The sequence below is a fragment of the Ambystoma mexicanum genome, chromosome 2q (genome assembly GCF_040938575.1).
Source record: "Ambystoma mexicanum isolate Mex_15411 chromosome 2q, UKY_AmexF1_1, whole genome shotgun sequence".
In the NCBI taxonomy this organism is placed as follows: domain Eukaryota; kingdom Metazoa; phylum Chordata; class Amphibia; order Caudata; family Ambystomatidae; genus Ambystoma; species Ambystoma mexicanum.
Window position 1 is genome coordinate 926416475 of NC_090924.1, and position 72089 is coordinate 926488563.

The 72089-nt window shown below is 46.8% G+C and overlaps 1 protein-coding gene and 1 long non-coding RNA gene across 2 annotated transcripts; one reads left to right on the forward strand and one right to left on the reverse strand.

The window, feature by feature from the left end:
* Positions 1-18312: 18312 nt before the first annotated feature.
* On the reverse strand, positions 18313-48025 carry LOC138569854 (uncharacterized). Its single transcript, XR_011303346.1, has 2 exons — positions 47782-48025; positions 18313-20432 (listed from the first exon to the last, which is right to left on the reverse strand). It is a non-coding gene; the product is annotated as an uncharacterized lncRNA (long non-coding RNA).
* A 71-nt stretch (positions 48026-48096) lies between these two features.
* Positions 48097-59478, forward strand: EVX1 (even-skipped homeobox 1). Its single transcript, XM_069648236.1, has 3 exons — positions 48097-48653; positions 53252-53490; positions 57395-59478. The coding sequence occupies exons 1-3, from the start codon at positions 48260-48262 to the stop codon at positions 57920-57922; spliced, it is 1161 nt and encodes a 386-aa protein (XP_069504337.1). The 5' UTR covers positions 48097-48259; the 3' UTR covers positions 57923-59478.
* Positions 59479-72089: the final 12611 nt, after the last annotated feature.

A 72089-nucleotide genomic window follows, 5' to 3' on the forward strand; every position in this document is an offset into this window, starting at 1 on the left:
TTATTAATAAGGAACATGACACATGCAATTCTGAAGAAAACAAATTGCTGGGTATGTGCCCATTTACCACAGCATGCTAGGAAAGGAATAGGGTGGTATGTACAGCCATTACCATTACGTTCTGCATGTAGTGCATCTTTAGGTGCAATGTTCTATGGGAAATGGAATGAGAGTAGTACGGGTCAATTAGACAGAACCAACATGAATGAGTTTGAGGAAATAATAATGAAACCTGTGGGTTGTGCCATATTCCATAAAGCACAAGTAATGGCCCCAGAGACCACGAGGAAAAGTATGCGAAAGATAACACGACAAAATAGACAAGATAGATTGTCCCCACCAGAAAAAACATCTGTAATGACGTTTCGTGTAAGAACAGAAGAGGACAAAGATGCAATCCCCCCATCTTACACAGTGAATTAAAGCCCAAGAACTGTCCCTTTTTCTCTAAAAAAGAAAGGCTGTTTTTCAGTCGGAACATATACTGGGTGCATGAATACAGTGGTATTGAAATGGGAAATAGAACCAGTATATGTGGGAGATCCAGTTTATTTTATATGTGGAGAGAAAGCATATCCTTGGTTGCCCAGAAACTGCAGAGGTACATGTTACCTAGGTCTACTGTTCCCAGGAGTATTCCTCTTAGAAACAGCAGACATGGCCAGACTATCCAGAACTAGAGTCAAAATGACTGACAAGGGTGTTTTGATAGCAACTGATGTAGCAAAATCATTCATTCCATTCTTAGGGCAGATAGTGAACTCCTATAATATAAGGCAGCTGTCCAGAATACTAAAAAATACCATAAACACGACGACAGATATACTATTTAACATGACGTTGGAAGAAAGAGGAATCAGGTTAATGACGCTGCAAAATAGAATGGCTCTCGATGTAATCCTGGTTGATCGTGGGGGAATTTGCAAAATAGTGAGATCAGCGTGTTGTGTATATGTCGATGACTATTCCCCTACAATCTTTGAAGCGATAAAGAAAATGCATGTCCTAAGCTCCGAACTCCCTACTGAAGAAGGAAGCTGGGGAATAGGGTCTTGGATTTGGGGAATACTGCGTTCTTGGGGATGGAAGCTGATTTCGATATTAGTAGTGGTGTTTGGAATATTCCTAACGTGCTGTTGTTGCATACATTGCCTAGCAATAGTTTGCGCTGAGGTAACTGAAGGATGTACGGAGGGATGTATGCATATGATGACAAAGAAAAAACAACCTCATGGTCGAGCTGACCAAGACACAAATGAGATGAGAACAGTAAAAGAGTTGATGGCTATAGATATTGATGAAGATGATGATGTTTACGATAGCATGCAAAATTCAGACATAAGTACTTCAGACTCATCATCACTAGAGGAGGTTTTAATAAATAGATGAGACTATTGGCATACGGCCAAAGGAGGGTTTGACAGTCTAGAAAAATGGATACCTTTACTTTGTGACCGCAAATGTATTTTGATGGCTGTGGGCCAACCGTCTCATGCCCGATATGACAGATTATAGGTTTTCGAGTTTTCCAATGAACGGCCATTTTGATGTAACAAGAATCGCCGTTTTGTTTTGTATCCATTGCTCATTGCTTTCTGTTCTTATTGCTTCGCAGTACATTTTCTGCTTACACTGCTTGACTGTAAAACATTGTTGTCTGCACGTAAAAGGACAAGGCCGCAGGGCCGCGAGGATAACGAGAGTTTGTTGAAACACAACGTAGGCAGCGCCAGGAAGAATGCCCGGCTCCCTTCCGAATGTAGCCTTGAAGCAGAGCTGCAGGGCATTTAATCATTTCGCAGCTGCCAGCCAGTCTTGTTATATGGTAGAACATGTTAGAATAAAGCAGCTAAAGGCTTGAATTATGCTCTTCTTACGGCCCCCCTTTGCTGAGCCCCGTTAGAGCGTGTCGGCTCCCAGGACACGAATAGCACCTCATAGTTAGCGAGGTCTGGAATGCAACTCTCCCCCCCTCGTATGTAGCTCGCTTCCAAGAACAGAAGCGCTGTGTTCTGTTCAACAACTGAAAGATGCCTCCGCACTCAAAAATTGCAAATTGTTACTAGAATAGATGTTTGAAGGTGTCATAGTTGTCGAAAATGTCCATCATCACACCAAGTTCAAAGAAACCCAATGAAGGGGGGTGTTAAACATGTCATAGCTGATTGTTTGATATGCATTTTGTATATATGTAACTGATGTACGTAATTCACTCTCTTGCGTCCCTCGAGGTCTAGAGATACACTTCGCGGGGCGTGAGACCGAGTTGGCCAACTGAGACTTTTGCTTTGCAATAAACCCTAGCTTTGCGAATACAACCTTGTGTCTGGCGTATCTCTCGTGTGTGGTGACTCGCCTTGTTTCCATAGAGGTCAAAGGGAGACATGGGGCATGAGTGGGGGGTGGGGGGAACAGGGGAGACACAGGGCATGAGCAGGGGGTGGGGGGTAACACAAGGGAGACACGGGGCATGAGCGGGGGGTGGGGCGCACAGGGAAGATACTGGGCATGAGTGGGGGTGGGGGGTACAGGAGGGAGACATGGGGCATGAGCAGGGGGTGGGGGTACAGGAGGGAGACACAGAGCTTCAGTGGGGGTGGGGGAACATGAGGGAGACAATGGGCATGAGTGGGGGGTGGGGGGAACAGGGCAGACACGGGGCATGAGCGGGGGAGAACAGGGAAAACATGGGGCATGGGTGGGGGGGAACGGGAGGGAGACACCGGGCATGGGCAGGGGGTGGTGGGGTACAGGAGGGAGACACGGACCATGAGCGGAGCGTGGGGGCACAGTAGGGAGACACGGGGCATGAAAGGGGGGTGGGGGGAACAGGGGAGACGCAGGGCATGAGTGGGGGGTGGGGTAACACAAGGGAGACACGGGGCATGAGTGGGGGGTGGGGGGATCAGGGCAGATACTGGGCATGAGCTGGGGGTGGGGGGTACAGGAGGGAGACACGGGGCATGAGGGGGGGTTGGGGGGTACAGGAGGGAGACACGGGGCATCAGTGGGAGTGGGGGGAACACGAAAAGACACAGGGCATGAGCGGGGTGTGGGGGGAACAGTGGAGACACAGGCATCAGCGGAGGGTGGGGAGGAAACAAGGGAGACACGGGGCATGAGCGGGGGGTGGGGGGAACAGGAGGGAGACACGGGGCATGAGCGGGGGGGGTGGGGGAGAAGAGGGGAGACACGGGGCATGAGCGGGGAGTGGGGGGGAATGGGAGGGAGACACGAGGCATGAGCGGGAATTGGGGGAGAACAGGGGAAACACGGGGCATGAGCAGGGGGTGGGGGGAATGGGAGGAACACACGGAGCTTACTGTGAAACGCTACATGAACCGATGAACAAAGATGGCGGGTGTCTCTCACAATAGACGCACTGCACGCTTCACGGCAGCCAATCGGAGCACACGTCAGATGTCTGCGGACATCACGCAAGTGCTTACCCAATCCCCGTCCTGTCCGCGGAGCGAACAGGGAAGTGTGTCCACGAAGCAGACACAGATATCACTAATTTTTTGTGCTTACATTTTTGTCCTTTTAAAAAAAAACCACTGGACGGATTTACACCAAATAAAACACAAAGACACTTTCGGGACCAAGCTCCCGCCGCAAATTTGGTGTAAATCCGTCCAGCGGTTTGGGCTGTAGGCGTGAGCAAAGTTTTTTACCATTATGTCTATGGGACCCCCCCTATAACTTTGCCCCCCATGGACCAAACCTCACCAAACTTTGCAAAATAATTCTGAGTGAGCCATATATTTTTTTTTTTGCAAAGTTTGGTGAGGATTCGTCCAGGGGGAGCGAAGTTATAAGCCGCCCAAAAAGTGCTCTTCCTATGGAAACAGCAACTTAACAATAACTACATGGCCACTACCGTGGCCATGTAATATATATTTTGCCATCGGAGGGTGGAGGTGCATCCAACCACAGTGGTAGGTCTAACACTGTTTTTTCTCGTTTCCTGTATTTTCTATCAAAGTAAGCTTCACTCAAACTGGGCTGACGTTTAAAAGGATTGTTCTCTAAGCATTAAGGCTTATTGAGAATTCAGCAAGGGAAGTGAGAATCATTTCTCTGGTGAGGCAGTTCGCCATCGTCAGTCATTCTACCCGATAATATGTCTACACAAAAGGACAGAGAAAACGCACGTAAAGAGCAAGCAGTGTTTTTATTCTGTGAGAAGCAAATCTGAACTGCTGCAAGCATGCCAAACAATAAACCACCAGATACCCAGTGTAATGAAGAAGTGAGACTCCTCAGAGAATTGGAAAAGCTCCAGAGAAGGGAGATCAGCAAATGGTGGGAAGAGTATTCATTGCAGAATTACATTAACGTGGGACGGATCCCGAGAGGATTATGAATATTAACTACACCGAGTTTTGAAGAGCATGTTGGAAGAATGGGTGAATCTAGCAACAGGTGCTCAGTGACATTCCTTAACATTCTTATAAAATATGCAAAGGTTGATCGCCAAAATGCATTGATTAAAATACAAGAGATTGAGGAGCAACTCAAAAAGACCAACCAAAGTGAAGAAGGTAAAGCCATTCGAGCAAATATGGAAAAGGGACTGAAAACATTTGAGGAAGAAATAAAGCTGCGGAAACAACGTAAATTTCTCCGAGATAAGGAGGATTATGAGAAGGGAAGGGTCCTCACATTTGCAAAAAGGTTTGACACCCTGAGGAAAACATTCCCAACAACAACATCTAATGTGGAGAACGCAGCATCCAGTATACCATCATCCTCTGATGTAGACTCAACGGAAAGAGAAAATGTTCAGCCCCAAAGAAAATTGCAGTTTTTAGAAGAAATTAGACTCTTAGGGATGGATGGCAGAAGCAGAAACAACAAAAAACAAGAGGACGAGGACGGGGAAAATCGACCAAGTCTCGAGGCACAAGAAAACAAGGAGGAGTAACCACCTCAGACACCGCAGCAGCGGACAAATCGGACAGATTGACACGTTTTGGAACAAAAAATTGATGGGAACACAAAGCCAACTACCAGACATGTCTATTGTCAATTTAACATCACGTATTTTCTCAATAGAAGAACTAGAGGTGCTTAAACTTGGCCTGAATTTCTGCCCCTCCTCTCCATATAACTACGCCGAGACAAGAATAGACTTTGACAATTATATGTGTAAGATCCACTTGAAAGAATTCTTTGCAGTCAATTCTCCCAAAGCTAAAGATGACGAATCACGATTGGGATACACCCCATTGGTCATCGAAGACATGAATGTATTACGAGATCTCATACATCTTGAAACCAAATGGCAAGAAAATGAAGACATAAGTGATCCCCAGAGGGAACTTATGAATATCTGCTCTGACTGGCCTTGCAAGAGTAATCTCAAACTCAAATCACGTTTTAACCCCATGTTCAACCCGGGTGGCAACATAGAGGCCTTCCAAGATCTGGTTATAAATGATCTCAAAAAGTTTAGGAAAACTAAAATCAACATTTCTAACAATTTAACACGACGAGAGCAGGAGATCCTATCCAACATGCGAACATTGGAAGATTACATCATTAAACCCTCTGACAAAGGTACTAACATTGTCATAATGAACAGGTCTGACTACATCACTGAAGCCAACAGACAGTTAAGGGATCATAAATGTTATAAATTGGTGGATATGGTCCCAACAGTAGAAATGAACGATAAACTTTTTGAGTTACTAATGAAATGGAAGGAGAAAGGCTTATTGGAGGAAGACATGTGTAAATATCTGCATCCCAACTTTCCTACGATTGTCATGACCGCAGCCTCCAAGGAGTCAGGTTTAGCCCAACTGCCTCGGAAGCCGGGTCACAACTTCATTTCCAGGCTCCCATCGGCTCCCATAGGGGCCTTATGGACCTTGTCCTGGCGCCAGTGGCGCCAGGCTCATAAGGGGACCCAGTCCCGGCACAGGACGTGCCGGGCTCATGATGCAAGGAAGGGTGCTTGGGTGGACCTACCTGCTGCAGACCATGCTGCTCACTCACCTGCAGGATGAAATCCTCATCCATCCATGGCTGGAACTACTTTACCTTCTGGGTGTGGCCAGCACCACTCCCTGGGACTGGATACTGGAACTATTCTGGAAGCTGGGACTTCTTTCCTGGGCGAGGCTGCTGTGGAAGGAGACATCTAAGCACTCCAGTAGGCTATTTAAACCACGCCCGATCAGAGCAACGTGCTTCGCGTTATTCTGCAATAGCAGCAGGACGCTCACCGTGTCAGCTCCAGAGAATCTGCAACTTCTGCATCTAGGGAAGAGAAATCCGTAATTTTACCTTCTGAAATACCATCTTTGTCTTCAGCAGCATCTGAGAAGGGAAAAGAACACCAGGTTAGCACGAGATAAAACCAGCGCAGCACTTACCCAATCCATCGGTGCATCTCAAGCCACGGGCTGCAGCTCTCCATTTTTTGGCACCCTGTGGAAGCAAGGACATTGGTTAGTAACCTTCGTGAACCTTTTCCTACCTGCGCTGCATTCTTCTCGCCTCCGCCGACGCTGCTACTCGCATCTGCAAAACAAAAGGACATCATTAAGAAATACAAAACTCCATCCATACGCACGTGTTTTGGGCAGCTCTCATCTTTCTCACTCCTCGGCGCATTCCTCGACATCTATTTTTCTACCCAGCTGCTTCTGCAACCTGAAAAAGGAAAAGAGACATTAAGAAGTGCTTTAAACTTCGAATTGACATTTCTTACTTACTTGCCTGCAATACCTTCGCATTTCCATCGCTCTCCATTCAAGCAACCGCCGTTCGTGCTGCTAACGACGGCCTAGCTCCAAATCTTCATCCTCTGCAACCAAGAGGCTGGACAATCAACCAGTGAAGTAACTGGCTTCGGCGCCCCTGCACAGACGCAGGATGGAGAGCTCCGCTTTCACCTATATAAGGTGAGCACATTTAGCCTACGAACTACGTGGGGATTACCAGGAAGGGGAGTCAGCTTGCCTGTCAGGCTTATATATCCTATTAACCCCTTGCTCTCACAATTGCAGACACCTCACCCTTCAGATCAAGATCTCAGTGAGGAGAGGGCCTTTCCAGGGTGGCATTCGAGGCCTGCGCGTGACCCTAGAAGACTCCGAGAACCCCCAGCCCAGACCTGCGCCTCCGAGGGATTCAGGTGAGCGTTACAGAACGCGACGCCTACCGCAATATTCCCACCCAGGCGCAATGGAAACCTCGGACACAGATCAACTGGCTCAAATGCTTGGGGAACTAAGGGCAGAAGTACACGCATCTCGCCAAGAAACAAACGCTTTACGAAGGGAGTTGATCATGGCCAAGGAACGGACTGATGATCTGGCCAGACAGTTGCTACAGGCTCAAGCGGGACAGACGCCACTGCCTCTCTATGGAGGGGGCGGCACGCCTACAACTTCAAGTAATCCGGTGCAAATTAATCTGCCAGGGAATGTGCCTTTGGCCCCGCCCTAACGTTTTTCCGGAGATCCAAAGCGATATGCAGTATTCATCAATCAATGCCGCTTGCACTTTCTGTGTAGACCCGCCGCATTCCCAACGGACCAAGCCAAGGTAGCGTTTGTACTCTCCTATCTTAGCGGTAGTGCTGCAGATTGGTCCATTCCTCTCGTGACACAGGATGACCCGCTCCTCTATCACTTTCAAGACTTTCAGACCAGTATGGAAAAGTTGTTCGCAAGACATTCACAGGGGCAGGCCTTGGACAATGAACTCCTGTCACTCAGACAAGGTAATCAGGATCTCCTGGCTTACATAGCGTCCTTTAATAGACTGGTGGTTGAGACCAGGTGGCCTGAAGATAAGAGAATCACGCTCTTCTACAGAGGCCTACGTGGGGAACTTAAAGACGTTTTAGCACAGGTGGTTAATCCGCCGCAAGACTGTTCAGATTATATCGACCTAGTGGTCCAATTAGATCATCGGCTACAGAACAGGAAGTCCGATCGATCCAGATTTGAAACCCGGGTACTTTCAAGACCTCAGAGCTCCGCTAAAGGGAATGACTCTGTGGAACCAATGCAAATAGGAGTAGTAAAAGGACCATTAACTCAGAAAGAACGGGAAAGAAGAAGGCAATTACAGCTGTGCCTATACTGTGGGAATTCTGGACATTTCCTTCGTGATTGCTCAGTGAAACCGGTCAAGAAGACCGTAGGAGCTTCTGATAAAAATGCTGAGAAACTGGAATCGGGAAACGACCTCGCCCGACAAGCGTAGAGGTCCGCTTGCCGAGCGTTAAAACCAGTTCCTTGACCTCGCATTTGGTTATGCCTATGGTCCTCATAAGTCCCAATAGACCAGATCGCATGCATGCTATCAAAGTATACATTGATAGCGGAGCAATCGGTAATTATGTGGACCACGACTTGGCTACCAGGATGGATCTTCCCCTATGTCCCAAGATGGTAAAGGACGTAATCACTACAGTGGATGGTACTGAAATAGCTTCCGGACCAGTTTCTCATACCACCATGGAGGTAACGTTGCTATGTCAAGGCGGACATCGGGAGAAGATCGTGTTTGATGTAATCAAGGCCCCGCAGTTTCAGGTGATTCTGGGAATGCCTTGGTTGGAAAAGCACAATCCTCAGATAAACTGGCGAGCCAAGGTAATTCGGTTTCCAGAATGCGCTTCAACCTGTTATCCTCAGTCCGAAATCAAGCTAGCAGCCATCACTTCCGAGGACCCCCGATTACCTCTGGAATACCAAGAGTTCAGCGATGTCTTTCAGAAAGATCAAGCCAACACCCTGCCACCGCATCGGTCATACGACTGCCAGATAGACCTGATACCTGGGTCCACCCCTCCGTGCAGCAGAATATATGCCCTCACTGAACCAGAAAACCTCCATCTCAGGCAATACTTGGACCAGTACTTGGCTAACGGATTCATCCGCCCCTCGAAATCCCCGGCTTCCTCAGCTTTGTTCTTCGTCCCGAAAAAGGAAGGTGACCTAAGAACGTGTATCGATTATCGCGCCCTGAACCAGATTACAGTAAAAAACCGATACCCTTTGCCATTGATTCCTGAATTATTGGACCAGGTAAAAGGCGCCTGCATATACACAAAGTTAGACCTCAGAGGAGCTTACCATTTGGTACGCATTAAGGAGGGCGACGAGTGGAAGACGGCCTTTCGCACTAAATATGGATTATTTGAGTATCAAGTAATGCCCTTCGGACTATGTAACGCACCGGCCGCTTTCCAGTATTTCATGAATGATGTCCTCAGAGAACTTATTGATGTGTGCGTAGTCGTTTATATTGACGACATCCTGGTATACTCAGCCTCAGAAACTGATCATCGTAGACACGTCACAGCGGTTTTACAGAGACTTCGCCAACACCGCTTGTTTGCTAAACTGGAGAAGTGCACCTTTCACGCAAAGGAAGTGGAATTTTTAGGGTTCATCTTATCACCCAACGGAGTTCACATGGACTCAAGAAAAGTGGATGCTATCACCAAATGGCCTTCCCCAACTTCCGTTAAAGGTGTGCAGAGCATGCTGGGCTTCGCTAATTTTTACCGAAGGTTCATTCCTGAATTCTCTCGGGTAGTCCAACCTATCACGGCTCTTCTGAAAAAGAATAAAACATTCGAGTGGACTCCAGAAGCCGAACAAGCCTTCCAAGAATTAAAAGCCAAATTTATCTCTGCTCCAGTCTTAAGGCATCCCCGTCCAGAACTTCCCTACATCGTTGAGACAGACGCTTCCAGTCTTGCAATGGGGGCGGTGCTGTCACAAAGAGACCCCGAAACGCACCAGTTACACCCTGTAGCCTTTTGGTCTCGCAAATTTTCGGCTCCTGAAATCAACTACACAATTACGGACAAAGAACTCTTGGCAATTAAGTCCGCCTTTAAGGCCTGGCGGCATTATCTTTTGGGAGCCCGGCACACAGTAACTGTAATCACGGATCACCGTAATCTCCAGTACCTGAAGTCAGCTAAAGCTCAATCTTCGAGGCAACTACGCTGGGTTTTATTCTTCGCAGAATTCGATTTTGTAATCACATTTCGACCAGGCGTTAGGAACGGAAAAGCAGACGCCCTTTCCCGGATAGGGGTAGACGAACTTACAGCTAATCCGGAGCCGGTGCCAATAATTCCTGAACAAAAGATACTAGGAGTAATCAACACATTATCCCTCGAAGAGATTAAAGCAAGGGTCAATAAGCTCATAACTCCCGAAGATTCATCGAATTGGCAATTGAAAGGAAAGGACTTTACAATAGATCAGAACCTATTGTATTTCCAAGGAAGACTATTCTTACCCTGCGCGGACTTACAAAAACAGGTCATCACCTGCTACCATGATTCTCTAATGGAAGGACATCCTGGAGTTGCCAAAACCTCAGAGAAAATTAAAAGGCATTTTTGGTGGCCATCTTGGAGGAAAGACGTTAAGGAGTTTGTGGCTTCTTGTGGTATCTGCGCACAAAACAAGAGTCAGAAGGAAAAACCAGCAGGATTATTACGTCCAATAGACATTCCACCAGGCCCTTGGCACACGCTCTCGATGGATTTTATCACGGATTTACCCCCTTGCTCCGGATACAACACAATTCTAGTGATCGTAGACCTTTTTTCAAAAATGGCTCATTTTATCCCACTGAAGGGTTTACCTACAGCTTCCATTCTAGCCCGAGAATTTCTTGAAAACATTGTCCGGTTACACGGTTTCCCTTCAGTACTAATCTCTGACCGAGGGAGCCAATTTATTTCCCATTTTTGGCGGAGTTGTTGTCGTTTAGCACAAATTGATGTACGACTTTCCACCAGCCATCATCCTCAAACCGATGGGCAGACTGAGAGAACTAACCAAACTCTAGAACAATATCTGCGCTGCATGTTGCATCAATCCGAGGGTACTTGGAAGGATGTCCTTTGGATTGCTGAATACGCTTACAATAATTCAATCCATTCTGGGACGGGAAAAACCCCTTTTTTCCTGCTGTATGGAAGTCATCCTCGAACCTCAAATCTGGACCCACCTCAAGTTCTCGGAACACCTGCTGTTGACCATCTGCATTCGACAATAACTCAAGCATTTAAAGAAGCCACAGCTCATCTTCAACGAGCTAAAGAGTCATACAAAAAAGGAGCAGACCAACATCGAAAAGAGGCTCCTCAATATCAAAAAGGAGATCAAGTCTGGCTGTCCACTAAACATTTATCTTTAAAAGGGCCACGCACCTTCAACCCAAGATATTTAGGGCCCTACTCAATCACGGCCGTGATTAACCCAGTGGCTGTCAAACTAGAATTACCTACTCGAATGAAGATACATCCTGTCTTCCATGTTTCTCTCCTGAAACCTGTGCAACCCGGAACCCGTTTGACTAAACCTCCTGAGCCAATCCAAGTTGACGGAGAATCCGAATTTGAAATTCGAGACATCTTGGACTCCAAAATTTCCAAATCAAAACTATACTACCTGATTGATTGGAAGGGATATGGACCCCAGGAGAGATCTTGGGAACCCTCAGAATATGTACATGCACCTCGTCTAGTCCGAAAATTTCATCGGGCTTTTCCCAACAAGCCAAAACCTCCGGAAAAGACAAGCTTGGGAGGGGCCTTGAGGGGGGATGCTGTCATGACCGCAGCCTCCAAGGAGTCAGGTTTAGCCCAACTGCCTCGGAAGCCGGGTCACAACTTCATTTCCAGGCTCCCATCGGCTCCCATAGGGGCCTTATGGACCTTGTCCTGGCGCCAGTGGCGCCAGGCTCATAAGGGGACCCAGTCCCGGCACAGGACGTGCCGGGCTCATGATGCAAGGAAGGGTGCTTGGGTGGACCTACCTGCTGCAGACCATGCTGCTCACTCACCTGCAGGATGAAATCCTCATCCATCCATGGCTGGAACTACTTTACCTTCTGGGTGTGGCCAGCACCACTCCCTGGGACTGGATACTGGAACTATTCTGGAAGCTGGGACTTCTTTCCTGGGCGAGGCTGCTGTGGAAGGAGACACCTAAGCACTCCAGTAGGCTATTTAAACCACGCCCGATCAGAGCAACGTGCTTCGCGTTATTCTGCAATAGCAGCAGGACGCTCACCGTGTCAGCTCCAGAGAATCTGCAACTTCTGCATCTAGGGAAGAGAAATCCGTAATCTTACCTTCTGAAATACCATCTTTGTCTTCAGCAGCATCTGAGAAGGGAAAAGAACACCAGGTTAGCACGAGATAAAACCAGCGCAGCACTTACCCAATCCATCGGTGCATCTCAAGCCACGGGCTGCAGCTCTCCATTTTTTGGCACCCTGTGGAAGCAAGGACATTGGTTAGTAACCTTCGTGAACCTTTTCCTACCTGCGCTGCATTCTTCTCGCCTCCGCCGACGCTGCTACTCGCATCTGCAAAACAAAAGGACATCATTAAGAAATACAAAACTCCATCCATACGCACGTGTTTTGGGCAGCTCTCATCTTTCTCACTCCTCGGCGCATTCCTCAACATCTATTTTTCTACCCAGCTGCTTCTGCAACCTGAAAAAGGAAAAGAGACATTAAGAAGTGCTTTAAACTTCGAATTGACATTTCTTACTTACTTGCCTGCAATACCTTCGCATTTCCATCGCTCTCCATTCAAGCAACCGCCGTTCGTGCTGCTAACGACGGCCTAGCTCCAAATCTTCATCCTCTGCAACCAAGAGGCTGGACAATCAACCAGTGAAGTAACTGGCTTCGGCGCCCCTGCACAGACGCAGGATGGAGAGCTCCGCTTTCACCTATATAAGGTGAGCACATTTAGCCTACGAACTACGTGGGGATTACCAGGAAGGGGAGTCAGCTTGCCTGTCAGGCTTATATATCCTATTAACCCCTTGCTCTCACAATTGCAGACACCTCACCCTTCAGATCAAGATCTCAGTGAGGAGAGGGCCTTTCCAGGGTGGCATTCGAGGCCTGCGCGTGACCCAAGAAGACTCCGAGAACCCCCAGCCCAGACCTGCGCCTCCGAGGGATTCAGGTGAGCGTTACAATGATGCCCACTATTTACTTCTTGCCAAAAGTCCACAAGAATAAAACAAGACCACCAGGGAGACCTATCGTAACTTTATGTGGGGCACTACTTGAAAATGTGTCAAAATTAGTAGATGAAACATTGATAAAATTTGTCACCAGCCTGCCGTCATATTTTCAAGACACAAAGGATTTCCTGAATAAAATTGACGGCATACCTTGGGAAAAGACATACCTACTAGCCACATTAGACGTTGTCTTTTTATATACTTCAATTAAACATAAAGATGGACTGCAGTCTTGTGAGTACTTCCTGAAAACCAGATCGTTGAATTACCTCGAGCATGGTAAGATGATTTTAGAGATGATCAACCTTTGCCTAACAAATAACATTTTCTTATTTGACAACAAGTTCTATACCCAGCTGCAAGGAACAGCCATGGGGACAAAGTTTGCTCCCCTATATACAAATTTAACAATGGGCTGGTGGGAGAAATTCGCAGTGTGGGTCCCCTCAAACAGCCACCAAACAGACAAAGTAGTCCTGTGACTGCGCTACATAGACGATCTAGTTGTAATTTGGGATGGCGCCACTGTCGAATGGTTGGATTTTGTCAAGTCACTAAACATAAATGAATATAATCTACAGTTTACCGAGTGCCACAGTAAGACCACTATTGTCTATTTAGACATACTTGTAACTGTGGCTCAGGATAGTTTAGTGACAGAATTGTATCGAAAACCTACAAGCTCTAACACACCACTGCACGCCAAAAGCAACCACCCTACATCATTAAGTGGAGCATCCCCTACGGTGAATTTATCTGCATTAGACGGAACTGTTCTCAAGTGGAAACCTTTGATAAGGAATGTAGATCTATGGCCTTGAGGTTTCAACAAAAAGGCTATTCGAAAAAAGTGTTGGAGAGAGCTTATTTTAAAGCCCAACAAAAGGATTGATCGATTCTGTTGATGCCTAAGGTTCAAATTGAAAATGAAATAGAAGAAACGGACACACGACTCATCTTGACATTCAGCAAAGCCTCAAAGTACATTCGCCACATAATACATAAACATTGGCATGTACTTAAGCAAGATGAGCATTTGGGGCGAACCTTGGGGGCAAACATCAACATCACCTACAGACGTTCCACCTCCTTGAAAGATAGCCTAGTGTCCAGTTACATGAGTCCCAGAACTACATTAGCGGTCCCGAACTGGCTAGGTGCCAATCCAGAAGGTTTCCACAAATGCACAAAGTGTAAGACTTGCAAGTTTACAAAAAATATTTAAAATTACCAACATCCAGTACTAAAAAATAATGTGATCATTAAATCAAGGATCACGGAGTATGTTGTGTATGTCCTTACCTGCCCGTGCAATCAGTGGTATGTCGGGAGCACGATCGGAAAGCTAAAACTGAGAATTTTACAACACATAAGAGCGATCAAAAACATTGATCCGACATACCCTATGGCTCTACATTTTCAAGAGAAACATAGCGGGAAACTGGAAGGTTTTAGGTACTTTGGAATACATGCCATCCAAAAATCAGCAAGGGGTGGTAATCGGGAACTCCTTCTGAGACTGAAACCAAGAAACCACAGGGCCATTATCTAGATAAAAAACTATATACATTTCTAGGCACCTGATTTCTTACAGCAACTTTAAAGTAATTTCATGAATGAACTGCTTGAGAAGATCCCAGATTCCAGCTCGGCCCGCTAAGTTCTTGTCTCTTCAAAGAACATGTGTTTTTAAGATTTTTTACATGATGAACTTTATAACCAGCCTCGTGTCAATGTGAATGCAAATACCTTTTGTTGATTATTAGTTTGTTTTCAGCACAGTCAGAAAATAGGTTTCTCACTAGTATAAAGGTTTGAAGGTCTTTCAAACCAATATTTTTTCCATAATTGGAGGATTGAACATTCTTTAGACCTTCTCTTTCCTTTATTCTTTCCTTTTAATATTTTTTCACTTCTTCTTTTTGTCAGGGCGAGCAACTTATCTTATGTTGAAGTATTCATTAACACAAGAACATAACTATTTGCATGCACATTTTTTCCTTTCCTCTTTTTTGTTTTTTCTCCATTTTTGGTTGAAATAACTTTTGGGTTGGTAACACTATTCATGATTTACCCTTGCAATTGAGGTTTTACTACATGTGGCCAATTTATTTTATGGCTGTCTAGAACTTTCATTTTATGTGGTTATCAATGATACTCGTGTATTTTTAAAGTACAAAAAAAGCTTTTTATGCACTAAGCACTTTATTCTATTCTCATATTGAGAATTATAGTGAAAGGCTGCTGAATGCACGTAGCACTTTATGAATTAGGAGTTGTACTCCGTGGCTGCTGATTGCACATAGCACTTTAACAACAATTTGTTGTGTATGGCATATTTTGCACAATTAGTCTAAACAGACATTTGTACCAAAACAAGTAATTTAAATACACATGCGTTTTATAATGAACAGTTTATGTGCACTATGCACTAAATCTTAAATACTGCATTGTTCATATTAATAGACACCTTATAATAAGTGATTTCTACTTCATAATATGTCTTTGCCTGCATTTTATAATGCTCGATTCTAAAGCATGCTTTGTTTTACCATTACGTGTGGCTTAGCTTTTGAACCCAACCCAAGATGGTAGATCTGTGCAATAGACCAAAACCATAGAGTTTTAATTTGGATAAATAGTCCTTCCTTTGTGTTTCTCGCCCTTACTGTGAGCAAGCGGTTTGTTACCGTGAAACGCTTCGCTTTCGTGCTGTTTTCTTTTCTGTCCTGGACATTTAATTTATTAAAGAATATTTTTTGGCTTAAATGAATGGTTCGCTGCCTCAGTGTTTTGCCGCGATTCCTGCATGCAAGACTGCTTCCTGGAGTGCCTTCCGTTTTCCCTGCACTTTTGAATAGGGTCCACTACATATATATATATCATGAGAACATGGAGGAAGAAAACCGCACTCCAAGCGAGGTCGACAAGTCCCAGAAAAATAACAGCAAACTCGAATCCAAAACAGAGCGAGTGGCATAAAAATATAAAAAAAGCAAGAACACACAGCAAAGCATAACAGGACGCCAGAGCAGTGTCTTGAACGATGCGTTTTGCGCTCCTCCGCCTCTCTCTATATACCAGCCTGGTTCTTGTCTGACCTATTGCTAAAAAGGGGGGGGGGGTTATGTGGTTCTATGTGAATCACTTACAGGACTAGATTGAAATAAAAGGAATATTGGTGAGGCACCTTTCATTGGAGAGGGAAACAATCCCCTGCATTGATTGTTGCCGCATAAATATCTCCAACAGATGCCATTTAATGAAGGTGTCAGGCAGGTGTACACTCCAGGGTTCTGAACCAGTAAGGGCAGCAGGGGTGGGTGGAGTGGGATCAGGAGACAGTTGAGTCAGGTTTTGAGTTTCCTGCTATCACTCACGGACCATTGCCCAAACACAAACTAGATATGTGTAAAGGAATTGATGCATATAATGTCTGCTGAATTGAAATTGAACTTTCTGTGTGATGTGAATTTTACCTGTGGGATTTCTTATTTTTCCTGTTACATTTTGTTATTAAATGCGGCCCAGTTGAACTAAAAGACAGGTTAACTTGTGTCCTATGGGTGGGCTCTGACCCTACGCAGCCTGCAATTATCACTAGCATCAGTACCAACAAAAAACATGGGGCTGTTTTCTTTTGGATTTATATAGCCTTGATGTGCACAGCAATGACAGCTGCTAGGGCAACTTTAGGAATATTCAGATTTTAGGGGAGTGAGTGTACATGCTTAATCATTCCAGGTTCGCATACTCTCCATTTAAGAACATGCTCTGCTAACAAGCAGGGGCTATTCGGCACAGGCTTGTCTGGCTTCCTGAAACCAGCAACGAGAGAGTGTAGTTGAGCAAGCACCGAGCTAATTTTCCTGGTAGATTTAATGGTGCTCCTCGAACAAAAACAGGAGTTCCTGATATACTTGGTGTCGTCTGCGGGCTTGCTCTCTTCATTCATACCTGCCCAGCGTTTGAGGGCTGCACCTGCCTTTGGCCAGTCCGGCTCGCTTATTGGCTCGGCCAATGTAACAAGTCGTCTGTGGTTCCTGCCTGGAGCAGTCCTGCTTTACACGAGCCCCACCACTGCACAAAATAAGCTGAAAAGCACAGGCATCTTCCCTGACAGTCATTTAGGTATGCCTCGGTGGGTTCATGCATCTAGTGCAAACAAGTGTGTGCGACCTTCAGGTTAAAATATATTTCGCTACCATGACTTTGCGCTTATTTTATTTATTGGACTTTGTATGCGCCTATAAACGGGTGTTTCCACGTGCTGAATTCCTTCCACTGTACCAGGAAGGGAGGAAGGGCTGAGTCGGCCATGCCAGGATTCGAAATTGAAGTACAGGCTGACCATATGCCAGAGTACACCCACATGTTCAAGTGCCTACCTCCAAGATTTCGGTGCATGATTGGGTCACATTGAGTAAACAAAAAGTAAAGAACTGCATGGTTACGTGAAGGATGGACACACCAAATGTATGCATGAACGGGTGACTGCGGAAATGGGTGCACAAATGAATGAACGCATGACTTCTCGAGAGGTGAGCAGGTGAACACATGGTTGGTGGACTGAATTACTAAAGGAATGCATGGGTGCTGCATGTATAGATCCTAAATGCATGGGTGCTGCATGTATGGGTGTGAGGAATTCGACCATCCGCACGGTGGGTGAGCGCTCACCTGTATTAAAAAAAAATGTTATATGAAATTTAATGAGGGTAGGTCAACCTCTGGAAAATGTGTGCGGCCAATTTGCACACATTTTCCTACGCACTCCACGCGACAGACACATAGACCAGTGTACTCTGGGTGGACACAGTCTACAGGTGCATCCTTTCCTGTCACATTTAGTTGTAATGTGACACCCAGGAGTACATCAAGGCATCTCAAAAGGGGCAGGGCAAAACCTTCCCCATGCCATGGCCAGCCTAATTAAATAACAATGGCTCCATGGATCCGCCCTATTCTTTGGTGGCTTTACAGAATGGTGGCAGCAATTAAACATAATTAGCATACTAATAAAGTATACTTCAGACAGGCCCACGTGGGCCTAGCTGCAGAGGCTAACAAAAGACAAACACAAAAAACAACCTTTGATATGCACTGTCTCAACTTGAAGCCAGCTCCCGCCCCTCAGTATCAAGGGTAGTGAAGTGTCATGCCTGGTACATGTGTTTACAGTAGGCAACCACCCCCCACAAGAGGACCCCATTTAGAGGGTAGGAATACGTGATTTGATGGAGACAGAGTCAGTTCTTGCCACAACTTCAAGAGAGACCTGCCTTTAATCAGGAACCACAGAGAGCTCAATTTACCACAGAGACCCTTTGATCCACAACAGACAGAAAGATGGAACCTAGTAGTATGTTTTTACCCCTTTACCTTTCCTGTTGCAAAGTACTCTGGTTATGACCTCACTCATAACAGAAGATTGTTGGTGGGGACCCAGAATAGGATCATTGAGGTAGGCTTAGCCTACACCAATCACTGGGGCCCATTTGGCTTTAAAAGAGGCTTGAGCCTCTCTTTCGGCAGATCTGAAGACTTTGCAATGAGTAACAAGAAGAACTAATTTGGACCCTGGCGTGAGGTACAGTCTGCCTGACAGCTTCTGCCACTGAAGGAAGGCCAGAATTTCCAAAGAGGGAAGCAGGATCCCTCCCCTAAACATCTAACAAAGGAACACAGGGACATTCTAAATCCAGAGGACCTTACAGCTGCTCCAGAATTGGTACCCAGCCAGCACACAACGTGCCCTGCTAGGCTCTGCAAGCAAGATTCCTAGGTGGGAAGTGCCAGAGAGTCTCTGAACCAAACCAAGGACTCATAGCACACTCTATCTGCATTTTGTTATCACTTCTATTGGCGCAGTCCATACTGCCTCTGCTTTGCATCCCATTATTCCATCAATCCATCCCCCTTCCATTTGCAATTATGGTCCGTTGGCACAATAAGGAATCAAATTAAACTGGGCACCTTTTAAACCTTAATTTTTGATGATCCATTACTTCATCATCTCCTCTTTTTGGACCTGATAGTATGTACTTGATCACCTTTCTTCTAATTCTAATAGTGTGCTCTGGACTCGGGTACTTCTCGAGGTATAAATACTTGAGCGGCTGTCATGGCATAGGGGATAAGTGAGTAAACAAAGCAACTTTCCCTTGATCTCTCTGTCTCCCCAACTTCTGCAGTGACCTATACCATGAGTTTCGTTCAATATTTAAGGAATTGTCAAAATACCTTTTCATGTAATATTCATCATCTGCAATACTTCTCCTAGCCCTTACTGTACCCACAAATGGGCGGAATACAATGTCCTGCTCTACGGGAAATCTACTTGTTTTTTAACTTCTTCTCTAACATTATGCCATAGGGAAACTTACCACAGGGACACATTAATCTTATCATAATCAGTCAAATGCAGTGTGAGATCAAATAAGAAATATATACAAAAAAAGAGAAAGAAAAGCAGAAGGACCCCAATAGCCAGAATGTCAGTCATTTGTAGATGTGTCCTGCGGCATATTCATTGGGGTATTATGAAGAGATCAGGAACATAAGTATATAAAAACATTTGTACAGTTTACTTAGTTCCGGGCAATAGTAGGTTATTCTTTTTCAATGGTGAGTGAGGCGGGCTGTATATACCTTTTTCAAAACTTTTGCAACCAATGATAATGACAATAATAAAAGATTTGATAGATTTTTTGTGGGATTACCTTTCAAACCACTTCCACTATTACGTGGTTCATTGATAAAGAATGTAACAATATAAAAATAGTGCTGATAAAAAACATAAAAATGTGGAAGATTAAAAAATAGTCCCAATAAAAATGTAAAGATGGAAAAGTAGAAAAAATAGTCCGTTATAGATGCATGCTCTTGTGAAAAATTGTCCTTAATACTCTTCTGGTGATATATTCAAAAAGTCCTCCGCATCAACTCCTTTCTTACTGTTCCAGTGATAGTTCAGCATCAATGTTCCTCAAGTGGTGCAGCTACCTAATTTATATTTCTTGCATTCTCGAGTTTCTTTTTCTCATCAATTTCTTGTTCAGCACGCACTTGAGCTCTGGTCCTGGATCTGTTTTTATTCTTTTCTCCCTCAGGATCCTGCTAGTTGGGCAGGGAGGCGGCACCCTTGTATGGTTTTACTTTGGTAAGGTGGACCTACGCCTTCTTTACCTGCGACTTTACTGATGTAGGGGTACAATAAGTCACAATATGGGGACCCATGAACCTTGGGTGGTGCCACTTTTGCAAATGGTTGCGGAACAGCCCGAGCTCCCCAGGGAGTAGTTGGAGAGGTGGAATAACTGTGGCAGTGTCCAATTCTGTCTCGTCTTCTGTGCCTTTTGCGATACCTCTCTACCTTTCCTTTACCTGTCGAGAAATGAAAGAGAGATTTAGTCATAAACATCAAATAGGCATGTAACTCATTTCCTAACACAGTCGCAGTGTTTTGGGCATCTGTCTGCGCCCAGGAGATCAGACGATTCGTGGGGCACAATAAACAGTCTCTTTTCCTCCACAATTTCTGCTCTTCTGGTAAAGCTCTCCATTGTATCTCTATTAACTGTAGTATTTGCAGTACATTGTAAGTTTCAGTCACTGCCATCATTTTTGCATGTGATTTGCATGGACTTTGGTACCTCTACTATGTTTGGCAAATATGCCGCTCGTTTGGCCTCGGTATCTGCTGCTGCGTTTCCACAGGAAATTAAATCTGAGCCTCTGGTATGTGCTAAGCATTTTATCACGGCGACCTCGGATGGCTTGGATAATGCAGAAATAAATTTTTCTTAGAGAGCGGCATGCTGCACAGGTGTACTGTAAGCACGCTGGATACACCTCCTTGTCCAGTCCAGAACGCACTATGGACGTCACATAGGTGGAATAAAAGTACATTGTAACTCCCTCATCTTCATGTCTCTCTAGTGCCATAATCATTGCCACTAATTCTGCTGCTTGTGCTGAAAGATTTGCAGGAAGTCTTATGCTTTCAACAGTCTCAAACTCTTCATTTTCTTTTTCTCTTACTACTGCAACTCCCATCATTCTTGTTCCTGAACTTGTGTCTATTATTGCACTGCCATCAACAAACACTTTTACTCCTTTTTCTAAGGTCACCTCCTTGGCGCGAGGTATCTCATCATAATAATCTATGTATATTGTGCAGTCATGGACATAATCATCATCCTGCACTGGATCTGCTATATATTTTGCTGGATATACCACATGGCACCTAACAATCTTAATAGATGATTTGTTAGAATTACCTCATATCCTGAGGCCCTCTGGGTAGTCAATGTGCTTTTAGGCATCAAGTGAGCAGCCCATCGTCAGAGTGGACAATTTATCAACTGTGCATGCTGCTGCTGCCAAAGCTTGTCCACATTGGTAATGCCGTTTTATTACTGGGTCTATCAACCTGCTGTAATATGCCAAAGGTTTATGTCCTAATTGGACAGTCTTTTGGATGGAGACAGCCGTCATCACTACTCCAATGCAATGGGACAAAATAAAGAACCCTACTTTGTAATCTGGGATTCCTAACACATGTGCTGTACTTATGGCCTTTTTTAGTTCATCAAATACGCTGCTCGTTTCTCTTGTCCGTTATATGGGATCTTTGTTTTTCTGTGCTTCCTTTAACCCTTCTAACAGTGGTGGGATGTATGAGCTGTAGTCAAATACCCATACTGTGCAATAATTGCATAATCCCAAGAACTGTTGCAACTCCTTCACTGTGTTTGGATGAGTTGCATTATTGATTTCCTCTGCTCTTTTGGGTGTCATCCTCCTCCCTTCTCTGGAGATTATTTGGCCCAAATAAATAAGTTCTTCCTGACAATATTGCAATTTCTGTTTGTCAACTTTGTATCCTTTCTCATCTAGCAATGTCAGTAGCTGCACTCTGTCATTTCTGCACTGTTCCTGACAGTCGCTGCATACAAGCAAGTCATCTATATACTGTATGATGGCACTGGGAGTTTGTATGTTTCCCAAATCCATCTGCAGCACCCTGTTAAAGACACTGGGGGATTCACAGTACCCCTGTGTGAGACAACAATGTTCCAGTCTTACTCCTCTATAGGTGAATGCAGTTAAATGCCACAAATCTTCATGAAGGTGTATACTGAAAAATGCATTTTTCAGATAAATCACTGTGATATGTATGGCTGTGGGGGTGTATTACACAATACCGTGGCAGGATTAGGTACCACTGGAAAGTCAGACTCAACAATGTTATTCAAGGGGAGTACATCTTGCATGAATCTCCAGGACCCTCCCTGAGATTTTTTCACTGGGTATACAGCAGTGTTGCAAGGAGACTCTGGTGGCATTATCATTCCCTGCTTCATGAGCACATTTATTGTTACATAAATACCCTCATCTGCTTATTTGGACATTGGATACTGTTTCACTTGAGGTAAAATTGCCCCTTTCTTTAATTTTATTTTATTTTTACTGCTCCAACCCCTTTTAACAACCCCACATCATATGGACTGGTTGCCCATAATGTGCCAGGTGCCCTTGTCAAATCTTCTTCCATAAATGATGGTACTTTTTTAGCTAGCATTATTTGTTTTGGCACTTCTGTATAATCTATTCTCAATTTACATGGTACATGTATCTCAAACAATACCTCATCATCAGAGTCACTGTAGTCAAACAACTCATCTGTCAACTGGGTCTGACTGGGTGATGCGTCAAGTGCTATTACTGGGTGCCAACTCACCCTTTCCTCATCAGTGCTGTGTAAAATCACTCTATCCTCCCTCATTACAGCCATCTCTAGTTCAATTTTAACCCATTCCCCTTCAGTTACATCTGTAGGTACCTGTGTTCTGAATAGAAATTCTGTGGGGTAGTCTCAATAACTGTACCTCAATGCGGTGAAGCCATGCTAACATCACATGTACTGCATAGAAAAATACTTCAGGATCGACTGGTATTGCCCTCTGTTCTTTCTACCCATGAAAAGATTGCATGTATTTATTTTCTGTCTGGAAATATATGCCTGGTGTGGAGCATATTATGCTGTCATCTGTGAATGATATTGACATACTGAGTTTGGCCATCAGATACTCTTCCCAATATGTTAACAGGTGTCTTCCTGGAATACAGGAATGGAATAGCTACCGTCTGCTCTCCTAATGTCACAGGCAAACTGTCAGTGAAAGGAATCATATTTGTAGCCCGAGAAAAGCATTGTGTGTCCATGAATATTCCTGACATCGGAAATCTGCCCTCTCTGACACAGGACTTTGTTGCCCAGCGTCAACTAAGAAAGAGAGTCTGGTGGACTATAGATACCTGCACCCACGGTTCCTGTTCAGGGTCAGCAGTTACTGATAGGATAGGGCACATCAAGCTATTCTGTGGGCTGTCCTATTGGGGATACATATTCAGTCCTATCCCTGTAAAGTGCCCCCCAACTGTTGTCACTCCTCCTATTTGGTGTGTCTGTGGCAAAATGTGTGTATCTCACTGTGTCACTGCTTGTTGTGATTGCGCTGCATTCTGTGGTTGCTGTTTCAATGTCTTCTGTGGTTGTTGTGGCACTGTCTGTGGCTGTATCTGTGCCCCCCTTGTGGTTGCTAACCCTGCTGTGTTTGTGTCTGACCTGGTGAACATTAGTCATATTAACCATAGTCTTGCTGTGGTGCACAATATGGTCCTGGATATGATATCCCCCCTCTTGGCCCATACTGCATTGCACCTTGCTGCATTGCTCCTCTACTTCTACACACTCGTGAAATGTGTCCAATTTTCCCACACGTCCAACATACTGCTCCGGTGCCCTCAGGTCCTCCCAAGAGGGGCTGTCCCCCACCAAACACTCCTTGTGGCACTTCAAACCCAAATACTCTCCCTCTGTAAACAAATCCTCTTCCTCCACTGGGGTCAAATCTACTCTCCCCTCTTCCTGCAAAATAACCACCCATGCCCTGCTGTGGCATGACCACACCCTGTCCATTATTCCTGTCTCCTGTATTTATCAATACCGCTTCTTCTACCATCATTTTGGATAAATTCTTCTGCACCAATTTTGCCTCAAATTTTGTCATTTCTGTATTTTCTTTTGATCCTTCTCCTGCTTTAACCTACAGTGATGGACAATAGTCATTTGTATCTCTTACCAGGATCTCATTTCAATTCCCATAATCTTTTTTAACTGTCTCTGTACTTCTGCAGGTAGGCCCTGACATAAAATATGATAAAACATTGGTATATATTTGTCCCAATGGTCTTTAGTTTCCAAACACCAATGTTCTTTAATGTCCTGACTATAGGCAGCAGGGTCCTCAATAGGCCCCATCTTCCCAGTCATTATGGCGCTCATATCAGATTGGTCTGGAAATAGCACCCTCAATGCCTTCCATACATTAGCTCTACAATTATTAAATGGTGACCTGTCATATTTAGTGGTATTATGTTTTGTCACTACAAAATAGCCTGCTCACTTCCACACGTCCTCTGCCTGGTCACCCAATATTGATACAACTAGGCTTTTCATGTCACCTATAGCTGATGCTATCCCAGCTGTCTCTCGCTGTGAGTGATGGCAGCTCATCCATCAAGTTATTTTTGTCTGTCTGATTACATGGAATATAGTGGGGCTACCCTAATCCCCTGTGGAGCAGTGGAAATTGTGTTATCCCTTTCTTGCGCAAAGGTGATGCTGCACACGTTCTCCTTTTCAATGTCTCAGCTACATAGTGTCACTGGCGTTCTGGCAGGTTTCTTAAGAAATATGGCCATCTATGGTCTTCATTTACGGGGAGTACTAATGTGAGGGGTGGATATAGGCTTAATTTTGCCCCCAGCAAATCTGCTATCTCTCCTATGCCTGGTCCTGTGGTATCCATTTGTGGGGCTTGCGCCACCTCCTCTCCCCCCTCTTCATCATCAATGTCTACCCAAGCTGTCTCTCTGTTACTTTCTCCACTATCGTCATCCTCAAGTATGAGATCAATACTCACCCCCTTAACAGGTTCCCTTACATATGTTCCACTCATTATCTCTGGTAACACATCTCTGCTCCCGGTCTCTGGGGTTATTGTCCCACTCCTTTCTCCCCGCATCTCTGGCATCATACTTCTGCTCACCTTTTGGCTCATCTCCTTCCTAATTTTTTCAAGTTCTTCCTTTTCTCTTTCCATTCTCCTGTTCTTCTCATGTATCCTCTTTACATACTATCCCTTTCTCCAACCTCCCTTTTCCTCTTTGTCTTTCCTGTTCCTGTCTCTGCATCTTCTCTGCTGCTTCTCTCCGTTCCCTCTCTTTCTCCCTCTGTGCATTTTGGTAAATCTCTTTCTGTGTCTCCCTCCTGAATTCCTCCCTGGCTGCTTCCTTCATTTCTTCATGCTCCACTACCTTCACACAATTATTTTCTGTGCCTTTCCCATCAAGTGTCAAGAATATATTTCCTCCTACCCATTTCTCTGATTCCATCATAATCTCTCCACTATTTCCATTACCTATGGGTACGTTTCTCACCCTGTGACCATGTATCTGCATGCCTCTCATTCTCCGGAGTTCTTCCTTAGCTGCTGCTTTTAGCTGCTTTTCTAAGCTATATAGCCCTCTATACTCTTCCTCATCTCTTAACTATGTCTCTGAGCTGCGCCATGCTTCATTCTCCATTGGCACTAATGGCGCCTTTCCTTTTACCAATTTTGCCCTCCTCCTCCTATCAACATTTCCTTATCAGGGGATTCATATCTGGGAATACTATACCCTACAGCTGCTGCTTGTTGCAAGTATATTTCTGGGATGGCCGGGGCTGGGGTGCTCTCTGCATACAGAGGCGGTACTGTCAATTGTGTGTGGACGCCTGCCTTAGCTGGTAATGGCGGGGCTGTTGGCTGTATGTGAGCGTTCTCCTCAGAGGGAGGAGGAGGCGGCGCTGTGGGCTGCTTGCGCTCCCCCTCACACATATTAAGCATTCATTTCTTCATAGGCCTCTGTCTCTTCCTCAGAGGCCTTCCAGAGATCTAATATACCTAGCCTGTTCTTAAGCTTCCCGCCCTTGTGTATGATGTGTGTATATGCACATATGTTGGAGTACATCTTTAGAGTGAGTGCCTTATTGTGGCCATGACATGTACATCTTTCCAGCCATACCTTTCACCCACTCAACATGATACATAATGGTTTTAGTACTATATATACGGAACGCTTTGCATAGGTGAATTATTGGGTTATCTGACATGGTGACAACTTTTAAGCAGCGCGCAGCTTGGCACTTACACAGAATAAACAATACAAATAGTGTTTCATCTTACCAATAATCAGAACAAATATATTCTTCACAATTCTCTCACACTTTTGTAGAGGAGGTCCCAGATATAGCCTGCACTCCAGCCACCCATTTTGAAATACCAGGAACATATTCGCCGAGATATGTGACGTATGATGAGCAAATAAACCAGCAGAGAGCTGCGCTAGGGCTCTGCCCAGTGCCCATCAGAAGAGCAATACCTGTTAAAGTGCCTATAACCAGACAACCATGGGCGGCACGGTACCCATTGAGAAAACCGTACCAACAGCTGACACGACATAAAGACTACTTTCAGACTGTCCCAGAAGAGACCCAAAGAGCCTTAATGGAAGGCGAATGGTGACATCATGAAGGCCCGGACAGACGTATAGATGAACGAACAACAAACAAAAGATAACACACTAAGACGAAACACTATGGATAAAGATATCACAGACATAGAAGAAGAGACAATGTCAAAATATAAAGAAACATAACCATAAAGCAAGATGAAACTATGCATCAGTTAATGCCTGTACATAGCCTTGTAACACAAGAAGCTAAGAAAACAGTACGGCTTGCTATGCTTAGTAGAAGAATAGAGCGGCAGGCGCCAACTATATACATATATATATATATCTACCTCAATGAAGCACATTATATAAGTGCTGTCCACTTTACATGAAAACAGAATTAAGCTCAGGATGGTAGGGGCCAAACGGGCCAGGATTCATATACCAGCACAAAGCCAGACGAAAGAGCAGAATCGAAACTTAGCAAGAAGTAGCTCATGCCTAGGAATTCAAGGTCAACTCCAGGAAGGGAGGAGATCGGCAACTTTGAAGAATCGAAACTTAAGAGCGTAGCAGCCTGCCATGTGAAGGTCGAGATAAGGAGGCCCAGGCAGGTGGCAAGGCAGAAGGGGAATCAAATACACAAAAAGAAGGAAAATGAAGCAGATTCATGGTGAACTAACACCTGACCAGCCAAGCGCGAAGAGGTACCAATGTCTGGTGTCACCCAGGACCCGAGGATGCTATAACTTTTCCTGATAAGAAGCTACAGTTTTGAGGCCATCCTCAGCCAACTAATTGACACATAGCCCTAAAGTACTGATTGATGGAAGGAAGGCGGGGTGAATCTTGGGGCATGCCGCATCTGGGTAACCATTCTGCATGCTGCTAATTAAAGTGGAGATTTATGCCTAGGGGTGTAACCGACCCAATCACAATGGAACAAGTAATCTAGGGTCCTATAGCTAGTAGAACCAATGAGACGTTGTACTTGTAGTGACGTCTATCACGAGTGTTGTAGAGGGATGGGCGTAGACGCCCACCCGATAAGAGTTATCCAATCCTCGCACCCCATTACCATATAAATACAGTTATAGTACCTATACTTAAGTTACCTTTTCCAACCAATAGAATTGCATGACAAACTTTCGAGTGGTACACGTCAATGATGACGAATATTGCCTATAAAAATTGCTGTTTGAATGAAGATTGTGGGAGTAGAAGCAAGACGGGCAATCGCATCACTGATGATTTCCTAATGTTTCCCCATTTTTTGTACTTGTCATTAAACAGACTTCCCTTTGCTAAACCATTTGAGTTGTCTTTATTGATTGGCCTTGGAGTAAGAGAATCCTGCACCCCATCCTCCTCGAGGCTCGTCTTAAAGTACTTGAGGGTGCGCTCTGATCCCATGGGCCCGTCAGAGTTCGCTCCGCCCTCCTGTACACTTTTCCCTTACTCACATCTCCTCCGCACTTCAAATATACACCATCTATTAAATCAGTTTTCATTGTCTGGGGCCACGCCCCAATGTCCAAATCCTATCTCTGGGTCACAACAACAAAATTTGCTCACAATCTAAATGGTCATACTTACCCCATCAACCTCTATCAAACAATATGTAGAGGAGCAGTCACATGATTCTGCAGGAAGGCCCGCCCCCCCTGCTACGTGTATGCTGGAAACCTGAAATTGTGCCATGTTTGACACCGGCAGTTTGTAACCATTCCGCTGTGAATAGTCGAGAAAAGGTACCCATTAAGAAAGACATATCAAATGTACTCCCGAAGAGAAGATAATCTAATGGAGGAGCTCCCCGAAGGGAGATGAGAATGAGAAAAAGAGGAGCTGGTGACGTCATAAGAAATTAGCATGATGCACTGAGAAGATAGGCTGAAGAAGATGTATGGACCTTATAGAAACTGATGATGAAATAAAGAATTGAGTGAACATTCATATGCGAAAAGAAGATTGCACGTGTGAAGAGCACTGCAGAAAATGCAAGCTGTTCAATAACTTTACAGATGCAGTAACGCAAGTAGGCTAAGTGATCATAGAAGCTGGCTATACATAGTGAATAGACTGCAGGTGGGGCCGGCATTGTATAGAAGCTGGACATCGGTGTCACACATTTAGTAAGCTTAAACCCATGGAGGAAACCGCAGAAAGCTGTGACTCAGCAAAGAATAGCCAAGATCGTGGAAGAGGTTGGAAGGGATGTCTGGTGTGGTGTCAAGGCTGAAGCAGCCAAGACTGGTTATCTATTCTTGAAGCAAGTAACCGTGAGATGCGGAATCATCCCTTGCTAAGGTGCAAAGAAAGGACACCATGGGTGCCAGGTTTTATTCATTTAAGACAATTAAATGCTGAAAAAGAGACCAGATTGTGGTCTCCTGTCACATGAGCCAAGGATGAAAATAGAAGCGGGCAAGCCGTTCTAGAATAACAATAGTGCATGCTTGCACTCCCTTATAATTCCACAGGCAAGGATACTTTGCAAGGCAAAGACAATCTTCATGGCAGAAGGCATGGGTGATGAGAGATGTTGGGCCAATTGGTTGGGGAGGTACAGTCAAGTCCACCTTCTGGAACCTGGGGTATGAGTTTACGTGCTGCTAGTGAGCCAAATGTTCCAGACTGGCACGAGCATGCCTACCAATTGTAAAGGGCCATATAACGAAAGGCCTTATAGTTTGAGAGCCAATACTATACTGTGTATCTAATGATGATGAAGATGACTTTCACTAGAGGTGGGCATAAGGTGTCTCTGACAGTAGATGTCCAATCACAACCCAACCCCTTATAGAAAGTATAGTTAGATGTACCCCTTGAATGTATCACAACCCCCTGTTAGTTTTTCTTATTGGCCACATAGTGTGATGTCACGTACGATTACTTTTTGCCATAAAAGTGTAATTTTTTATTAATACTTTGAGGGGGCTTGTGCGACATCCGTTGATGTACGTTCAAACTCCCTGTTTGAGACAATTGATAATTAAACAGAAAACCTTTTGCCATCTTCCTGGGTTGGTTTCGTTATTTGGTGTAAGAGATATTTTGCAACCCATCCATTGCATGCGTGCTATCCAAAGGGCTCTAATGCTCAAATACTATCTGCTACGCTCACAACACACAAGGAAAGACACCTCTACAGGACCTACCTTACGACACAACACAATGCCGGCAATCAACAATTGAATCAATTGAAACACTGTACAACACAATAAAATACAGCTGCCTTCCATTTTTTTTCCTTTTGCCCCCCCGAGTATCCTCATCTCTCTCTCTTTTACTCTATCTTCAAAAGAAGGTTGGGCACTCAGGGCCCTACTGCGCAGACTTCCAAGACCTTATCAACTTCACTGTTTCTTAAATACCATACAATACATTTCCCAACCCCCCAAATGTTACCATGCACATAGCATACTCACTTCTGGGGACTTTTGAGGATTGTGGGCATTGTGGTCCCCTTGATTTGCCAGATCCTCCTCTACTTGCTTCCAGCAAGAGGTGGAAGACCAGGCAAGATTCCACTCCAAAGCCAGCTCCTGCTGAACTCCTGCTAAGTTGTGCACAAAACATACTGCTCTCCTGACCGATCGCTGTCCAAATAGGAGGGTGGTGGGGCCCCCCCAAAGTCCACAAACTCCAAACCGTACTCTGCTATCAGATGAAAATCAGAGGTCCAAAAACAGTACAGCCCCCTACCTGGTATTTGCCAATAAAAAGACAACACAGAGTGGATGGTGGTATGCCAAATGCAAGGTAGTCCAGCCTTATTGGAAGTATGCAAAACCAGAACAACAGCAAAGTTCTCTCTCTCAAATGCTTCTCTACTTTTGAACAGAAAGCACAGTTTATTTAATGCATATGAGTCACCCTGATGTCATCATAATCACTGAGCTATGAAAACCTATCTCTACTGCTCATTGGTTCTAATTGCTAAGCTGCATATAGTATCTATATTTCCTACCCTACTGATTTGTGTAACCATGTAAGGTCCCACCCATAAAACGTCCCATAAAAATGTACGACCTCATCATTCTTGAATATTATTGGTAAGCTCTAAATTATTTCCGCAGTGAAAAGGACATATGCTTATCAGTTAACATGCAGTCACACTCTCTGTGAACTGGCGCCATGAGGACACATGTATGTAGATGGGAGGAGAGAATAAGTGTATTTATTGCCTTTGTTCTTAATTAAATAAAACAGCCCATGTTATCTCCACCATGATGTCTGAGTTTCAAAGACTTTGTCCTTGCCCAAATTCCAGTTGTCCGGCCCTTCCTGTCTTGCAACAGTAAACATCTCATTCTGTCCTTGACACATTATAAATAACTGTTGTTATGAGTCATGCTGCTTTCAACATGTTTAGATTTCATTGCTGCAATTATTTGCTTCTCTGTCACGCCTATCCGATTGTTGAAACATTCATCTGTCAACTACTTATGGACATTTCCTAGTCTGCTGTGTTGTAACTGATTTAACTTAATGGTTGAATGCTCACAATGGTATCTTGTTCCTTTATGTAAACTTTCTCTCCAGTGTCCTCTGTTTTGACATTGTTTTGAGGCAGCTGTGACCAGCCACTGAAGCATTATTCCTAAATTCAATGTTTTTGTTTCAAATAGCGTGCTTAGGTGCGAGGCCTCTTCAATGTACAGGACTTTTATTCTCCACTGTGGTTGTGCAGTTACAATGGCAACTGCTTGTCACGTTTTTATACTCTGCAGGAGACATTTGCTTTGCTATCTACCAATTTCCTGATGCATGCCTCTCCCATTATTTCCCTTCCTATGGCTAGCAACAACCGTATCTACCTACAATTGTCTGCCCTACTTGTATAGTGAGTCCCTATCTTGTGTACACGCCTTCCTGTTACCTAATCTATTCGATTTTAAAACACACTAATTGTGGAAGCTCATGCCTTATCTGTTCCCTATTTGTGTAGCGCAAAATAACTATTCTTTGCACCAGCTGCATTTCCAGGAGGATTTAAAGTGTAGTTTCAAATGTGTCCTTTCTTATTTTATAATTTTGTTTCTTCTGAGGAAGGCAGGGGGCAGAGCCTGAACATGCTCTCTGGTCAATAACTGCCCCACTACAACTTCTTGAAACTGTCTGTCCTCTTCATTCCTTTATGGGTTGGGTTGTATTTTGTAGAGTGCTGGGACTGTATGTTGTGACATTAATAAAGTAGATATGTGTATACAACCTTGACTCAACAGTCCCTTTTATCATTCTGTAATAATTGTATTTCTGCTGTGTTGCAAATAACCAATGATCCACGTCCTTGCAGAGATAAGCCTGCAGTTCTGTCCACGTTACCAAAATTGGACAAGGAGGTTTATAATTGACTTGTGTTTCCAATCTGTTGTGATACCTTCTAGTTTACTAGAGGTGTGGGGCTGATTCATGGTTTAGAAACCGATATTCATCCCTGGACCACTGGTGCCCCGGAAGTTGATTCATCACAACGGGTGCAGAATGCTCAGGTGAATGGATGCCTGGTGCCATGGGCGTGGTTTGCATGGATGAATGACTGATGGACCGAATTACTCAAGGGGTGTATGAGTTAGAGCTGGGCGAGCCCAGCAGGGCTCAGGGCAGCCTGAGCCCCACTTAGGGTTCTGGCCTGAACCCTTGCCGACCAGTGCCTGCTCAAAGCAGGGGCCGGCCACGAGCCCCACTGGTGCTCGCCCCGCCTTAGATTAAATGGGGGGGAGACACGCTCCTGTGAATGTGCCCACAGCACTTGCAGGAGCTGTGTTTGCCTGTCTTTCCTCCCCAGCCACTCACTGACTGGCTGAGGCAGGACAGGAAGTCGGGCAGACATGCTCCTGTAAGTGCTTCCGGCACACCAGAAGCATGTCCTTTATTCTGTCCTGCCCAGTGGCTGTGGCATGACTAGAACACTTCCTGGTGGTGCTGTGAGGCTGTGGTGACTTCAAAAGGGTAAGTAAGCCCCTTTGTTTATCCTCCCAGTACACTTTATACCCCTTTGTAGCCCCAACCCCTTTATCTAACCGAGACCCATTGTGCCCCTTTTTCTTAAACCCCCAGTCCCATGTATCCCCCTCTGTTGCCTCTTAACTTCTTTAGCTGCCCCGGGCCTGTTTTTCCCATTTTCTTGACCCCCAGTCCCATTTAGCCTCTCTTGTTACCCATTATCCCTTCTAGCTGCCCCAAGGCCCGTTTTGACACTTTTCTTGACCCCCTTAGTCTCATTTAGCCCCTTGTGTTGCCCCTTAACCCTTTTAGCTGCCCCCAGACTCTTTGTTGCCCCTTAACCCTTTTAGCTGCCCTGAGGCTCATTTGCCTCTTTTCTTAACCCCCAGTCCTATTTAGCCCCTTTTGTTGCCCCTTAACCCTTGTAGCTGCCGCAGCCTTCTTTTGCCCCCTTTCTTGACCCTTTTCCAATGTAACTCCTTTTGTTACCCCTTAACCTGTTTAACTGCCCCCAGGCATGTGTTGCCCCTTTTCTTGACCCTCATTCGTATGTAGCCCCTTTTAGCTGCCCCCATACTTTTTGGTGTCACTTATCCCTTGTAGCTGCCCTGGCCCCATTTAACCCCTTTTGTTGTCCCTTAACGCTTTTAGCTGCCCCAAACTCTTTAGTGCCCCTTAAACCTTTTCGCTGCTCCCAGACCCGTTTTGCCCCTTGTATTGAACCCCAAGTCCCCTTCAGCCCCTTTTGGTTGCCCCTAGCCCCTGTTCTTGTCCCATTTAATCCCTTTTCTTACCCCTTTATCCCCATGTTGTTTCCCTAGATCCTTTTGTTGCCCCATCCCTCTTTAGCCATTTGTTACCCACCAGTCCCGTTTAGGCCTTTTTTGTTGCCCTGCCACCTGTTCTTGCCCTTTATGGCCCTGTTTTCTTGTCTTTCATCCCCCTTAGCCAATTGTGTTTCCCCCAGTACTGTTTATCCTCTTTTCTTGCTCCCTTTGGCCCCTTTTCTCACCCAACTCCCTTGTGTTGCCCACAAACCTCTTTAACCTCTTTTATTGCCCCAATCCCTTTCCTTCCCCACAGCCCCTTGTTTGACCCTGACACAGCCCCCCCCCCATCCTCTCGTTTACCAGAGCCATTTCCGGGCTCGGCCCATGTTGGGCCCTAAGAGCCAGGCCAGACCCACAGTCGGCCCTGGCTCAGTCCTTCCCATGAAATCTCTGGCCTCGCCAGGACTAGTATGAGTGCTGTATGCGGAGGTGAATGGATGATTACATGAATGAATGAATGAATGAATGAATGAATGAATGAATGAATGAATGAATGAATGAATGTTCAAGACATGAACAAGCGAATGAATGCGTTGTTCGCTGAATGTGGTGTGGTGTGTAAATGAATGATTGCATGGAGAGATTAATGCATTAATGTTCAAGGGACGAGAAAGTGAATGAATGCTTAATGAACTGAATTACTGGAGGAATCCATGGTGTTATGTGCACGGTTGAATGAATGCTTGATGGGGTAACTTAGGCTAGGAATGTATGTATGGGTGGTGTATGCGTGCGTGAATGATTGCATGAACGAATGTTCAAGGGGTGAGAAAGTGAATGAATGATTGATGGACTGAACTACCAAGGGAATGTACGGGAACTGTATCCGCGCATGAATGAATGATTGCATGAAGCAATGCTTGTTCAATCGGTGAGCGCGTAAAGAATTCTTGAATTAATGAATTGCGGAATTTAATGCATGAACACATGACTGTAAGAATGAATAATTGTTAGCGAGGCGACCAAATGAACGCACACTTTGATTAATTAGCTACGTACACATAAAGCATGATTGAATGCATTCGAACATTTTTAAAATAAAATGCAGGTTTACCGCGCACACTTTCTAGAGGAGCTCGTGAAAAGAAAAGGACCAGAAAATGTTTTTTTTAAAAAAATATATTATTACAGCACCACCGTACAGGTTTCAATATAGTAAATCGGTAAATAAGTCGCAAGGGTTCTGTGGGCTAGGCTCGGTGGGCCTGATTTACCGATGCGAGCTTTGTTCTCGTTGAGGAACACTTTGTAAATCAAGCCCTGCGTGAGGCTTGACGCAAAGATCAGGTTATGTTGGAGAGGTGACCTTGCTTGATCTCGGGGTGCAAGCTGTGAGACCGAGGTTCCTGTCTGATGGTTAGAATTAAGGGCAGATAGTGGGCAGAGGGTAACGCAGCACCTGGCCCACCGGCTGCCGGTAGATGACGTCCACGCATGCGCGAGGCCGACATCTTACGCCTGGCGCATAGAGCACGGTGCTGGCCTGGCGTCGCCCATCCCCAGAGCACGCCTCTAATGAAATGGAGGATGTGCAGAGAGACACCGCAGCCCAATCCCCCAGGTGTGATGTGAAAGAAAAACTCATTTTGGCATTAGGCCTTGTAGAGTTTGTGGAAACCGGCATTTTCTATTGATCTGCGGCTTTCAGAGCTCGCAGTAAAAAGCTCGCCGTTGTCTGAGTTTATTGCACGCGGCCTTCTCTGGGAGTGGGAGGGATCCCGAGGCTCGCAGAACTAGGTGCGAAAACATTGACTGGATGTATAACAGGTTTAAGTAATGCCTGTAAATGGCCGAGGCCACGTGCACAGAAAAGTGGCGCGTCACAACGTAGGAACACACACATGTATTCTTTAAAAATTAATGCCCGGGCGGATTGCCCTTTCAATGATAAAATGATAAAAGGAAAAAAGTAAAGGCGTTGAATACTCTGAAATAATTCGCAATCGTGTTTTGCCAATGTCTGCATAGCATATGATTTCGTTACTGAGCTCTAATTCCACGGTTAATCTATATTTTCTAAGTGCGTACTGATCTCCCTTCACAGGTATATTGACGCGGAACAGAGGGCCTAGTTCCGGGATGGTCCAGGCAAAACCGGGGCGTCTGGTCACCCTCACAGACACCCACAAGTGGGATATGAAATCAAAAGGGAAGCACTGGAGAGGGGGCGTGGCCAAATTGTACTGGGCGTAACCTAAAAGAGGGTCAAGAGAATTGTATGTGTGGCATACGCTATGTGTGGCAAGTGTGTACACACAAACATGCATGATGTACACACACTGCCTTCTGTGTGTAAACAGGTGCTTGTTACAGCGCGATTTGGCATAGGTGGTGCTGAGGTTGATAAATAGGTGTATTACCCACGTGTGTGGGTTCAGGAAATATAGACCTTCACACACACAGATGCACACGGACATGTTTTACAGGCAACCCAGGACAAAAAGAGGAAGGCCAGCAGGGCAATCGGTATCCCCCGATTGCAGTGCTTGGGGCCCCCTGTGTTATGAGACCGGCCCCTCCTTAAAGATGCACCTGCTATCACGGAGACCGAATGAGTCCCATTTTGCAATTCATTAAAGGAATTGAAGCGCAGACGGTGAGTTATCAAGACACACTGCAACTCTTTCCATCTACTCCTTAGCACCCCCTCCTCCCCCCAATCCGTGGCATGGCACTGGGGGTGGTTTATAGAGCGATTTCAACCACTCACCCTTCCCTCAAACACACATATGTGGGCTGTCCTGTTTTTAACAGGCACACAGATGCTTCCATGCACACGTGTCTGTCTGCTGCACGGCGGGTGCGCCAGGGAAGGTATTTGGAGACTGCCAGGGCTCGTCCCGGCTAGCCCCGCCCAATTAAACCCCTACTTCCACCCACACCTATTTGCACACACCCACACAACACTGAAACGCCAACAAGCAACCAACGTCAAACACACAGGGCCTTGATTCACTGCGTGTTTTCAGTGGGGTCGGCGCACTAGAAGCATGCAGTTTGCCCATTGACCAAATCGACGCATGCGTCGTTAAACGTCCTTTGTATACTGTGTATGCGAGCCTCAGGCGGTAGTTTGATGCTATGAAATCGAACACTGTCCTCTGTCGTCGTGTCACATAGTCCTCGGAAATGAAACACATTAACATATATAACAGCGGGGGCTTTGACAGGTTAGGGAGGCCAATTTGTGTGTTCTGCTGGCATACTTGTCAGCCATTCAACCTTCTGAAGCATCGTGTGGCCGGTGCCTGCTCTTTGCCGTCCTCGCATCTCTCGCCACGCCTGTGTAAAATGTCCAGCTTTGACAAGCTCGTGCATTAAAAATCCGAATTCGACAGTGGCATTGTGCACGCATCCTGACGCACCCCCTTCCTTTGTTTAATACCCTCTGAGGTTTCGTTGTTTTGGTTGTTTGTAGACGCCACAACCTGTCCCCCAGGCCGAATAAAACCGCACACGTGGAAGTTGACCCGGCAAAGTTATATAAACGCGATTTAAAGACGCATTTAAATTGTCAGCGCTCTTGTTTTTACGATCGAAGTCATAACATGTTCACACGTAAAAATAGTTTTTTATTAAAAATGTTTGCGTTCCAGCGATGATTTTTTCACAATGCACCTCTATATTCCTGCTAACACGCAATTAAAAACGACGGTATCATACCATATGCTAATTTCGTATCACCCACGCCCCAATCGCGTGCACATTGGACGGGCAGTTGTCAACATGCTGTGAGCTAACAGTAGTCGAGGGAAGTAATCCTCGTGCCGCTGTCCATGCCGGGTAGTGATAGAAATGGAGGGAATATCTGAATATTAAAAACGTCATCCATCCAAAAGGCATGAGATTGTGTGCCTATGTGGGAAGCTGGTCTCCCGCGTGCCGGCAGGCGCATGAGCGCCAGCAGAACCGCGTGACTGCCCGGCTGACGCTGACCCAATGTCATGAGCACAGCCAGAAAATACAAAATAAGTAACCCGGTATAGGCGACACTCTTCAGGGCCGGGAGGCATCATGCATCTGCTTGGCGCCCAGGTGATGTAGTTCGTGTGTGCTGTGGGGCGCATGTGTGATGTGTGATATGGGATTTTAGCGGCGCGCGGCGTGGCATAAATGTTGTTTTTTATATGGATGTCTGGCTGTAGTGTGTGTGATTTAGTGGCATGTGTGCTATGTTGTATACGTGTTGTGGTGTGGGCAGGTGTCAACTAGGGGACTGTGGGATATGCATGCGAAGTGATGTCGTGGGAACTGCAGCACGGTGCAGTTCAATACGCACAGTTCTTTCAGTTTGTCATTCCCACCTGAAGAAAGTGCACAGCGCAAATAGGCATTTGCCAAGAAAAGGGGTATTACTGTACTATCGCGGGCTAAGTATAAACGGTGCGCACCTTTTATGTCTAAGAATCTGGATCAAAACATTGCATGTAATGATGTGTTATTTATATAGCGCCTTTACCCAAACCGCTTTACAGAGCACATATTTACCTACAATATCACCCAATCGAAATTGGTACTCGACCTCAGAAGGATGAAAGGCTGAATTGGCCTTAGTGAGTGCTCAACCCGGTGAGCTAGTTTACCGGCTGCAGAATATGACTTTAAGACATTTTACAGAGTGTGATAAGCAATCCAAGTGGTCTTGTGGTTAAGATTTGCCTGATTTGCATAAAGGTTTTCAATGGGACGTTCCCATGTTATACCATTGCTGTAAATCAGACCCTAAATGTCTGGACTCACCGGAACCCGAGTTCTCATCCTGGTCACGGCCCTTTTTAATTTGGGGCAGTTTTGTTTATTACATGAAAACACAAAGGGCCTGATTTACAAACACTGCTTTGTAGATGGGTGGACGAGGTCCACCCACGTGGTCCCTAGAGACGTGTGCGCTGGGAAGGTGTGTGATCTTTGATGCTTTTGGATGGTGGGCTATCTCTGCGTGTGCATTGTCATCAAACCATGGTGTGTGTCGTGTGTGACATGAGTGAGGTCTGTATGATCTCTGGTGCATGCACATTGCATGTTGCATTTGTGATGTGAGTTATTAGGTTGTGGAGTTTTATATCACCTTAGCTGCCATGTGCATTGTGCTATTTTGTGGCTCTGAAAAAGGGCGCACAGGGGTGTTGAGTGTGGTTAGTGGGGGGGGGGGGGGAGAGAAAATGCAGCGTAGCTTTGCTGTTGTGGTGATGCGTGCAGTTTGTTAGTACCCTCTGTGCTGGAAATGGACATTCATTACGGGGTGGGGGATCCCACAGAGATGGGGAAGGCCATTTGGGAGGAGGGGGGCGATTTGTGACAACCACCTTCAACACAAATACAAATGTGCCTTTCAGGAGAGGTTAACCATTCAGAAACCCCTAAAAAATAGCCTAGAAGAGGGGTGTGTCATGTCCTATAATGTTGCAAGCAAAGTTTAAAGGGTGCACACCTTTTAAACCTAAAAAGAGTGTAGTTAAATAATGATAATGATGTGTTATTTATATAGCGCCTTAATCCAAAGCGCTGTACAGAGCACATATTTACATACAATATCACCCAACCGAAATTGGTACTCATTTATCGACCTCGGAAGAATGAAAGTCTGAGTCGAACCTGTGACCTGCAGATCACGCTCAGATCACAGCAGCGAGTGCTCAACCCGATGAGTTAGCAGAATAGCTTCTGCAGAGCACTATCCTAACAAGCCATTTCACACACCTCCTGGCTAGAGGTTAAAGTGGTCTTGAGGTTAAGTGTCTCGACCCTGGTTCTGATGTAGTTTTGAATCCCATCATGGCAGTGTTACAGGTCAAAAGCACCTACACTTGAAGGGAGCAAATAGATTTCCTGGGTCTGAGATTGAGGGAGACATTTTTCACCGGATCGCAGATTCGGAAAAATGTGTCTCAATAACCAGCACCGTGTACCCAGGTACGGTGTGTGGGTCTGTTTTCTATTTATTTATTTATTGGATATTTGTAAGGCACCTATAGAACAAATGGTGTTCAAGGCGCCACAAGACAAGATAACAATAACGGCCCTACTAGGCCTTGTAACTTTCGGATCATGCAAGCGCAGAAACAAGAAGTGCGAGGGGGCTGGGGGGTCTGCACGAAATGCAAAGTGCTAAGGTGGGAAGGGAAGTGTAGGGTAAAGAGGACGGGGCACAGGAGCTAGGCGGGTGCTGATGGGAGAGGCCAGGAGGGCAAGTGCCAGGGATTGCACTCAGTTCAGGGAGTGAGGGTCCACTTGCTTAGTGCGAGGATGGGGGTGGACAGAGTGGAGTGACTGGTGCCCTGTACATCTCAGAGAGAACCAGGCAGCCAGCCACAGCGGCAGGCAGGGGTGTTAGCAGCGGAGGGGGAGAGGAAATGAATTAGAGAAAAGGAACGTTTTGAGGAGCTTACGGAACCTAAGGAGATCCGACTCAAGCCTGAGAGGGGCAGGGAGGCCATGCCAGAGGGGGGCTCCTGCGGAGGTGAGAGATCTACGCCCCACTCTCTGCTTAGAGAAGCATCTGATCTGCAGAGAGTTGGAGCTAGAAGACCACAGGGCTCTAGCAAGGGGGTATTGAGGGAGCGAGAGTTGGATGCCGCAGGGTTCCAGGCCCCAGAAGTGGTCCTTTTCCAGAGCACTTGTGGTATTTGTGTCAAGAGGGCCGTCTTGTGCACCTATAATGAGAGGTGGTCTGGAGTATTATTAGTATTATTTTAAGAGCTGCAGTATGCTGATGTCTAATGAGGCTGGACAACCTGTTCCCCTTGGGAACAATACAATTCCAGGTCCGCACTTAGAAGCTGGGTGAGTCCAACATTAAGTGCGATATAAATAACCAATGATAAGAATGTCTGTTGTAAGGGGTGCTCAGTTCAGCTCAGACAGTGGGTGTCTTAGTTCAGGGAACAGTCAGAGGAGACCTTGGTGGGAATTTGGCACATCCACCAGGTGTGCCCATGCCAACAGCTTTGTAGTGGTGTACCTAGAATAGGGCAATTGTGAGGCGTAGCCAGGAGGCACCCTGGAATGTGATGCAGTAGACTTATAAACAGTAGCACGGAGTGACTGGTCATCCGTCGGTACGAAGACAGGTGATGCGGGAGGTACTTTGTTTGCGTAGTATATGGTTTGTGGAATCTATGGAGTCTGTATCTGATTCCCTAGCGTATGACTTGTAGTGTATGGTTGGTATGACTTGTAGTGTATGGTTGGCATGACTTGTAGTGTATGGTTGGTATGACTTTGGAGCAGGCGTTTGTTTGCTCTGTGAGTGTGTGGTTTTTGTAGACCAGTAAATTGTTTACATGATCTATAGCGTGTCATATGCACGTTTTCTTGTATTTTGTTTGTGTTTTTTTTAATAGGGTGGGTAAGTGCTAGTTTGTGGTGTGTGTGTGTGTAGCGTACGCGTGTAGCGTATGCTGTTGACTTCATATGGTGTGTAAAATGTTGATTCTCTTCTGTGTGATTGGTGGTGTGCTCTACCTGTGGTGTGTGAATTTTGTGATTTGAGGCATGCTGAGTGTGTCATCAGTGGTGGGTGACTTGTGCGGTGGTCTGCCTGTGGTTTATTTCTTGTGTTTGAACTTTGGTGTGCAGTACCCCTGCTCTGTGTCCCATGTTTGATAGGCGCTCATTGGCCAAAGTGTTCTGTGCCGTTATTATTGTGTGGTCTGTTTAATCTATGGAACGTAGATGACTCGTGGTGGATGTCGTGTGTGTGGGTGTGTGAGATTTGTGGTGTGTGGGTGGACTGTGTGATCGTTGTTGTGGGGGGAGTTGCGATCTGCTGTGTGTGTGTGTGTAGCAGTTGATCTTGTGTGCATGGTCCGTGGTGTGTGCGACTGGGTATGTGCGGCTTGTGTGGCATCTTTATTGTGTATTACAGTGGTGTCGGTGTGCTTGTTCTGCCGAGTGTTGCATCCGCGGTGTGTGCTATCTGCGGCTTGCACAGGGTGGAGAGAAAGTGGGCAGTCTGGGTGGGTTTACTGCTCCCAGCCTGCCGCAGTTAATGCACGGTGGTATTTGAAGTGCAAAAGGCAGCACATTAAACCTGTCAGTGCCTAGCTCAAGGTTTAACTTACAACCTCCTGCGCGCAGGAGCCCTCCTCGAATGCAGGCCCGCGTGTTTTTGATCAGGGCCCATGTAGTCACACATTCTTTGCTGGAGTTGCCACATTTCCAAGTGCTCGTTAGTGATGTGCCGCCGAAAGAGAACACAGCCTTGACGTTGTTTCCTTGCGCCAACAAAACATAGGACAATTTGAAACACAATGTCTCAGAGAAGAGGAAACCTTGGAACCGTAGATTTTGCAAATGGCAGCACGTTTTTGTAAGTGGTCTGACTTGCCTGCAGAGATCAGACAGTCACCTCTGGAGAGGGCACTGCAGACGTGCCGCCTTCCTGTGCCAGGGGCAGTTCTCGCTTGTTAAATGCAAATTAGACTATTGCTTTCCTAGGCAGAGTGGCCAGCGAGACTCCAAGTAAATCCATGCCCGCGTTTAAGTCAGTCCTCCGAAAGCATGCTAGCCACCACTGGGAGAAATAATACTAGCCACCTCTGGGAGAAAGCATACTAGCCACCTCTGGGAGAAATAATACTATTCGCCTCTGGGAGAAAGCATACTAGCCACCACTGGGTGAAATAATACTAGCCACTTCTGGGAGAAAGCATGCTAGCCCCCTCTGGGAGAAATAATACTAGCCACCTCTGGGAGAAAGCATACTAGCCACCTCTGGGAGAAAGCATACTAGCCACTCTGGGAGAAAGCATGCTAGCCACCTCTGGGAGAAAGCATACTAGCCACCTCTGGGAGAAATAATACTATTCGCCTCTGGGAGAAAGCATACTAGCCACCACTGGGTGAAATAATACTAGCCACCTCTGGGAGAAAGCATGCTAGCCCCCTCTGGGAGAAATAATACTATTCGCCTCTGGGAGAAAGCATACTAGCCACCTCTGGGAGAAAGCATATTAAACTAAACTAAACTAGCCATCTGTGGGACTACCCATTTCTGGGAGAAAGCATGCTAGCCATCTCTTGGTGAAAGCATACTAGCCACCTCTGGGAGAAAGCATACTAGCCACTTCTGGGAGAAAGCATACTCGTCACCTCCGGGAGAAAGCATACTAGCCACCTGTGGGAGAAATAATACTAGCCATCTCTGGGAGAAAGCATACTAGCCAGCTTTGGGCAAAAACATGCTAGTCATCTCTGGGAGAAAGCATACTCGCCAGCTATGGGAGAAAGCACACTAGTCATATCTGGGAGAAAGAATACGAGCCAGCTCTGGGAGAAAGCATACTAGCCATCTGTGGGTCTAGCCATCTCTGGGACAAAGCATGCTAGCCACCTCTGGGAGAAATAATACTAGCCGCCTCTGGGAGAAAGCATACTAGCCACCTCTGGGAGAAATAATACTATTCGCCTCTGGGAGAAAGCATACTAGCCACCACTGGGAGAAATAATACTAGCCACCTCTGGGAGAAATCATACTAGCCACCTCTGGGAGAAATAATACTATTCGCCTCTGGGAGAAAGCATACTAGCCACCACTGGGTGAAATAATACTAGCCACCTCTGGGAGAAAGCATGCTAGCCCCCTCTGGGAGAAATAATACTAGCCACCTCTGGGAGAAAGCATACTAGCCACCTCTGGGAGAAAGCATACTAGCCACCTCTGGGAGAAGTAATACTATTCGCCTCTGGGAGAAAGCATACTAGCCACCACTGGGTGAAATAATACTAGCCACCTCTGGGAGAAAGCATGCTAGCCCCCTCTGGGAGAAATAATACTAGCCACCTCTGGGAGAAAGCATACTAGCCACCTCTGGGAGAAAGCATATTAAACTAAACTAAACTAGCCATCTGTGGGACTACCCATTTCTGGGAGAAAGCATGCTAGCCATCTCTTGGTGAAAGCATACTAGCCACCTCTGGGAGAAAGCATACTAGCCACTTCTGGGAGAAAGCATACTCGTCACCTCCGGGAGAAAGCATACTAGCCACCTGTGGGAGAAATAATACTAGCCATCTCTGGGAGAAAGCATACTAGCCAGCTTTGGGCAAAAACATGGTAGTCATCTCTGGGAGAAAGCATACTCGCCAGCTATGGGAGAAAGCACACTCGCCAGCTATGGGAGAAAGAATACGAGCCAGCTCTGGGAGAAAGCATACTAGCCATCTGTAGGTCTAGCCATCTCTGGGACAAAGCATGCGGGCCATCTATGGGAGAAAGTATACTAGTCAGCCGTGTGTGGGAGAAAGCACACTAGTTGTCTCTGGGAGAAAGCGTACTAGCCAGCTCTGGGAGAAAACATGCTAGCCATGTGTCAGACTAGCCATCTCTGGGACAAAGCATGCTAGTCATCTTTGGGAGAAAGCATAATAACCATTTCTGGGAGAAAGCATTCTAGCCATCTCTGGGAGAAAGCACACTAGTCATATGTGGGACTGGCCATCTCTGGGACAAAGCATGCTAGCCATCTATGGTAGAAAGTATACTAGCCATCCCTGGGAGAAAGCATACTAGCCATGTGTGGGGCTAGTCATCTCGGGGTGAGAGCATGCTAGCCATCTCTGGGACTAGCCTTCTATGGGAGAAAGCATACTTGCCATCTCTGGGAGCCAGTCTGAGCAACTGGACGGAGTGCTCAGACAGATTGCACCTATGATACACAGCGCTCGGGGCGTGTGACAAGTTAGAATGGTCGAACCTGGTTATTAAGGGGTGCTCACAGTTTAACATTCACATTCACTTCAGAAAATGTCTTTTTGCTTGGTTGTACACCCCTAACACCAGAGTAAGAGCAGTGAAAACCGAAGCACGTGCATTTTCATGTCTGTTGCAGCGAAGTCTTAAAAGTCTTGTCTCTCTCAGTAAACAGGACACTGTTTAGAGCGGTGGTCTTCAAACTGGAGGTCTGCCCTGCCTATGGAGGCACAAAGGAGTTCTGGGGGAGGATGGGCAGACTCTTTAAAAAGGCATTACGAGGAATGTTTTTAATACTGAAAGGGACCAAGGGGGCTGCTTTTAATAGAAAATATAAGCAATAGAAAATCTTAAAGAGCCTGGGGTCCCGGGGACATCCTTTGGGCCTAACTCGTAGGTGGCTGGTTGGGGCAGAAGCAATATTTGTGCTCAAGCAGGAGGCGGCGGGGGGTGGGGGGCAAGGGGGAGGGTTGTTTTGAGACAGTTTGAATGCGACTGGTGTAGAGGCAGAGAGACACATATGTCCGGTGATATATTCATTAGAGAGATGGAGGTAGATTAACAGAAAGATGGATAGATGGATAGAGAGATAGATGGACGGCTGATAGCAGCTAGCAGGGACTTGGCCACCCATACCTATATTCGTATTGGCTAAAATGCACACACACATTCTAAACTCCTCTGATGAATTTTCCCATATCTGGGACTTCGGTCCCATTCTAAACTCCTCTGATGAATTTTCCCATATCTGGGACTTCGGTCCTGGGGCGTTCACCTACAGCGCGTTGATGCCACAACAATGGGAATAGGCGCTTTACAAATGACAATTACATTACTTAGGTAGGTGGATAGAGAGACAGGGAGATGATAGATAGACAGGGAGATGAATAGATAGCTAGGCAGATCATGTACACTACAGGAAAATATCGGACGTGTTGATTGCCAAAATAAATCTTCAGCTTCTAGTGCGAGCGCTCATTCAGTCGCCCTCTGCTTGCTGGTAACCTTTGCCATGCTACACACACGCATATTCAGTGACATTCAGTCGCCCTGTGCTTGCTGGTAACCTTTGCCATGCTACACACACGCACATTCAGTGACACGCAGAACGCCCGGTGCCCGCTCACTGGCGGACGCGAGAATGCCCCGTCTCTCTCTCTCTCTCTCTCTCGGGGACACACTGACGCAGCAGGGCCCCGCACGCTAGCGGCCGCGGGCCAGTCTCCGCATCCGCGTCCCGCGGGCAGGGCCCCCGCCGTGTCAGCTCGAGGAGGCGGCCTGGGGAAAGCCTGGCTCGCCACCCGCTGCTTTCTCACGGAGAGCTCCGACATCCGCCGGACAGGGCCTCCCCCGGGACGCGGCATTTCATTTCCACTCAGCAGCCCCATAAAGCGGAGCTGCTTTTACGCCGCGGTGGCTGAAAAACGGCTTCCCCTCCATCAAAACAGCAAAAATAAATTTTTCTGTGCAAAGGAAAAAACGCTACAAAATGTATCGGAACCTGTGATGTTTCCGTTTATAAAAACAAACCACACATTTATTGAAATATGTATTTAAAATGTCCTGGATTTGCTAATTTCTTTCTATGCCCCCTTTGACTGAGTGCCTAGATTCGCGAACCCTTTATCGCGAATATATATGAATACAATAAACTATCATCATTTATTGAACAATGTTATTATATACGTCTGAAGTGCTTAAAAACGTAGCCCGTTCATTCCACTAAATATTGCAAGAACGTAGTGTCCACCAGGAATGCCACGTGACACCCTGACAGCCGGAATCAAAAATCCGGCTCACAGTGAGGCCTGCGCTGCTGGGGCATTGGAATGATGTATATTTCCCTCACCTTGCCGGTTCCATTTCCTCGTCCCCTGCAGCACTGACGCGGAAGGACGTCACGAGTCTTTGCAGTCAGCAAACCATTGCCCTGCACTTCTTGGAAAAGACACTGGCTGCTCAAGGAGCACCCCGCAGAACGCGCAGGCCAGCCGCAGGGGGAGACGATAACATGTGGGTTAAACGAGGTCCCAGTTACAAAACGAGTTCAATTCTGTCCCCGACACTGAGAACAGTGCCCCAGAACTACCCCCGGAGCAGGGCTCGCCCCGCGTGTGTAAAGGGCTGCCTGCCACTCTGCGCTGTGAGGGGTAGCGCGGGGAGTAGGGCGGGGGGGGGCCTCTTCACACCTCTACACAGGGGCCTGGCGCCCCCTCATCCATTTTACATCAAGGGCCGCCGGGAAAAGACAAATAAAAAGGGCACTTACTTCAAGTGACGTGCCCCAAGAGGGGAGGTGGGACCCCGCCAGTAGGTCACGAGGAGGCTATAATATCAGCCCGCTCCCAGGGAAGAGCTGCCTGTGTAGTGTCCAGCTTTACCACCCGCTCCCTGCTCACTGGCACCAGGAACAGCAGCACCGGGACCTTAGCCCTAAACAGCACCCTGAACCCCAAGCAGCACCCTGAACCCCAAGCAGCACCGGGCCGTTAACAGATCCCCTGCCAGTGTACACACACACGTCCCCTCATCAACGAGCAGCCGGGCAACACTATACGGTACTAGCAGAAGCCTGGCTTGTTGGCAGCACACTAGTCGCAATCACAGCAGCACCCCCAAACCACGGGCACAGCACATCACAGCAGCACCCTGCCCATTGGCATCAATCGAAGCAGGGCCGTGTTAAGCCCCACTGGACATTCTGGACCAATCAAAACTAAACTGCAGCGACAGCACAAGAGAACAAGCAGCCGCCACCGCAGTGCACTTGGACGTGGCAGCAGCCACATGTAGCAGCAGCAGCTGCAGCCCCTTAGGACTTAGAAGCAACCCCTTGGCACATTTGCAGCCGCAGCAACCGGAGCGGCTCCATTGGCAGTAACCAGCAGATGCATCACCATGCCTGCACCCTAAGCCACTAGCAGAAACCCCAGCAACACACTGGGCAGATGGCACCAGAGGCACGCCACCCTTGGAATGTGCAGCAGCCACAGGGACACCCTAAACTATTAGCAGCAACCACACCATCACCCGGGGCAGTAAGCAGCAGGTACACTGCCACCAGAATTACAAGCAGCCACAACCGCAACAGAAACCCATGACAGCCAACAGTGCAGCAACCTAGTCAGTTGGCAGAAAACTAGCAGCAGTTCCACTGTCACCATAAGCCACTAGCAGAAACCCCAGCAACACAGTGGGCAGTTAGCAGCACATACACTACCACCCTTGGAATTACAAGCAGCCACAACCGCACCCGAAACTCATAACAGCAAACACAGCAGCACCATAGTCAGTTGGCAGCCAATCAGCGGCAGTCCCACTTTCACCATAAGCCACTAGCAGAAACCCCAGCAACACACTGGGCAGTTGGGAGCACCCACACTGCCACCCTTGACATTATAAACAGCCACAACCGCACCCCAAACTCTTAACAGCAAAAACAGCAGCACCCTAGTCAGTTGGCAGCAAATTGCCAGCAGTCCTACGTTCAACATAAGCCACTAGCAGAAACCCCAGCAACACACTGGGCAGTTGGGACCAGATGCACGGGACTGTTGAAATTAGCAACAGCCACAGTAGCACCCTAAACCAGTATCAACAACCGCAGCAGCACCCTGGACAGTTAGCAGCAGATACATCGCCACCCTTGGAATTATAAGCAGCCACCCCTGCACCCCAAACCATTAGCAATTACCCTGGGACAGCAGCGCAATGGGTCATAGAAACAGCCGCAACAGAACCCTGAAAGCTGGCTGCGGCCACAACAGCACAGCGGGAATGAACAGCAGCCACAGCAAACCCGTGGGAAGCAGCAGCAGCCGCAGCAGCAGCACCCTGCGAGTTTAGCAGCAGCCGCAGCAGCAGCGGCACCCTGGGAATTAGCAGCAGCGCCGGGCCCATTAGCAGCTCGCGCTGCACGCCTTTCATCTTGCTGGGGGCAGCAGACGCTCCTATTTATCTGCCTGCGGATCAATGGCGTGGCGTCACCAGTGGCACTGGGAGGATGACGATTGCACCATTAAGGGATGACAGCTTAGAAAGAAGAGGGCAATGGTGAGATCCCTCCCAGAGCCAGCCCGGCACCGCGGAGAGCGCTCCTCGTAGGTCACCGCAGCCTTCCTGCCCCCCCACCGCTCCCGCACCGCTCCAGCACCGCGCCCGCACAGCCCGCCATGGACGGCCGGAAGGACATGCTGCGCTTCCTGGAAGGAGGCCAGTTCGGAGCCCTGGCGGGCAGGAGGGTGAACCCCCCGGGCCCGGAGGCTGGGGGCAGCCCGGGGCCCGAACCCCGGGACAAGCTGCTTGCCCGGGGCTGCTTGAGTCCCAGACCCGGCCCCCTGATGGCCCGGGATAGGGCCGCCGATGAGGATGGGGTGCCGGGCAGCGGCCCGGAGGGCGGACGGTCAGCTACAGCGCTCCACCCCCACACCCCGGCCTCGGAGCCCCTCGGGTCCGCCAAGGAACCGCAGAGCAGCTCTGACACTGAATCGGATTTCTATGAAGAGATCGAGGTGAGCTGCACCCCGGACTGCACCCCAGGAAGCGCCGACTACCAGCACAACAAAGGTACCAGAGAGAGAGAGCACCCCTCCACGACGCTGGCTGCAGGGCACCAGCTATCCGCTGTAATACTTTTCTGTGCACAGGGCACCGCGCAGCTAATGGCACCGGGCAGATAATGGCAATAATGCCCTACTGGGCACCGGGCAGCGAATTCCATTAATGCCCCTCGTTGCATGGGACGCTGGACAAATAATAACTGGAATGCCTCTCTGTGCCAGGGGTATCCGGCAGATAATGCCAATAACGCCCATTTCTGCGCGTGGTACTGGGCACCTAAGGCGGTTGATGTCATTTGTGTGTGTTGGGCACTGGGCATCTGATGGTAAAAGAGTGGCCCCTTTGCGCATGAGATGTTCGCCCGATAATACCATTAATGCCACCTCTGCATGGGGCATCAGGCAAATGTGCGTTAGGCCCGGGCATCCATTGCCAGCGATGAAAGGTCTCGTGGGTGGGACATACAATGGCAGCGAGGTACTCAGTTCATACCGCAAGGGAACCGGGCTGCTAATTCGATTAATGCCCGCTCGAGTTCCCAGTGCGCCGACAAGCCATTCCATTATTGGGAAGGATACTTGCAGGTGGGTGGGGGGCGGGCGGTGGGGTCATTGCCGCAAGGAAATACCCCCCTTAGTCGTAAGCAAGCGAACGATTCCCAAAGTGGTTAGTTTATTTTCCAGCCAACATTGGTTCGCTTTTTATTCAAAAACAATTATTTCTGGAAGTGTTAAAAAAAAGTGTCACTAATTGATGACATTATTGGATAGATGCGCGGGCGTGTGCGTGTCGCACACGCCCACGCATCTATCCAATAATGAATTAGTGACACTTTGTTTTAACATTTCCAAACATAATTGTATAATTTATATAATATACGCACAACATGTAACGTTTGTTAAGACTTATAAAATGCTCGTTGTGTAATTCAAAATCAATATCCCACATCAAAAAAAGCGTTCTGCTTCGTTTTCTGTTAAGTTCTCAATGTGCATTTACACTAACAGAAATATGCCGAGGAAAACGTGACGTGTCCGTTGTTATTTTTGTTGTATCTGTTCCTACACCCCCTGCGTGGTTGCTTGAGAATGTGGCGTCCTTTGTGATTCACGCTTCCCAGCGCCGGTCGGTGGGGGGCGAGGTCAGCGCCGGTGGCATCGGGGCTGCCCGCTCCTTGCGTTTCAGCGCTGGCAGTGGAAGATGCCCGTCCAGTGCCCGGGAGCCCCGGGGGACTGGGATGTCTGCCGGGTGGTCGGCAAGTGACGGGAGCACCCATTAGGAGCCTGCAACGCCCACCGCCCCCCGGCCTCCTGCCACCACCGTGGCTGGTTGGTGGCACCAGCTCGGGGCTGCACCCTGGAGTCTCCCATCTATATCCCTGGGTCTGTCCGGCAGCAAGACTCGAGGTCTTCTAAAATGATGTTCAACCCCCCCAACCCAATAACTTAAGCCCACCCTAGAACACGTCTTCCACCCTTTACAATGACGGCAAAAGGCATCAACCAAACTGCGGGCAGTAATCTGTGCTTGTGGCCCTGTAGTCGCGGGCCAGTAAATGTATCGCAAATGAGTTCCAGCGCCTCACGGTGTGAACTCATCCTAGGGCGGAGGGACGGCCGTGCCAGCTGAAAGCTACTTTGCCCTCCAGTTGTAGGCATAGCACACATGTATTGTCTTATCAGATTCCCACCGTATATATTAATGCAACATTTTAGACAACACAAGTCTTTGGTAGAGCTATGTAATATGGAGTCAATTAACATATAATCAGCGGCAATCGCTCACCTACATATATTAACAGATTAAAAGGGGCGTCTCTTTATCGCTGCCTATTCCACGAAAATAACCGTTTCTCCGAAATTAACATAAATGCAAAACGACAACAAATTAACATGAACCGCAAACAAGCGATTGGATATTAAACCGTCCCCAGGAAGGTGCAAACAGCCCCAAACATGACCTCCTGCAGAAATTCAAACAGGAATACACTACTAAAGAATTCCACGGAAACGGACCTGCAGTTTCCATGCTGCCGCCACAGGGCGCTCCGCGGAGAGAAGACGCCACCTTCGCCCCCGGGATGGCAAGAGGTGGACATACAGAGACAGGGCACGGCACGGCGTCGCAGGGAGGAGGGGGGGACAGTGCACTCCGGGTCAAGCGCTACCGTCGTGTGTCCCTGACAAGGGGTTGCAGGTGGCAGAGGTGCCGGTTTTTCAGGGTCTACGCAAGCGGACCTTTTTCTTTTGACCCTGGCGGCCTATATGACTTACGAGCACAGGATAAAGGGAGTGAGGGCTCCTGCCAAAAAATGAATGTTGTGCCAAAGGACATGTGCACAGTGTATTGGGCCTGGTTTACAAAACGGTTTTGAAATAGCGCAATCCCATTGGAAAAAGCTTTGTAAATCAAGCTATAGCTGCCATTTTGTCGGCCTCCAAGTGCTCCAGCGCGTGTTGACGTTTCTCCCCTGTTCGTCGTGAATCCATCTACACAACGTGTGTAAGCGTCCTAGTGACTAACACTCAGAGCACAACACAAAACAAAGATGGGAAAGCGGAGCCAGGGATGCGTGGAGTGGGTTAAGAGAAGAGGGATGAAGAAGAAAGGAGAGCAGATACAGGGAGGTAGGGAGATCGGATGGAAGGAAAGAATGGGAGGGGGGGCAATAGAGCATTCCCTGGGTGGGAGAAGCTTCCTTACACTCACTTCCATGCAACAAAAAAAAACAAACGTGCAAGGAGGGAGAAAGAGGGGGGTGAAGAGAAGGAGGGAAAGGATGAAGGGAGGAATGCAAGGAGGGAAAGGAGGAAGGGCAGGAGGAAGTGAGAATATAGTAAGGAAGGAAAGAGGTGGGAAGGGAGGGATGAAGGGAGGAAAGGTGGAAGGAAGGGAGTGAAGGAAGCATGGGAGGAAGGGAGGAAGGATAGGAAGGAGGGAAGGAAGGATGGAGGGTGGGGAAAGGGAGGGAGGAAGGAATGCAAGGAGGGAAGGGAGAGGGAGAGAGGGAAAGAGGAAGGGAGGAAGGATGGGAGGGAGAAAGGGCAGGCGGAAGTGAGAGGGTAGTAAGGAAGGGAAGAGGGAAGGACAGGAGAGAGTGAAGGAAGAAGGAGGAAAGGGAGGGATGAGGAAGTAAGGGAAGGGGGAAGGAAGGATGGAGGGAGGAGGGGAAGGGAGCGATAAAGGAAGTAAGAGGGGAGGGAGAAGGGGGCAGAGAAAGAGAAAAAGAAAGAAAGGAAGGAAGGAAGGAAGGAAGGAAGGAAGGAAGGAAGGAAGGAAGGAAGGAAGGAAGGAAGGAAGGAAGGAAGGAAGGAAGGAAGGAAGGAAGGAAGGAAGGAAGGAAGGAAGGAAGGAAGGAAGGAAGGAAGGAAGGAAGGAAGGAAGGAAGGAAGGAAGGAAGGAAGGAGTTTGGATTAGTGGAATGAAGCCCAAAGGAAGGAGGAAAAGTTCATATTTCACAGGATAGGTTTGGGGGAGCCATGGCTAGGAAGAGGGGGGCTGAAAAAGGGAGGGAGAAGAAAGTGAAAGGAAGCAGGGAGAGAAGGATATGGAGTCCACCAGTGTCCTAGCAAGGGATGTGGTAAAGGGCCGATGCTGGAAGAGAGCAGGCACAATGGTTAAGCTCTAGAGGGTGTGGAGGTACAAAGAAGAGACACATTAGGGGGGTAGGTTCGGTGTGATGCAGGAAGCACAGAGGGTGGAATGGGGGCTCCGCTGAGATCAGGTGCCTTATCTGCCCTCTTGTGGGCTGGTGGGAAGTGTGTGTGGCCAGCCTCTGCCCTTGCCTCCGTGGGCACATCTGACGGGCAGGTTGAGGCCAGGTGTGTGCTCAGGCTCGAATCCCTTTTTTAATGTATTATTATATGATTAAACCTTTCACAAATCATAGATATGTGTAAAATACAATATCATCATTCAAACATCACATTACTAAGTCCAATTACTAACCAATAATAAATAAATAAATACATAATGTCATTTTAATTCGTTTGCAATCAACTGTCTGCAATTGTAAAACTTGGCAAATCCTTTACATAGCCTGTTTGTTGCTAAAATTAGAGACATTTCCCAACCTCCTAAAATCCGGCCCCACGAATGATCTTCTTCAATATTATCAATATGATAGATAACACGCGCATAAAGCCCAGCACTCAGTGGCTTAGTCGGGGCCTACAGAGCTGTTTGTGCGTTTTCATTATAGCATGAGCTGCACGTTCCCTTGTTTCTAGAGACCCCCAGTCTTGTACCTAGCACCCACAGAATGTAAGGGACTGAAACAGGCCTTCATAAAACACCTTTTTGGTCCATGTGGCCTCTGTGGGCCTAGTGGGGGCAGAGTTTGTGTGGGCAGGATCCCACCACTCGCTGGTGTCTTTTGATAGCTGAATAGAAAGGCTGGTACCCAGCGTGTGTTGGGGATCTGGGCAGAATTATGGGGTATTTAAGATGTTTCTGTTCATGGTGGCTACGTAGAGGCTAATATGCTGACTCGTGGATCTGTGGTCAGGGAGGTGGGAAGGGAGATGCTGTTATTTGACTGTGGTCCTCTCTCTTGTCTCAGTGCAATTGGATCTTTTTTTCAACCCGTCTTGCTTTGTGTGCAGGGCAGTGCTCTGAGGGAAGAGGAGGGAGCCCCATTAATGGAGGAGACCTCTCGAAGGGCAACGGCGGCATCCAGAACAGCATGGGCTGCACTGCCGATCAGATGCGCCGCTACCGGACTGCTTTCACCAGGGAGCAGATTGCGCGGCTGGAGAAAGAGTTCTACCGGGAGAACTATGTGTCAAGGCCCAGGAGATGTGAGCTTGCAGCCGCCCTGAACCTGCCGGAGACCACTATCAAGGTACCTCTTCTCCTCACATACGTCTGCCGGCATCATCTACACTGGTACCATCTCCACTATCACCACCTCAGCAGCATCCCCGCCACTAACACTGGCTATACTACACGAGGCCCACCATGACCAGCATCACTTTAGTTATTTATTTAATTGTTTTTTATAACGTGCCTAATACCATACCCGAGTTGGGTTTCTAAGCGCAGATCTGGGATTCGAACCTCTGTTGCTCTGCGTGGTCTTACTTCACAAGACCAGCTCGTTGGCCATCCACCGCCTTCACTAGCATCCAGGCGATCAGTATCCTCTATGCTAGCCTCTGTTTGTTCAGTATCAATAGCACTAGCAGCATCTCCTCCAGCATAGCATCTACCAGCATCCCCCACATCACACTACCACCACCGCTGGGTGCTCTGCGAGCTCCGCCCACCAACCAAACCGACACCGGTGCGACCTTCATCAGCTTCACCTTCAATAGCATCAGTTTGGAACATGACCGCCATCAGCACTGTCTCCAATAGGAGCAGTTCCTCAAGCCCCACCTCCATCAGCAATGGCCTCCAGCAGCGCTCCTTCCACCAACACTGTATTGCACAAGCCCCACCTGGACCAGCATGACTTCCACCTCCTTCACTAGCATCCAGGCCATCAGTACCCTCTACACTAGCAGCAGCTGGATCAGTATCAATGTAACCCCCACCAGCATCACCCACAACCCCACTGTGAGCTCTGCCCCCACCAGCCAAAGGTCATAGGCTCCTCGAGGATCACATCTACTAGTGCGACCTTCATTAGCTTCACCGTCACTAGCACCACCCTTCAGCATGACCGCCATCAGCACCGTCTCCACTGGTAGCAGCTCCTCAAGCACCTCCTCCACCAGCATCAGCCACCTCCATGAGGGATACTTCCCACAGCTGCTGGCAGCCGAACCACAGCTAGTGGAGTTGACACTGATGGCTCGGGGCTTGAGCAGCATCGCCTATATCTGGATACCATCTTAGAATCCCCTCCTCTAGCACCTACCCAGCTAGCTGCCCCATCACTGCCGCACATACTATATTCACCACCGCAACTGCCAGCACTGTCTCTTCCGTCGCCAACTCCCAGCCCAAACCGCAGCAACTCCAGCAGCACTGTCACCTCATTTGACGCCATCTCTGCTAGCAGAACTTTTGCCAACTTAGACTTCACCAGGACCACCAGCATCAAGTGTGTCAGTCCCACCCCAAACAGCACCACACATGGTAGCATATACGATCAATGCGCAGTCATAGCAGAAATGACACACCACCTCTCCATGACCTCTAGCAGAGACACCCAAGGCAGCCATGGGAGACCCACACAGGAAAAGGGCTCAGTTTCACCAAAAACAAACTAGAGAAGATACAACTGTCATCACTTTTTCAATTTTGTAGACTAGAGTGAAAGTGACCACAGAAGCAGAGTAGGGGTCTTTGCCACATGATGTAACAGGGACAGGTCAGATCAAACATGAGCCCTTTTGCAGGGAAACCTTTGTCAACATTTCCTGCGGGCAAGCCGAGGTGTTCGGAAACTACTACGGTAGTGGCTTGGAGCAGATTCAAAGCCTAGTGACATTACTTAACAGAGCGTAAGGATGTTAAATGTGACCAGGTGCCTAATATTTGCACCACTGTTCACCAGACTAAGACGTCTTACAAAAATCTGCAGCATATCTATGATGTGGATGTCTATCCAGCTAACTGTATAGCTCATCCATCTATCCGTCCATCCATCTATCCATCCATCCATCCATCCATCCATCCATCTATCCGTCCATTCATCCATCCATCCATCCATCCGTCCATCCATCTATCCGTCCATCCATCTATCCGTCCATCCATCCATCTATCCATCCATCCATCCATCCATCCATCTATCCGTCAATCCATCTATCCATCCATCCATCCGTCCATTCATCCACCTATCCGTCTATCCATCTATCCGTCCATCCATCTATCCGTCCGTCCATTTATCCGTCCATTCATCCACCTATCAGTCTATCCATGTAGTCCGTCCATCCATCTATCCATCCATCCATCCGTCCATCCATCTATCCATCCATTAATCCACCTATCCGTCCATCTATCCGTCCATTCATCCACCTATCCGTCTATCCATCTATCCGTCCATCCATCCATCCATCTATCCGTCCATCCATCTATCCATTCATCCACCTATCCGTCTATCCATCTATCCGTCCATCCATCTATCCATCCATCCATCTATCCGTCCATCCATCTATCCGTCCATTCATCCACCTATCCGTCCATCTGTCCGTCTATCCATCTATCCGTCCATCATTTAATAGTTTATGTTTCAGTTTATATATGAGCTCATAGTTTACAAAGAAATGACACATAGTAGTGACACTGAAGAAAGGACACTATCGCAAATGTTTATATATATATATATATATATATATATATATATATATATATATATATATATATATATATATATATATATATATATACACACGAAATATGTGCAATAGCACACGTTTAACATTCTAATAAATTAGGTAACTTGGTACAACATATGTATATGTTGATCTCTGTGCCACCACGCAGAGGTATGCCAATCACCACAGTCCTACACAACCAACGCAAAATCACATTACAAAGTGCAGAGAAATGGAAATATATATATATATATATATATGGCTTGGCTCAAATAGAATATTCTACTTTCGCCCTGTCTGTTTGCATAATATTACTTGATTGTGAATATTCTTGCACTGGATATGGTGTAATGAAATGTAAAATTTTAAAAAATATAAATGTTATAATAAATCTTCAAGGAATGCAGCTAGAATGGGATGGGATAAGCCATGATTAAAATTTGGAAAATCTAGGGGACTATAGAAAGCGTGCCTCGCCCATCATTTTAGCGCTGGAGCCTGAAGTCTATTTATTCAGCTCCAATGGAAATGGCATTTGCCTGTTTTTTATTGTATTTTTTAAACGCTGGAAGTGGAAGCGGGTGTAGGGGGGGCGTGTATTGTGCGGGGAAGGAGCTCCAGTGAGAAATGTAGAAGCGGACCTTCCCGGCTGATGGCATCTCGTGCTTGCCCCAGAGCTCGTCGGTATTGGGTCATTGACTGCCAGGGCAGGTGGCGTATGCCTGGGAAATCTAGGAATGGCAGGCATTTGTAAGATGGCTCGGCAGGTTAAACGCTCCCTTCTGTGATCTATGTTTGAACTGTAGGTTGCAGGTTCAAACCCCGGGGGCCCATACATGAGTACCAATTTCGATTGGGTAATAATAGTAATGTAGGTACATCTGATCTATTTAAAGTGTGGTAGACTAAAGACAAACAAATTATTATTATTATATAAAATGATTGAGTATTATTTGCATTCATATTGGACAGCCTCTGCACTTTAAACTCGTGTGCGGAAATGTTAAAAGAAGACATGATTGCACTAATACCTGAAAATCCTATTCTTTGAAAAGCCTTTCAGTGGATGGGGGTTTTGGGGGGCGCTGCAGGTGGCGGATTTGGAAGAGTGTGTTTCTTGTCTGTGTATATGTGACGTCATCGCCCCATATTCTCTTGAAGGGTGTCACGGGAAATAAAGTTGCGTCTTGTGCTCAGAAAGGACCAATGCATTAATTAGAAATAGCTCTACGGGGTCGTAAATAAGTATATTTCATGTATTGTTTTTTTTTGTTATCATAAAAACATCAGCCATTTCCAAAACATTGAATACAGTGGAATTATCGGCAACGCAGCATCTAAAACGCCTCACGGGTGCGAATTGCAGAATTGCAGCATTGTCTCTCCCTTTGTGTGTTAATGTATAACAAATATGTCGATGCCGTTGCAGGCCGCCCTGGCCCGCGCCGTACTGACCGGATGTCCCCTTTCCTCTCCCCGCAGGTGTGGTTTCAGAACCGGAGGATGAAGGACAAGCGGCAGCGCCTGGCCATGACATGGCCGCACCCGGCGGACCCGGCTTTCTACAGCTACATGATGAGCCACGCCGCCGCCACCGGCAACCTGCCCTACCCCTTCCCGTCGCACCTGCCGCTGCCCTACTACTCCCACATGGGCCTGGGCGCCGGCTCGGCCTCGGCCGCCGCCCCCTTCAGCGGCCCCCTGCGGCCCCTGGACACCTTCCGCGTGCTCTCGCACCCCTACCCTCGGCCCGAGCTGCTCTGCGCCTTCAGACACCCGTCCCTGTACCCGTCCCCGGCGCATGGGCTGGGCACGGGGGGCAGCGCCTGCTCTTGCTTGGCATGCCACAGCAGCCCCTCCGGAGGACTGGCCCAGAGGGCCTCGGGCTCGGACTTCCCCTGCTCGGCCACCACGCGGGCGGACTCCTTCCTCACCTTCACCCCGTCCGTATTAAGCAAGCCCTCTTCGGGGGCCCTGGACCAGAGGGAAGAGGTGCCGCTCACAAGATAGACCACCCCAAGTCCGCGAACTCTGGCTACTTCTGGTATTTGAACCTGTGCGTCCAGAGGAGGACACAGCCGTGAAACTAGACTAGAACTTGGTCGACCTCCGTCTTTGAAGGATGTACTTCCAGCACAAAAGATGAAAGGAGGAGTCTGCAAAGGACCCGCGTGCGGGTGAGGAACACTGAGGAACACTGAGGAAGCGTGGAGCACCAGTGCCCACATTACATACACGGGGTCAAGAATCTGCGTAATCCTTGGACTACCATAAAAATAAAAAAAAGGGAAAACGGACAGATGTCACGTTTGCACCACTGGATGGCTGGGAAGTTGAACTCTGATATACTTGAAAGTCGAATAGCTGTCTACAAAAAACATACTCACATGCGCCGAGAATGTTGTTTTTCCAAGGTCTTTATTTTAAATTGAAACATGATAATATGTCTGTTCTGCAAAGCAAAAGTATTACATCCTGGCCCCGCACGCGAGTATTTACTGTAACATACACTGAAAATCTGTACATTCAGGTGGTATAGGTTGCTTCTTGTTATAGACCCCGGGGCCGGCGGGGGGTGGGGGGGGGCTCCTGGGCGGGCAGAGGACGGCCCTGCCAGGCGGACGGGGTTATTAGCCGGCTCCTCTCGCAAGTGACACTGTCTCGTTAGGGTCTGCCGGGATAATGCGGGGCCCACTGGCCAAATTAGCGAGTGATGTATATGCGGGAGGGTTTCTGAAAGTCGAATGTATAATAATGTGCTCTCCGAGCCGAGGACCCGGTGCCAAGCGCTAACAAGCCGCCGAGGGAGGGGATTAGGCGGGTGGGAGCGGCGTCCGCCCCAGACAGGCACGGGAGCTCCGGCAACCTGCCTGGCTTTCAAATGTCACCCCCAGCCCTTGTTTAGTTCTGCTCACCCCGAAACGGTCGCCTTCTCCCTCGGCTGGCTCTCAGATCTGTGGTGACTTTTTGTTTGCCTTGGTTTGTTCGTGCCTTTTGAAGAGGCGTTATGGTTTACGCTGTTCGACAAGGGAGGTTTATTTATAGTGTGTCACGTCCTTTCCGCGCACACCCATGCCCGGGGTTGGGATACCCGGGCAGAGGGCAGACCCCTGCCCCGTTTCAGCACAAAACTTGGGATTCGATGCCCTTTTTTTCTTTTCTTACAGTTGTTTCGAATAAGAACTATGAAACCATCCCAAAGAACACTGTTACACGCTGTTACTGTTTCCTAATAAACAAGGGTCGGTTGAAACAAAAGCAGAAAGTGGCCGTGGTTTTACTTGGTGCAGCGCGACATGTTTCTGTCCACAGTGAGCTCAGATGCAGTGCGGGGCGAGGGACCACTCTTGCTTAGAATCGGAAAAAGTCATTATCTGTAGATCGCTCTCACTATCATTCTATCAATGGGTAGCTTTATCTGCCTATCCATCTCTACAGCGCTATATATATATATTGACCCAGCCAACTATACATTTACCTATGTATTGGCTCTCTTGCACTCTATATATGTGTACGAAAATTGCCATCGTTATGCATGCAGTACATATATTTGGGAGGATTGAAGAGTGCTGCTCAATTTTACCTGATTGCATCAGTGTGAAGAGAAAAAGATATATATATATATATATATATATATTTTCATATATATTCATATATATATGTATGTATATATATATATATGCATATGTATATGTGTGTATATATATATATATATATATATATATATTACACATTCAAAAGGTGCTATACCAATGTTTTAACTATATATATATATACATATATATATATATGTATATATATATATATATAGCTTAATAATGTTATGTTATTGTCCTTTGAATGCATTGAAGCAAGAATCCCGCATATAAATGTTTCTATAGCATATGCTTAGCATATTGGCACCTGTTACTTAGATACGGGTATTTTTCGAGCTAAATGATGAACGTTTAGGATCAATCCCTTTGGCGTTCGGAGCCTGAGCTCATCCATAGGTGCCGCGCGAAAAATGGTGTATTGCATTAATGCCGCCCACGGTATAATTACAAGGACCTCAACTAATGCCCTTATCACACACAGTAATGGTACTCCAGGAAACGGTGGTTTCTCGTTATGGAATTGTGAGTCTGTGCCCGACGAATAATGTCAAAAATAAAAGTCTTAGGAAACTGTGATATGACCAGGATGCGCCTTTTCAAGACACAGAACGCGGAATGTTTCCGCCGCCATTTTTGCCCACTAGCCTCCGGCCATTTTAGGTATTCATATTGTCGGCAAATAGGGTAGTATAGAGTGTAATTTGTAAAGAGTGATACGCATTTAACGGAGCATCGGATATTCGCAGTCACTACTAGAAGAGAAGGAAGTTGGCACAAGTGTTATTATGTCTCCCAATGCACGCGGTTTGCCCCCTGCTGGGTGCACGGCGAGGGGCTCTCGGCGAACAGGGCCCGCCATTTCGCGAGCTGAGCGCTGGGCTGCTGACAGGTCAGCGGGCGGAGGGATGGAGGGAGGAGAGTGGGGGACGCGGCAGCGCAGCCTTGTTTCCACCTAATGGGCACCTAAAATGAGGTGCCTGCAACAATATCGGAAAGTGCAAGATGGATGACCCCTCCCCGTGTCCAATCAGCGGCCGTTAATTGACCGTGTTTCTCTGTAATTGAGCCACGGCGCCTTCAAATTGAAGTTGAAGATGTAGAGCCGTGCCCTCCGGTGTGGCCAAGTCGCACTCTGAGCTCCGCAGGGCAGTCGCCCCAACCCCCCAGCCAGGGGCTTCTGGGTGTTTACAATCCTGGCGGCATTTCTGCGAAAACACCACCCACATAATAAAGAAATCGAATTGTTTGCAAGCGCTAACAGTGCCTAAAATGTTTACCGTGTTTCTCTTTTTCCAGTTGTTGGAGAAAACACATTGTCATTTTTCCATGTTTCCCTCCTCCCTCTAAAATGACTGCTTAAGAAAATACGAACATGCAGAGATAAAACACCCGTATAAAGGCTTGAAACTCGTGCCGCTCACAGGGTTTGCTGTTGACCACTTTAATGCCACTCCTGCTTTTCGACACCCCAAGCATGAAAGGCTGAGTAAAGTCAAACTGCGATTTGTAGGTTGGACCCTGAAAATCGCCCAGAGCAAAAGTCACTGTGCTATCTGGAGCAAGTCTCCGCCTAGGCTTTGTGCAAACGTTGTGTTTTGGTTGCGTTGTGGTATTGTGAGATTACAACAGGAGGCACAGCAGTGCGTAGAGACGAAGAGAGCGAGGAACAGCTGCTACGCCTCAACGCCGGAAAAGTGAAGCTTAACTGACCCCCACCCAACCCCCATACCCCCAAATATCTCAAAGATGAACCCACAAAGGACAAGAGGTGGCAGCGTTGTTCTCAGACGCCAGCTCGTTATCGGGGCCCCTAGAAGGCTCCAGAACGCCCCCCCACCCCCTTCACCACCACCACCGGCAGATTGAGGCTGGCAGCAGCCAACCCCACCCACGCCCCGCCCCCTCTCGTTCGCCCGTGATTGATTGCCTTATTAAAGCGTGTTCTTGTAAGTGTGACCGACCTGATTGCGGTGCATATGTTCGGAATAAAGCGCATCTTAAACAAGCGGCGAGCGGGAGGCGGACACGCTGCCGCTGGCTGGTTATAGAGGCCTCGTCCCTGCGGAGCACGGCGCTGCTCCATCCCGGCACGGTTAGCTTGGCTAAATCACAAGGTCAAAGCACTCAACCCCGGTAGCTAGGGAGCCCACGCAGGCCCCCCTAAAATAGACACTCACACGCACCCCACACGGTGCTGTGGCCTTGGCTTCTTTCCGCAGACACTGCAAGGCAAAACGACGGCTTGAATACTACCTTGCACGATGTATATGAATTAATGTGCATGGGACCAACGATGCGCGCGTAAAATGTCCACTTCTGAGGATGCCTTTGAAAAATAACGCCTCCGCCTTCCTTAACTCTCCAAATGAACCTCGCAGCATTGCGTTCCGAACACACAAGAGGCCAGCGAGAAACCAGCGGCCACCCCATACAAAGAGAAGTCCCGTCTATTGGGGGTGCACATGGCTTCTCGCCTCCTGCAATTCAGAGGGGTTGGGATGTATCTTTCTCTGTAGAAATCAGCTGCCTGCTGCTTCCGGAGTCAAATCCAGCCTGCCCCCTCCCCCCTCCCAGGCCTACCTGTCTTCACATCCTCTACAGCATTCTAATAGATCCCTTTCTCTGCATGGCGTCACCCCATCCATGTACAGCGAGAAGGCACACTGTTTCAATGGACATTGCATTTCATGCTTTCCTTTGCCCAAGCTTGAACCCTGTTATAGTGCCTGCTTGTGAGAACGTAAAACAACTCTGAACTTAACACAGCCATGCCTCTACAACACCACAAACCACACGTAGTGCCAACACTGCAACAAGAAAACAACCCACACATAATCTCGCACAACACCATGTGACGGGCAACTTATGAAGATCGCGCTTGTGCTCAGTGAACGATGTCTCCGAACTGAAGCTGCCAACAGCACATCACAGCTCCCTTGCTCTTTTCCCACTCAGCCCTGCTAATCACACACCCTCCCTCTTTGCATAAGAGATTCGCCAGGGCACCAAGAGACCACGCAGGTGGCAAGGGTGCGCAGTATAGGAACCTTTAACATTAACAAATGGCACACGTGAGCCACCATTCTCCCTTTGGCAACTGCTGTGACATAACACCAGTGCAATGGTTCTACGTGATTTTGCCGAATGAAATGTCATCGTGGGACATTTCATCGCCGAAATCTCATCGCCAGAAACCCTGTATTTTTTATTTTTTTTATTTCTGGGAGGTGTTCCCCCCCATACTCCCCCCTACTTTAATAATCATACCCCAACCCGCACAAAACACCCCCCAAAAAATATTTAAAAAAAAAAGGGTTTCTGGCAATGAGAATTCCGGCGATGAAATGTCCCACGATGACATTTCATTCGGCGAAATGCGTGTATACCCAGTGCAATATGAAGTTCTTTCCCTGGAGACGGAGGGAGCTTATGATAAGCAGGGGTCTGCAACCTTTGCCTCTCCAGATGTTGTGGACTACAGCTCCCATGAGCCCTCGCAATAGTAGCGTGAGAGGGTGCCAGGACCCGAGGTATGGGGAGTGCAGGCGCCAAGGCAGTCAGAAGAAGCACGCCAGGCAATAATTTCTTTGCAAGGCATTTGGCCCCATTCAGTACAGAAACTACAGCAATTCATATCTTACAGCAATTGGTATAATTGTTAATTCAAAATTCTGTCATACGTTTTTAACCAGTTGAAAATGTCAATAATGTCTGGACATGGTGGAGTACATGACCTCATGCACCCCCTCTTGTACTGGGAACAGTGTTGAAGAAAAGTAGGAGGAATGCTAGTAGGCAGGCATTCCCTCTGCCCCTGCGTACCTACCTGCTCAGCAACACCTGTTGAGCTCCCACATGATAACTTCCCCTGCATGTACTTAGCACCGGTAAGTACATGCATGTACTTTTCCCACTAGCAGCAAAAGATATCTTCCCAAATGTGCTAAATAGTCCAGAGTCCAGCATCCAATTTCAGAAATATTTAGAGAACACAGGCACTAATTCCTATCAGATGTGAGGCCCCTAGACTGCGAACAAGTGAGTCCATTCTGCTACTGCCAACCCTTTATCCATGACCCCTCAACGCTTACCTGACAACGGTGCCCACTGTTTCTGGTACCCATGTCACCCTCCGTAGAGCTCCTCTGGAATTGTCTGTGGACACCCACTACTCAACGCCAACCGGGCACTTTATACCATTTTCTTCTAATTCATACCCTTATCGGTCGGCCAATCCCTTGTGATCATAGGGGATTTAAACACTATTGATGTTCACCGATACTGTGCCTCTCCCAAAATTAGCCCCATAATCGTCCACAGTGGAGAACTATCCAGGACACTGCTATCATCAACCTCACTTGCTGCCCCCACCCTTCATCACTGCTTGTTAATAGCCATACACACATTCTTGCTTATGCCAAGCACTGCTACTCTTGAAAAGGTCCATGCACCATAAGACTTGAACCCTACTCTATGTCATGACCTCTTTCTCACCGCCCTGCTACATCCCCAGAGCCCATCACAACCGGATCCTAACAGACCTTTGCACAAAGCAACAAACAAAAATCAGCTCTACACATAATCTGTGGGAACAGCAACTCACAGGAATCACAAATGCAGAGGCACTGAGTGCTACTCCCGGGACACACAGAAAGCAGGATGCAGCCTGTGTTGTGACAGAGGTCAAATTTCTAGGCAAAATGCCCACTGTGGCCATATGGCCATTACATTTGCCTGGAATGGTTTATTGAGAAGCCACCCTCAAGACAGGGAGTCCCTTCCATCCCCACTCAAGTAGTTATTCAACAAACTGTTTAACAGATTATTTTCTAGCCCTATCTCGGACACATATCATGGCCCTTGGATCCCTCTCCCCTGAGAAAACAATGAGCCAAGAACCAGGCCGGTGTACAGGAAATATATTGGTATTTGTTTAAATTAACATTAATAGAAATTATCAAGAAAATATCGAAGACACAATTTTATCCGTGGCACACACAATCAACTTCTCTCAGCATAAATAGATCACAAAAGTGAGTTAAAAAGAACACAGACACACTTCTTACTTTCTGCAAATTTCACTTCACAAAATAATTACACAGATCAATTGCACTGTTGTGTGATTTTGATTTTCCTACAGGCTTAAAAGGCTAGCAGTAGGATTTCAGGATTGGTTCAAATACATATGGCAATTATGAATTCACCCACACTTTTGGTTTAATAATAAACACAGGGTGATTTATCGCTTTGTTTTTCAGACCCCCACCCTTGCTTTGGTCTATGTTGGGAAGTCAGACAGAAAAATTGGAATGCTTTGGGGAATTTTGGATTTCAGACCCCCCTTACTGAAAGGCCTGTGTATGGGAAGCTGGATAAAAAGTTTGTACTGATTTAAGAACAAAAACACCCCTCTTCCTTATAGAAGCAGGGTCAGCTGGACAACAAGGATTACCCAATTAAATTATAGGCTATAGTTTTCAGCGCAGACTGGGACGCCAGCTTTGCTAATTTCGAATTTTAACAAAATTCACCCGTAGTGTTCTGCAAAATGGGTAATTAATTCAATTAATATTTGTGGTTACATAGACTAAGGATCTAAACAGTTTTGCCCCCCCCCACTCACTATAAAGGGAAATGATTCAAGGCAAGCAGACTCCCCCCACCTTTTGGTTTTCCAGGGGTTAGTTCTACTTTCATAGCAAGCCTCTGTTTGAGGTTCAGGAAAGCCAGCGGCATCTCAGGACACTCTGGAAAGATAGGGCAGGGGCCTGGTCACTCCACTCTCAAAGATGGCCTCCCGCTCTCCACCACAGGAGCCAGTCAGCTTTGAGGCCTTCCTAGTAATAGACAGGTAAACCCAGATGCACTCTCAGCAATCTTCTCTGGTGTCTCCTGACAGCTGTCAGTTGGTATGTTTCAGCAGCCTTCCTGTCTTTCTCCTTTTTCTTTCTCCCTGGTTTTTGTGTCCCCTGTCCTGGTGCAGCCCCCCCTTATATAGTAGAAATGATGTTGCCAATTTTACAATCTTGGGGAAGTACCATGCAATAATCCCTGCCACTATGATTGGATAGTTACCCTCTCTCTCCTCCCAACCCTGCCTCCAAGTCAGGATTGGTTTAGGGGTTTGGAGCAACATATGGCAATTGCAATTTGTAATCGCCCTTTTGTTCGCCTTTCAAATTTTTGGCAAAAACGAGTTATGTATTACAACTTCATAATTTTACTAGCAACTGCCATACAAACATATTTTCTCTTTTAGCTGATCATGGAGAATTAGATAAGCCGACCACCAAATCTGTACGATGTAGCATGGCCATGTGGCACATTTCTGTTGTTTATAATAAAAGTACAACAGTTATAAAGATGTAAGTTATTAAGCATATCCCTAATTTCATTTCCCCCCTTTTCACCAACTCTCACATTTGTAACATGTTCAGACCAGCAAGAAACCCACTCTAACTGGCCATTACAGTTCCCAGAGTCACAGATAGTTGCATTTTATATCCCCAAAATCACATAAAATTGGTACCAAAATGAAATCAATCCATAGTATGGTTGCTGTGAAAAAAAGGCCTAAGTGATAATAGTCCTTTTAAATTAATTGTGAATGTTCATGTTCAGCAAATGGGAGGTCTGCTCCATCCAGCACCCTGGGCCAGCCTGTGACCAGAGGTTTTTTATGAGTCTCTTTGAAGTTGGTAGTCTGCTCTTTGAAATGGGCAACCTCATTTTCCCACATATTAGTCGTGCTCCAGCCAAGGATTAATTTTCTTGAAGCCCCTGCTTCCCGAGCCAGCATGTCTGGAGAACACCGGGCTTTCAACACCGTCAGCAGTACATTTTATTGTGGGGGGGGGGGAGGTAATTAGATGGGAGATGTGACATCCACGCTGGGAGTGGGAATTTTCCTTTGTGAAGTTTTGACCACAGCCAGAAACAGGGTTTCCATGAAGACAAAGTGGCTCTTCAACTGTCACTGGAGTTTTTCTGTAGGTGAAACATAGTATACATTGCTTTTGTCAACCCACACTTAATGTTGTGTTTTCCTGACATTTTTCTCAGAGCAGTGATATTTATTTCCACTTTGGCTTTTTAAAGCCGTTTTTTTATTTGCACACAGTTGTGCAGGCTGTTTCTGCTTTCAATGTTTAAACATCCTGTTTTCAATGTCACAGGGATCTTTGATTCCTCCTTCTTTTGTAAATTAAATTAATCTGCTGTTGGTCCATCGGTAATGACAGGTAGGTCCCTTGCCACATGGCTCTTTAACTTTACTTGAAAAGTAAAAGCAAAGCCAGGCCATTTTTGTTTCAGTGTTTAAATGCCTGCCATTCATGTGAAAGGAACTTCTGTTTGGGGCCTTTAAATATACCCCTACATGCCCCCCTGTTCTTCCATGACTCTTGGTTGGGGAAGAGCAGGGCAGAGTGGAGTTTCCTTAAGCGTAATTTCCTTCATCAGGGAGTGGCCACTCCAGTGTGCCTTTCCATCGCTGGGTTGGGGGTATGGCATGGCATCCCCTTTTCTTCCTTCTTTTGGGAGTGGGCACTCCAGTCTCCCCTTCCATCTTTGGGTTGGAGGGTGTGGCACTGCACCCCCTTTCTTCCTCCCTTTCCAGGTCCCTTGGGTTCTCACCAGACTCCGCTTTCACCTCCAGGCTGAAAGTTTAAGGAAGTTAGTTCTCTAATAAAAGATAGAAAAAGAGTTTCAGTACGTTTTTTACTCACATTTATCCCTGGGAAAATTTACATAGAATTTACAACAACAGAAACATACTGTAATATCATGACATTTCCGTTTCACAAACACATTATTTTCTTTTCTTTCATTTGTACAATAACACCAAATAAATTACTATATATATATATATATATATATATATATATATATATATATATATATATATATTTACATCTATTTTTTATCCTTCCGTTTCATTCTTCAGATTGTTCCTCTGCTCGACTTTCATTTGGCTCATAAATCAGTTGCAAAGCGTGTCGGGGGTGACTGCTTTTCAACTGATTGATCTTGAAAGCAACAGGTGATATTTTATCTGCAATTTCAAAGGCACCACACCAAGATGGGAGGATATTCCGCTTCTTGGCCTGATTCCTTTGAAAATAGTACAGGTAAACCTTGTCACCTATTTTATTTTCTTTCTTGGTGGTCTTTAGATCATAGTAGGTCTTCATTCCTTCAGCTGACTTTCTAGATTGCACTGAGCATAAGCAAAAGCGTGCTGTAGGTGCTTCCTTACATTTTCATTGTACTCATGAGTAGTGGATGCATTTATCAGGGTCTGCATGTGAGTCCTATAGAGAAGATGCTGTGTTAAACACCATTTATCGACCGGTCATGAGCTCAAATGGAGACATCTTTGTTGCAGAAGTTGGTGTAGACCTAATAGCCACCAGGACAAGCAGCAATCGGATGTCCCAACTGGTTCCCGAGTCTGGCACAAACTTCTTTAAGATACTCACAAATGTTTGTTGCATCTCTCCACCCCCTGCTTGAGGACCGGTGGTAGGAAATGTGGAGTTTTCTTTTTATCCCTAGAATGCCCCACATCTTCGCCATCACCTCATTTGTGAAATGGCTTCCTCGATCCGACTCAATCTTTTGCGGGAGGCCAAAACGAGAGAAGATGTGGTTGATCATTAGTGCAGCAGCTGTCTCTGTCTTACAATTTGGGGCTGGGAGACATTTTACCCACTTTGCGAATAAGATTGTCACAGTCAACGGGCCTCATTACGAGTATGGCGGTAGGGGGTTAATGGCACCAGTAAGGATGCTGGTGCCGTTAACCCCCTACCGCTGCATTACGAGGTCCCTTAGCGGGTCCCACTAGGGTTGGCTGGTCTACCAGCCACCCTTAGTGGGATCCGCTAAGGGACTAGGAAACTAATAACGGGCCCGCTGTTTGCAGGCCCGTTATTAGCTCCTTCTGCATTCCCATTGAGCCCTATGGGGGCTCGAATGGGAATGGGGAATGGTTTTCAGAATGGGGACTTACCGGGTCCTCCAAGGTTGGAATGACCCTGTAAGTCCCCATTCTGACTGCCCGAACCCGGACATGGGTTTGGAGGCAGCCCTGGTGCTATTAGCACCGTGGCTACCCCGAAACTTGTAATGACCCCCAACATGTGCTTGTTTCCTCTAGAGACACCCTTTTAGGTAAGTGTTGTGGTCCTGGCTCATGTGTGGCCAGTAGGCAACCTCACGCAAGATTTCCAATGTCATATGAAACCCCCTATGAACGCCAGTGGCTGCGTCATGGATGTGGTTCAACATTCGGCTTCGGAATGAGGTAGGTACCACCCACTGGTCACAGCCAGTAGGGCTTTCCTTACCAACAAACCGTCTTGGATCCAGAACATCTTGGAAAACTTCATCAATACCCGGAGATCCTCTTTAACAGCATAATCTGACTCTGTCAGAAGAAATTTATGGGGTCTCCAATCTGTCAATAACATTTCCCAATGATTGGGTTTTTTTTCGGTGCAGTGATCAAATCTGTATCTGGGGTATCTTTACTCCACTGGGCGATTGAGAGTTCGCTGTTAGCCTGAGTTTGTGACATGGTGGCAGGTGCCATTTGGATTTCACCAAGGAGGGATTCTGTTTCTATGAAATCCCGCTGCAGAGCTCTGGTTTTAGCCAGCAGGTCAGCCAGGTCATTCCCAGTCTTATCTTGCCACTCTATCTTGAAACAAGTTCTTATCTTCTTCCAATCGATGTTCATCCCATTGGAGGTCACCAGGTCGTTGATTGATTAGAGCAGTTTGGCATGCTTTAGGGGTTTGTTGTTGGCACAAAGCATGCCTCAATTCTTCCAGTTAATCAGGTGCTCCACAAACCCATTCCTGACATAATCAGAGTCAGTGATTATGACCAGTTCATTGAGTTGGTGGTTCACTGCATCGAGGATGGCTTGATAAACAGCCATCAACTCGGAAACCTGACTATTACGAGGTCCTATTTTATAACCAACCAATGGTTCCAGGCTATCATTCACCCAGGCATGGCCAATGCCCGCCACCAGTTCTTTCCCCGTTGCTATCAACATGGTAGAAGCAACCATCCACATAAACTGTGGGTATCCCCTGACATGTGTCTTTTTCATAGACATGTGCTCCCCCTGTATGAATGGGCTGTCATTTTATAGCACCCACACTGTTGCCAGGAGTGCCTTCTCGGAGTCATTGAATCTTTCCTCCACAGAGGACAAAGTCTTGCTCGCGTAGGAGATGACTTTGTTGACCTTGTCATGCGTTTGGTACAATACCACTGTTAGGCAAGTATCTGAGAACCCCGTCTTCAAGAATAACTCCTTGTTCTATATGGGGTAAGCCAAACAAGGAGCCTGGGAAAGGCTTCTTTTCAGTTGTTTAACCACCTCAGGTTATTCTGGACCCCACTCACACTTGTCTCTGGCTTTTCATAAATGGACCAAGGGTTGAGTGACCTCTGCGTAGTCTTCAATTAACTTTCGACTATAATAAGTAAGTCCAAGAAGGCTTCTTAATTCTCGCAGAGTGGTATGGTCTTTTAATGTTAATAAGGCTTCCACCTTCTTTGCCTGGGGATTAAGACTCGCAGGTGTCATTTTGTGCCCTAAGAAGTGCACTCAGGTCTTACACCACTGTGCCTTCTGAAAGGATACTTTTGCTCCGGCCTTCTGCAACTGGGTAAGAACATATCAGATTTCTGCTAAATGTTCTTCCACAGTTGAGCCCTTGATCAAAACATCATCCACATAGGCCAGGTTTCCCCTTTCTCCCAAATCAGGCATGGCCTTATGTAGGAAGATGTTGAACGCATTGCTTGAGTTTATGTATCCTAAGGGGGTTCGAGTCCACATATACTGCTGTCCCCCGAAGGTAATGGTAAGCTTGTACTGGTCTTCGCTACTTACGCGGACTGGCCATTAACCGTTGGTCAGGTCAATGGTGGTGCACACCTTTGAGCCTTGGATCTGGGCCAGTCCCTGATTGATGTAGGGAAGGGGCATCTCGACATGTAGACCTGTTTGTTCAACACTCTCAGATCTGCACATAGTCTCCATTGGCCGTTTGGTTTGAGGATGCCCAGTACTGGGTTTTTGAAGGTACTGTGGATCGGACAAATTATCCCACGGGATTCTAAATTCTTAATAATCTCTGTGAGTGATTCCATGGATGCGAGATGTATTGTTCTCGGGGTCCATGTGAATGGTGCTTGAATGAATGGATGGGTGTCCACAGTCACATGAGTCCAATGAAAAGATATCTTGGAATTCCAGGAAGACCTGTTTTAGCTTTTGTCTCTGCTCGTCGGTCTCACAGGCATTAGCAAGATTGATCCTTTCCTCAACTATCTGCTTGAAACCGGGAAAGACCTCGGGCTTGGCAATTTCAGCGGTATCCTCCAGTTGGGTGTTGTTGACCAGGACAGGGGATTCAAGATAGTGGTCCTTGACTCTGAACACTACCTCTCCACTCCTAATGTCACAGGTCACCTATTCCACACCGTAGGAGCAGGAAGAGTACACCAGGAAATGTCCCCCATGCCTAGTAAAAATCTTTTGTCGACGAATACCGTCGCTGATGTTGAAACAGTTGTTTTGGATTGGTTCCATGATTTCAATACCTAAATCAATAAAATAATATTGGGCATCAACCGCCATTCCAATAAAATTGTCTGCGCCCAAAGTGATACTTCAAGGGTCACTGTTAACCACCAATATTCAAATGGTGTTGTGTTCTAGGTCTACTAGAGGTGTTGGATTTAAATATAAACATTGTTGCTGGTGATGGGAATTTATCTTTATATACGTGTCTTGATGTTTGTGGATCTGTCCTCGCTTAATTTTGAGGGGAAGAGTAAATTGTCACACCTGTCCTGGGATGGTAACCTCTTCTCGACTTGAACTTCAACCGCATAAGGCAGCAATTGAACTGACCGGAATGCTTTTTCAATGTTGTCATAGCCCATGGGGTTACACCCCAGTCGCGTCCAGGCTTTATTATTAATTAGATGCAAATTGATTGCGCATCGGTTGAGAATGTCACTACCCAGATAAAAGGCAGAAGGGACATCTCTCACAACCCAACAATTATGATCTATACTTTTGTTGCCAATGGAAATCTTTAGCACACACCTGCTAGGTAGGAGATGTTTGGAATGTGGGTCTTGCAGACATACTTCCCATTTGTCAATCAATTTAAATGTGGGCATGGTCTCATCTTTTCGGAGTTTCCTGAATAATTCTTTGCTGACAAAGCTCCTTCCATTGTTCAGGCATACTCTGGCGAGCAATGGTTCCTCCCCCTCATTTTACTAAATGGATAAAAACAACTGCTCACCCTTTTTCTGAATGTCTGTCAGACTTTGAGTGGATTCTTCCTTGTCTGGTTTCACGGAACTCAAGGTTCCTTCTGATTTTGGACTGGTGTAAAATTTAAGGGTGTTCCCTTTCAGTGTGGATTCACACTTAAAACTGGGAGCAAGGTTGATTTTCAAGAATGGAGAAGGGCTCCCATCACCAGTTGGCTCTCATACAGAGATGACTGTGATGTCTGGGACTTGGTTATTTTTTAAAT

Coding starts and splice junctions, on each gene's coding strand:
- EVX1 (XM_069648236.1), top strand. CDS start 48,260: ATGGACGGCCGGAAGGACATGCTGCGCTTCCTGGAAGGAGGCCAGTTC. Junction 48,654..53,251: donor CGACTACCAGCACAACAAAG/GTACCAGAGAGA, acceptor CTTTGTGTGCAG/GGCAGTGCTCTGAGGGAAGA. Junction 53,491..57,394: donor TGCCGGAGACCACTATCAAG/GTACCTCTTCTC, acceptor CTCTCCCCGCAG/GTGTGGTTTCAGAACCGGAG.